Source organism: Muscardinus avellanarius (assembly GCF_963383645.1).
Source record: "Muscardinus avellanarius genome assembly, chromosome: 9".
NCBI classification, from domain to species: Eukaryota; Metazoa; Chordata; class Mammalia; order Rodentia; family Gliridae; genus Muscardinus; species Muscardinus avellanarius.
Window position 1 is genome coordinate 88833896 of NC_137795.1, and position 57003 is coordinate 88890898.

At 46.2% G+C, this 57003-nt stretch overlaps 1 protein-coding gene and 1 pseudogene across 3 annotated transcripts; both read left to right on the forward strand.

Moving 5' to 3' along the window:
* Positions 1-18985: 18985 nt before the first annotated feature.
* On the forward strand, positions 18986-39556 carry TSPAN33 (tetraspanin 33; the record flags this gene model as incomplete). 2 transcript variants are annotated; one of them, XM_080701444.1, is made up of 8 exons in its annotated part: positions 18986-19087; positions 33131-33188; positions 33825-33952; positions 34181-34255; positions 36199-36294; positions 38348-38476; positions 39090-39251; positions 39455-39556. In XM_080701444.1, the coding sequence occupies 8 exons, from the start codon at positions 18986-18988 to the stop codon at positions 39554-39556; spliced, it is 852 nt and encodes a 283-aa protein (XP_080557570.1). The 2 variants fall into 2 exon arrangements, with proteins under 2 accessions (XP_080557570.1, XP_080557571.1); XM_080701445.1 differs by having other exon boundaries at positions 33828-33952.
* A 15301-nt stretch (positions 39557-54857) lies between these two features.
* LOC308267317 (large ribosomal subunit protein uL11-like) lies at positions 54858-55360 on the forward strand (annotated as a pseudogene). The gene has a single exon. The product of its transcript is annotated as a large ribosomal subunit protein uL11-like (transcript).
* Positions 55361-57003: the final 1643 nt, after the last annotated feature.

The following is a 57003-nucleotide window of genomic DNA, read 5'->3' on the forward strand; positions in this document are numbered from 1 at the left end:
AAGCCCGGCTTTCATTCTTTTTCTTTTCTTTCTTTCTTTCTTTCTTTCTTTCTTTTTTTTTTTTTTTTTTTTTTTTTTTTTTTTTGGTGGTACTGGGGTTCCTGGAAACCCTTCGACCTCCGGGCTACACTCCCAGACCTATTTTATATTTTTATTTGGAAACAGGGTCTCTTAAGCCAGTGAGGCTGGCTTCGAACCAGCGCGATCCTCCTGTCTCCGCCTCCCAAGCGCGGGGATTACAAGCGTGCGCCACCACTCCCGGCTTTATTTCTTGAGTAGATAATACATTCATGGTTCTCAGTCAAATGAGGTCAGAGTATATGCGGTGAAAACCCTTCCTCCTGGCTTCTAGCCACCTGCTTCCTTTCCAGAGGGAGTGTCCTGGGCTTTGTCTCCTTTCAGTTATAATCTATGCCCACCCAGGTTCCTTAGGCAGATGGGTTTCAGAATCCAGAAGGTTTTCGAGTTAGGCAGTAATAATGTGCATAGAGTTTGTGTTCCATGCACCCAGGCTCTGTCTAGGACAACCAGTCACCTCAGTTTGCCCCAGACTGTTGGGCCTTAAGCACTGTAAGTCCCGTGGGCCAGGGACCCTCAGTCACAGGCAAAGCAGGCCCCTTTGGTCACTTCTAACTGACCCAAGTGTTTATGAATGGTTTCTTTGCCTTTGCTGCTTCTTAACATAAAGACTTTTAAAATCACTTTAATCTTCCTCTTTGGTTTTCAGACTGGACCTCTCCTTCAAACCACTAGGCAAAACACTCTGACAACATCACATTCCACATCAAAGTAAATACTTAACAATGGTAACGTACATGAAGAATTAATCTCAAAAGACCTACCCGAACAAAATTAGCAGGATGATCAGAGGGTGGCGCAAACGGCAACTAAGGAATACTTTCCCTTGTTCTTTAAAAATTCAAACATTGCCTCATGATATGTGTAGTTCTCTAGAAACATTGAACATCGTACATGTTTTTGTGAAAAATGTATGTTTGTGTATGTGCCAGGAGAAAACTCTGGAAGGCAGTGGGCTTCTAGGTGGCTTTATGTTTTCTTTTTTTTTTTTTTTTTGGTGGTGGTGGTGGTACTGGGGTGGAATCCAGAGGCTTTCTACCTCTGGGCTACACTCCCAGACCTATTTTTACATTTTTATTTGGAAACAGGGTCTCCTAAGCCAGCGGCGCGCGGCTGGCTTCGAACCTGCGCGATCCTCCTGTCTCTGCCTCCCAAGCGCGGGGATTGCAAGCATGCGCCACCACGCCCGGCCAACCTATTTTATATTTTATTTGGAAACAGGGTCTCACTAAGTTGCTGAGAGCCTCGCTAAGTAGCTGAGGCTGGCTTCGAACCTGCGTGATCCTCCTGTCTCAGCCTCCCAAGCGCGGGGATCACAAGCGTGCGCCACCACGCCCGGCTATTGTTTGCATTTTTATAATGATTTGTCCTAATTGTATGATATCTTGGTATAGTGCTGTTTCTTTTTAAAAAGTTACTGGTGTCAAGCACAGTGACACACATCCGTAATCCTAGTACTTAAGAGGCCAAGACAGGAAGATGGCAGGTTCATGGCCAGCTTTGGCAACTTAGTGAGACCCTGTTTCCAAATAAAAAATAAACTAGGGCTGGGGATATTGCAGAATGCCCCTGGATTTAAGATTTAATCCCTAGTAACACACACACACACACACACACACACACACACACACACACACACGTGATTGTTTCCAGAATTATCTTGATTCTTTTCAAATTTATATTCTTTCATTGTTGGTAAAGCAGAGCCCGATTTCTGTTTCAAATTTAAACAACTCAGCTAATCTTGCAGCTAGATTATGTGTTCCTAAGTTTCCAGCTAAGGCTGTGTCTCATTTGTATTTATACCCCAGCACTTAGCTCAGTGCCTGACATAATAGGTGCCCTCAGCATGTTCTCTATTCTATGTTTGAACACTCCTATAAACAAAACCACATTCTGGATGCAAGGATCTGAATTCTTTTCGTGGATTAAATAGTTTTAACCTATTATCACAGGTTTTCATTCATGCTGAGTTCTCCCTAAAAAGTACCACAAAGAACAGTGTCCTATTACAAATACATCACCTTGAAAAGGTGAGTCACAGCTTTGTACAGGTGACAAATACTCCAGCAACTGCTATCACAAATGCATGCATTTCAAAATAGAGTTAATGAAGTCTATGAAACCCAATTTATATCTGGCCTCTCTTTCAAAAAGGAGACAAATTCCATCTCTTTTTGCATAATGAAACTATATCTGTAAACAACTGATCATACTTTGAATGTAAAATTCAATTATACTTCAGTATTTATATTTATTTTCCCCATATCATTCCATTAAGAATTTGTGACACTGTCCTTGCCTCAAAAAGGCACAATGGCCTTCCCCTAAGGTCGTGCTTTGCAAGAGGCTGCAGGTCTCCCCAGGACCCTTCCTTACCTCCTGTCATTGTGCCTAGATCTATAAGATCCATGGGCCAGGAACCCTCAGTCACAAGCAAAGCAGGCCCCTTTGGTCACTTCTAACTTACCTAAGTGTTTATGAGTGGTTTCTTTGCAAAGGTTAAAGCAGGCTTCAAAGAATGGGGCACAGAGTGTAACCTGTGAAGGGTTATACAATGAAGAATGGCATTTTTCCCAATTTATACTGACCAGTTCCCGGACTGGAACAAGCATACAAGCTCACAATTATTTTTATTTTTTTATTTTTATTTATTTATTTATTTATTGTGGCACTGGGGATGGAACCCAGGGCCATTCTATCTACAAGCTACACCCCCAGCCCTCATTTTTATTCTTTATTTTGAAACAGGGTCTCACTGAGTTGCAAAGGGCCTCATTAAGTAGCTGAGGCTGTCAGCAAACCACGATCCTCCTGTCTCAGCCTCCTAAATGCTGGGATTACAAGTGTACGTCACCAGGCCCGGCTTGCAATTTTTTTTTTTTATTTCTTCCTTCCTTTCCTTCTTTCTTTTCTTCTTCCTGTGTGTGTGTGTGTGTGTGTGTGTGTGTATGTGTGTGTGTGTGTTACTAAACCCGGGGCATTCTACCTCCCAGCTATACTCCCAGACCTATTTTGTAAAATTATTTTTTATTTTGAAATAGGGTCTCACTAAGTTGCCAAGGCTGGCCTTGAACCTCTGATCGTCCCTTCTCCTGAGTCCTGGGGTAACAGTTGTGTACCACCACACCCGGCTGCAAGATCACAATTTATAACAACCAGTTTGTATGAACTTAGGGACTGTGTGTGGAAATAGATCCTAAGAGTATGGGATCAGAGAGAATGAAATATCAAATTGAAGTTGAACCAGGGTTAACTTACTGATATGAACTCACCAAGCATAGTTTCTAGATTTACCATGTTAGCTCAAGTTGCTCTAAAAGTCTCCGGTCGTTTTAGTCAACTGAAACCTAGACCCAAAGGTGGCCCAGACCGAATGAAGTTTCCTTTGGGTCTCTGGGCCGGAATTCTCAGCCGGGGCACTACTGACATATCCTTGGGGGCAGGGCTGTCCCCTGCAGGTAGGATGTTCAGCAGCAAAGCCAAGACTAGGATTGATCAAGTGAAGCATCTGGTTTCCTGCCCTGGTCCCTCCCTCACTCATCCTAGTCCTGCCCCATTTAGCAGTGGCCCCAGCTCCCACCCGCTAAATACAAATAGCACCCTCCGGGCTACAATAACCAAAAATATCTCCAGACATTGCCGACTGTCTCTGGAGGGCAAAATTGCCTCCAGCAGAGAACCGCTGCTCTAGTGAATGTTTCCAAAGGCTTGGGGATATTGGAATGAAATAGCGTATTTATCATGTAAGACATTCTTGCCCGCCTTTGTGTCCCGGGAGGGTCCCTAAGGCAGAGAGAAATATATTTGTAGGAAGGGCTCCCGCTTCCTTAAGAACTCTGTGGGCCAGGAATGAGGTGGAAACTGCTATCATTAAAGTGGGCTTCCTGAATTCAAGAGAGATGATGGGCTACTGGGGCGTCAAACACCAAGCAATGGCACCTAGTGGGCAGAGAAAGTATGGGTGTGGAGACTGGAATAGACAATGGAACTGAAGCAATCATCAGAATAGTCTGACCTACAGAGATCTTTGGAACTGGCCAATTGATCGTAGCATTCATAAAACCGAAATAGATAGGCAGCCCTAAAAAAAGATGGGGGGAGGGACAGGTTGTGTGGTTTGGTTTGGTACTGGGATTGACTACAGGCCATTCTACCTGTAACTACATCCCCAACTCTATTTTTATTTATTATTTCTGGAAAAGGGTCTTGCTAAGTTACTGAGGGTCTCACAAAGCTGTCCACACTGGCCTTGTACCAGCAATCCTGTCTCTGCCTCCCAAGTACTGGGATGACAGGCATGCCTGGCCTTATATTGCTTTTGCAATGTTGAGGACTGAACCCATGGCTTTGCACATGCTAGATATGTTCTCTATTATTGAGCTATAGTCCCAGCTTCTAAAATCTTAATTTGTATAAGTAGAAAAGCTTTGAGTCTGCTGAGGATTAGAGGTTAGAGTTGCTGAGGATTGAACCCAGGGACATTCTACCACAGAGCTACACCCACAGCTCTGTTTTATTTTTATTTTTGAAATGGGGTTTCGCTAAATTGCTGAGAGTCGTGCTAGTTGCCAAGGATGGCTTTGAATCTGTGATCCTCCTGTCTCCGCCTCCTACATACTGGAATCACAAGGGTGCACCACCATACCTGGCTATGGTGAACAGAATTCTAACGCACCACAGCAGAGAATCTTAACCTTTCAACCAGTTTCTAGACTGCAAAGAGGTCAGAGCCTCTTTCCACTGCATGATGGGGAATCCAGGTTCTCTTGAAGAAGAAACCTGCCACACAGTCAACTATAATCCAAATCTTCCTACCCTTTTCTAATAGGAATCATTTTTACTGGATCGCTGTGCATTAGAAAGTGGGGATAAGCCAGGTGTGGTGGCGCATGCTTGTAATCCCCACGCTTGGGAGGCAGAGACGGGAGGATCACAGGTTCATGGCCAGCCACAGCTACTTAGTGAGCCCCTGTTTCAAAATAAAGAATAAAAAATAGGGCTGGAGGTGTGGCTCAGAGGTAGAATGCCCCTGGGTTCAATCCCCGTATGGCAAAAAGCAGGAGGAGGAGGAGAGAAGGAAGGGGGAGAGGAGGAGAAGGAGGAGGAAGAGGAGGAAGGGGGAGAGGAGGAGGAAGAGAAGGAGGAGCGGGAGGAGGAGGAAGAGGAAGAGGAGGCGGAGGAGGAGAGAAGAGGAGGGGAGGAAGAAGAAGAGGAGGAGGAGAAAAGGAAAGGGGAGAGGAGGAGAAGCAGAAGGGAGGAGGAGGAAGAGGAGGAGGAGGAGAGAGGAGGAGGGGAGGAAGAAGAAGAGGAGGAGGAGAACAGGAAGAGGGAGAGGAGGAGAAGCAGAAGGGAGGAGGAGGGAAATAATGTTTCAGGGAAAACTGGAACTGACTCTGAGCTGACAGTAATCCTGAACACTCAGAATGCCACTAGGCAGTTGCCTACTAGTCAGCTGGCACACGGAGTTCTGCCTCAGGTCTGACTCCCAGTGGCCCAGTGGCTCCCCACGGCCACGCTGGAGTTACTTCCTGGTCTGTATTGTATCCTTAGCACAAGCACGCTCAGCAACTGGCAGAATCCCACATTCATTCATTTCCTTTAAAAACAAACAAACAATCAAAGCCAGGAGTGTTTTACCTCCAGGTCACATTCCCAGTGCTTTTTATTTTAATTTGAAACAGGGTGTCACTACATTGCTGAGGCTAGCCTCAAACCTGCAATCCTCCCATCTCAGCCTCCCAAATCCTAGGATTACAGGTGTGTGCTGCCATGCCTGGCCCCACAGTGGGTTCCTGATTCCTAAAGCCAGGGCTACTCTGGTAGAAAAGGCCAAGCCTTAATAACTGTCTCTGCCTACTACCAGTGAACTGAGGGCAAAGCACACTCCTGAGACCAGGGCGGCCCGCAGAGACCTGAGTAGCACAGCAGGGACGATTCCCAACGCCACACCTCTCCTTGAACCTGCTCTCTTGGCCTACGAAGACAAATGGGTGTTGGAGAAGGAAAAAGCTTAGTGGAAACTTACTCACGAAGTGTGCTGCCAGCCAGCAGTACAGCCCTAGCCATACGAGTAGAACTGACTTCAAGGGGGCAGACTCTTCAGGAACGAAGGTTGGGGGTCCCCAGCAGGGCACAGCCAGCAGAGGGCGTGTTCAGGACAAAGGCATGCAGCAGTGGAAGGCAGCTCCAAGCACATTCAGCTACAGCCCTGTGACCATTACTGGAAGAAGAGCAAGAGTTATGAGTATTTCACCCTTATTTTGAAATGAATATAGTTGTGTGCCTATGAACAAACTTGCGTTTTCTTCTCATTCTACTCTCTAACATAAAATGTGCTAATAGCATTGGACCGTATATCTGAGCATTTAGTTATAGAATACAAAAAAATGGAATCTGAGCCAGGTAGAACAGGGATGAACCCTACTCAAAGATGGGTAAGGGGACTTCAAGCCTTTTTTTGGAGGGACTTCATATTCTTTGTATCTTTTTGTTTCTGTCAAACAAGAGATACTGTTGTTAGGTAGAAGTATGATTTTGCTTTTGGAAGCTAGCTATGGTTAAAAGTGATGTATATGGATGCTGAGTAGACAGTTGTTAATTATTGCACAATAAGCTGGGCGTGGTGATGCATGCCTGTAATTCCAGTACTTGGGAGGCTGAAACAGGAGGATCTCAGGTTCAAAGCCAGCCTCAGTAATTTAGTAGTGCTGTCAGCAACTTAGTAAGACCCTGTTTCAAAAATAAAAACCAGCTGGGCGTGGTGGTACACACTTGTAATCCCAGCATTCGTGAGGCTGAGACTGGAGGATAACGGTTTGTGGACAGCCTCAGCTACTTAGTGAGGCCCTTTGCAACTCAGTGAGACCCTATTTCAAAATAAAGAAGAAAAAATAGGGCAGGGGGTGTAGCTCGGAGGTGGAATGTCCCTGGGTTCCATCCCCAGACCCGCAAAAACAACAACCGAGACAGTAGGATTGCAAGTTCGCAGCCAGCCTCAGCAACTTAGTGAGGCCCTCTGCAATTTAATGAGATCCTGTTTCCAAATAAAATAATAAAATAGGTCTGAGGGTGTAGCCTGGAGGTGGAATGCCCCTAGGTTCAATCCCCAGTACTGCAAAAAAAGAAAAAGTACAAATGGATCTCAGTATCCACAGAGGCTTGGTTCAAGGCCTCCCCCCACACACATACACCAAAATCCATAGATTCTCAAGTCCCTTGAATAAAATTGTATAGAATTTGCATATAACCTACATACACTCTCCTATAGACTTTAAATCATCTCTAGATTACTTGTAGTACCTATAAGTAATTGGGTTCATGGGGAATCATTGTATTGTTATTATCTTTACATATATCTGATTCCACAATATAAGGTTTTTTAAAAAAATAATAGAATGTAAATATAAATAGCTGTGACAGTATATGTTTAGGAAATAATGACAAGAAAAAAGGCTGTACATGTTCAATGTAGATGCAATTTTTCCCCAAATACTTTTGATGCGTGCATGAGGCCCTGGGTTTAATCATTAGCACCGAAAACACACAAATTCAGTCCGCCATTGTTTCAACTGAGGACGTGGCACCCCATGGGCCTGATTATCTAGAGGGCTGACTATATATTTTAGCTGCCCCGTGGCACATGGCTCTCTTTTGTATAAATAAATTCTATATCCAAATAACATAACATATCAATTCATATTCCCTTATCATGATTAACAGTTAGAGACCAATGTTATCACAATTACAATCTATTCAGCTGAAAGTGAATGGGTCTCTCTCTCTCCCATTCAACAACGTTTGAAAATACCTGCTACATGTCAGTGTGGCAGACACCGGGGAGCCAGTCCTCAGAATGCACACTGCCCTCCTTCTCGACTGCCGACCAACACCGTGAAAAGCTTTCTTCAAGAACATATCAGTGAGAAAAAAGGAATTGGGAACTGAACAATTTCGGACTCATAATGACAGCCTTCCTGCAGAAATTTCATAATAAATGCTGTTCTGACAACTGTAAGCACGAAGTTGTAACGTCTGATATCGCTGAGCAAACCCACTGTTCCAACACTCCCAGGGTCGCTTCTCTTTCCCGACTGTCATCGGCAGAATCATTAGCACCAGCTTCCAATGTATTCTCATCGCCTCTTCGTCCATCATTACGATGAAGAGATCATAGCTGCTAAAGCAAAGTGGCCGTGGGTTGGAAATCGGGCTTTTTTTTTTTTTTTTATTCCTGCCCACACAGAGCCTAAAAGAGATCAGGCGATAAACAAGAGCAGGGAATGTACCGGGACCAGTTTCCACAGGTAATTGTCCCTATCAGAGATGATATGTGTAGGAAAACCCGCACTGTATAAAATCCTGCCTAGATGTAAAGCTAGTGTGTTAATGGCGACCAGTAAATACACACTTTAAAAATAGTCTTCCTTTTGAAATGACCCAATGCTCTGGATTGACTTTACAAGACTCCAGGGGTGAGCCCATAGGTGGGGTGGTAATATTAGAAGGACCACACATTGAAGATTGTCATGGCTGGGTGTTGGGTTCATGGGGGATCATTGCATTATTATTATCTTTACATATATCTGATTCCACAATATAAGGCTTTTTAAAAAATATCTCTCATCCAGGCATGGTGGCGCACGCTTGTAATCCCAGCATTTGGGAGGCTGAGACAGGAGGATCACAGTTCCCAGACAGACTCAGCTGCTTAGCGAGGCCCTTTTCAACTCAGTGAGACCCTGTTTCAAAATAAAGAATAAAAAATAGGGCTAGGGATGTATCTCAAATGTAGAATGCCTCTGGGTTCCACCCCCAGTACCATAAAAAAAAAAAACTGTTCATTACTTACACCTGTCTAAATTTTTATTTTATTTTATTTTTTGTACTGGGAATTGAACCCAGGGGCATTCCACCTGAGCTACACTCCCAGCCCTTTTTATTATTTATTTTGAAACCGTGTCTCACTAAGTTCCCCACGGCCTCACTAAGTAGCTAAGGCTGGCCTCAAACGTGCCATTTCCAGCCTCAGCTTCCTGAGCTCTGGGGTCACAGGCAGGCACCACCACGCCCGGCTCACATCTGTCTTTTTGCTTAAATTATTTGCCTCAGTCGAGGTGCCTGTGCCTATTATTTCAAGCTGCTCTGATCTTGTATTTAGCTGTCTTGTCTAGCATGAGTTTTGCTAGATGGCATACTTAGGCACGCAGAGCCAGGGAAACAAGAGCAGGCACGCTTATCTCTTAGCCCTGAGGCCGGCTCCCTTCACCAGCCTCCCGTCACCCCCAGCTGCGCCCAGGATCCCACCCCTGCGTCTCCTGCACCGCCATGCACGCCCCTCACTGGCAAAATCCCCATGTCTCCTGGCCCAGCTCACACGCTGCCCTCTCTTCCCTCAAGCTCTTCCCTTCTTTTCTGTTCTCAGCTTCCTTCTAGCAAACTCGCCTTCTCTTCCTTCTGCTCCGAGAGAGCCCGAGTTGCATTTCCGTGACATTATTGTTGTATCGTGTCATCTACAGTTGGGTTGATAAGGATTCTTTGGTTGAAAGAAAGAGAAACTAACTGAAGCTTAACAGGAACTCTACTCAAAGAATAACAAGGAGACTGGGAACTCGAATGCAAGTAGCCGGCTGAGCCCACGAGACGAGTCTAGACCGTGGACAGCCCCTTCTCTCCAGCGGCTTCTCTTCCCTGCTCTCCTCTGTGTGACTGCTCCATTCTCCCGCTGAAAATAAAAAATAAATAAATAAATAAATAAATAAAAATTTTTGCTCTCTAGTTCACATTGAAAAAGCAAAAAACAAAAACAAAACCATGGGTGTCCCTCAGCTACCAAGTTTATCTGTTAGAGGTTTAGCCACACAAAGAGAAAGGCTCTCTCCGTTTGAGAGGGAAGGAATTGATTGACCCAGTTTAGATGAGGACTTAGCGGGCCGGAGGGGATGGTGGAGGGATCTCATCGTACCAAGTGTCTGCCACCTCTGTGGATGAGGAGGGATCCATAAGGGTAACTGTGGACAAGACAGATGGTCCAAAAGTCTCCATTAGAGTTATATTTCTGTCTGATGCCTAGTAAGACTGTGAGCTTTTCAAGGGCAACAATAATGACTCTCATCTTTTCATGCCTTTGCCAAGAAACAAATATTTATTGGGTGAATTTCTAATCACTTCTCTGATCTTAACTTAAACATTAGACTCATGAATTAATTTGAATTAATACATGCTTGTTCTTTCTTTCTCTTTCTTTCTTTCTTCCTTTCTTTCTATTTTTGCAGTAATGGAGATTGAACCCAGGGGCATTCTACCTTTGAGCTGCCATCCCAGCCCTATTTTATTTTTTTATTTGGAAACAAGGTCTCAGTAAATTGCTGAGGGTCTTGTTACATTGCTGTGGCTGGCTTTGAACCTATGATCCTCCTGTCTCAGCTTTCCAAATCCTGGGACTACAGATGTGTACTACCTTTTTTTTATTTTTTCTAAACCTGGGATTGAACTGAGATGTTCCACCTCTGAGCTACACCACCTACCTGCCCTTTTTATTTTTTGCTTGAAACAGGGTCTTACTACTACGTTGCTGAGAGTTCACTACTTTGCTTTGGCTGTCCTCAAACCTGTGGTTTCTTTTCTTGTTTTAGCCTCGCACGTACTGAACATTTTCTTTTAGATACTTTAACATACAATAAATACTTTGTAGCTGAAACTATTCTGATTTCCCTTTCCTATCCTTTTTCCCTCTTCTTTTAATGATAGAACCCTTTTTCTCCCCTTGGGAAAATAGTATATTTATTTACTTACTTACACACATACTTATTCATGGGTATTGGGGATTGGACTCGGGGACATTTTACCTCTGAGCTACACCCCCCAGCCCTTTTTATTTTTTATTTTGGAAAAGGGTCTCATTGAGTTGCTGGGGGTCTCACTAATTTACTAAGGCTGGCTTCAAACCTGCAATCCTCCTGTCTCAGCCTCCCAAGTACTGGTATTACAGGAGTTTGCCACCACACCCAGAAATTAGACACAATTTTAAAAACCCCAACTCGTGAATTCTAGTACAATGAGAGACTATTAAATAATGCCAGGGACTGTTGAGCAATATTAGCGCTCCTATGCCGTATTATCCACATCATTTAGAATCTCCTTTCTCAAAATATCTCGAAGTACATCCTCCTTACCAGTCGTGCTGTCCTCCGCTCCTTCCTGACTCCTGTCTGTCTTTATGCTATTTTCCCACAGTTACTAAGCCCCAGCTCCTCTACAAGGCCTTCTTCAATGACTCCATCCCATTCCACTAGCTCAATAGTTCTTTCTTTTTTCCTTTCTCTCTTTCTTTCTTTCCTATGGTACTGGGGATTGAACCACAGGACATTCTACCTCTGAGCTACACCCCCTGACCTACTTTTTATTTTTATTTTGAAACAGGGTCTTGCTAGGTTGATAAGTTTCACTACTTGCTGAGGCTGTCCTCAAACCTGAGCTCCTCCGGTCTCAGCCTCCCAAGTACTGGGATTACAGATGTGTCTCACTACATCCAGTGTCTAAATTCTTATTCTACTCACTATCATTAACACAGTAATGCATGTATGCAAGTATGTATGTATGTATGTATGTATGTATGTATGTATTGGTACTGGGGATCCAGAGGTATTCTAATCTCTGAGCTACTTTCCCAGCCCTTTTTATTTTGTATTTTTATTTTGAAATAAGCTTTCACTGAATTGCTGAGGGCCTCACTAAGTCCCTGAGGCTGTCTTTGAACTTGTGATCCTTCTCAGTTTTCCAAATACTGGGATTACAGGCTTGTGCCACTGCACCTGGCTGACACCTACATTTTAAATCTTCCCAAAGGATATTTTGGCATGTCAGCCTCTAGGTACACATCCTTCAGTAGTACCATGTTGTCAACCTTGAATACAATCTGGCATCCCACAAGTTAGGCTTTGCTAGGTGCCAGGGGGACACAAGTAAATAAAATACAGCCACTGTCCTGTAGGCATTATGGGCTGCAGGGTTATTTCTAATTAGGACTCACTGGGATTCCTAAATTGTTTACAGGGTGAGCTGGAAACAACTTCAAGATTCACACACACACACACACACACACACACACACACACACACCACCACCACCACCACCACCACCACCACCACCACCACCACCACCACCACCATAGCCTCTTATTTTTTCCCCTTTCTCTTTTCTTTGATCCAAGTAACTGGGACTTCTTGCCACTCACTACACAAACCTGCCACCTTTTCGTCTCTTCCGCCTGCTCACGTCGATCTCTGCTCCTAAAATGGCCCCTTTGCTGCTCTCCCGCCCCAACTCTAACATCTCCTCAAGGACCTAGAGTTCAAATACCACCTTCTCCACGGAACGCTGCGATGGCGCGTAAAGTTTCAATTGAATCCAGTTTCTCAAAAAGGAACCCGCTTAAAACCAGATTCAGTGACTCCTTCTTGACTAATTCTGGTTCAAACAAACCAGCTATAGGATACATGTGGGGGTCAGTTGGGGAAATTCAAGTATGAACTGGGTGCAAAATGATATTATGGAATTATTAAAGTTAGGAATTATACTTCTATTGTAGTTATATTAAAATGATGTTTAGATATGAAAACTGAACTGGGGTTAAATGTTCTGATAGAATAAAAATGAATAAAGGAAACATGGTAAAATGTGAAAATTTGGTATATAGAAGTTTTGAGATTATTCTTTCTGCCTATCTGTGTATTTAAAAATACTTCTAGCCAGGCATGGTGGCACATGTTTGTAATCTCAGCACTTGGGAGGCTGAGACAGGAGGATGGCACAGATTCAAAGCCAGCCTCAGCTACTTAGTGAGGCTCTCAGCAAATTAGTGAGACCCTGTTTCCAGATAAAGTATAAAATAGGTCTGGGAGTACAGCCCGGAGGTAGAAAAGCCCCTGGGTTCCACCCCAGTACCACACACACACACACAAAAATACTTCTAGTCAAATGAGAAAACAAGAACTCCAAACATGTTTGTTTGTTTGTTTGTTTGTTTGTTTGGGGACTGAACCTAGGGGTATGTAATCCCAGCATTTGGGAGGCTGAGACAGGAAGATAACGGTTCACACACAGCCTCAGCTACTTAGTGAGGCCCTTTGTAACTCAAGGAGACCCTGTTTCAAAATAAATAATAAAAAATAGGGATGGAGGTGTAGCTCAGAGGTAGAATGCCTCTGGGTTCTATCCTTAGTACTGCAAAAGAAGAAGAAAGAAAGAAAGAAAGAAAAAAAGAAAGAAAGAAAGAAAGAAAGAAAGAAAGAAAGAAAGGGAGAAGGAAATAGGGCTGGGGTGTAACCTAGAGGTGGAATGCCTCTGGACCAAAAAAAAAAAAAAAAAAAAAACAAAGTATAAACCAGGCATGGTTGTGCACACCTATAATTCTAGTACTTGAGAGGCTGAGACAGGAGGATCACAGTTTTGAGGACTGCCTCAGCAACTTGGTGAGGTCCTCTACAACGTAGTGAGACCCTGTTTCAAAAATAAAGAATAAAATAGGACTAGGGTTGTAGTTCAGAGGTAGAATGTCCCTAGATTCAATCTCCAGTACTACAAAAAAAAAAAAAAAAGTAAAACATACCATGGTATGGTAGTATATGCCTATAATCCCAGTACTTGGGAAGCTGAGACAGGAGGATTTGGGGTTCAAGACCAACCTCAGCTACTTAGCAAGGCCCTTAGCAACTTAGGAAGACCCTGTTTCAAAATGAAAATAAGTAGAGCCAGGCGTGGTGGCGCATGCTTGTAATTCCAGCACTTGGGAGGCTGAGACAGGAGGATTGCACAGGTTCGAAGCCAGCCTCAGCTACTTAGTGAAGCTCTCAGCAACTTAGTGAGACCCTGTTTCCAAATAAAGTATGAAAATAGGTCTGGAAGTATACTCAAGAGGTAGAAAAGTCCCTGGGTTCCACCCTTAGTACCACAAAAGAGAGAGAGAGAGAGAGAGAGAGAGAGAGAGAGAGAGAGAGAGAGAGAGAGAGCGCTAAATAAGAAAATAGGGCTTAGGGTGTAAGTTAGAGGTAGTATTCCTCTGGGTTCAATCTCCAGTACCACACACAAAAAAAGTAATAAAAATTTAAAAATAAAACATGCTCACTAACAAAAATCTGGAGAAGAAAAGTAACCTAAATAAAAAGCAGCCGTTATTCTACCAAGCAGGGATAATCATAATTCATATAATGATGCATTTCCTTCTACGCGCATAAAACACAGTTCTTCTATTTGCTTATGTTTTTATTGTTGACAAATGAAAATTGTGTATTTAGGGTGTGCCATATGATGTTTCAAAATACATAATTATTTTTCACTTAGAAATTCTGCATGCTCTGGACAGAGTTTTGCAATGATTTCAGGTCATAAAAGAACATATACAAAAGGTAGAAACGAGAGCACATAAAGAAAAAAGACTGCTGCATCTTATAGGCATGATATATGTAAAAAAAAAAAAAAGTTAAAATACAAGAAAGAAGGAAGGGAGGGAGGGAGGGAGGGAGGGAGGGAGGGAGGGAGGGAAAAGCTGCATCTGGAGTATGGATCTGGCTTGTCCCTCCAAGGACATACTTGGTTCCCAGTGTGCTGGAGCTGAGCCTGCAAGAGGCAGGGGCACCACTCTCTTTTTTTGTGTGGTGCCGGGGATGGAACCCAGGGGCATTGTACCTCCAAGCTACACCCCCAGCCCCATTTTTTAGTCTTTTATTTTTTTAATTTTATGTGGATCATATCGAAAATGGCATACATTCACACAGTTCTTGGTGCCCTCCTCCCCACTTCCCCTCCCCCCCAACAATGACTGTCCAGGCTGACCATTCTACATTCACAGTTATATACATATTAGCTCCTCCATTAATCAACCTCAGCCTTCTTCGTCTCCTACCCTTCCATTTCAGCTTTGCTGAGATTTCCCCTCCGTTGTCTGGAGTCCCTCTGGTATTCCTAATAGTCCCTAGTTTGGGCATATTAGAGAAAACATGTGTCCCTTCTCTTTCTGTGCCTGGTTGATCTCACGTAACATAATGTTCTCCAGGGCTTTCCATCTTCTTGCAAATGACATGATTTTGTTCTTCTTTATTACTGAATAGAATTCCATTGTGTGCATTTCCCATAATTTTGCAATCCATCCGTCTGTTGATGAAGACCTAGGTTGGCTCCATATATCTTTGCTGCTATATAAATTGTGCTGCTATGAACATGGATATGCATATGTTACTATAGTTTTCTGAATTCAACCCCTTTGGAAAGGTACCCAGGAGTGGTATAGCTGGATCCTATGGTGGATCCATTCCCAGTTTTCTAAGGAATCTCCACACTGATCTCTCTTTTTGTTTATTTTTTAAACAGTGTCTCACTGAGCTGTGAAGGGCCTTGCTAAGTAGCTGAGTCTGTCCAGGAACCGCAATCCTCCCGTCTCAGCCTCCTGAATGCTGGGATTACAAGCGTGTGCTACCACCCCCGACGCAGAAGCACCACTCTTGGAAGGGACTACTGTAGGCCTCATGGAGCATTCTCATTCCTGGGAGAACAGGATGTTAGGGGGAGCCTGGCACCTCCCCCGAGTCCCTCTCTGCGTGTGCCATGGCTACTGCCACCCTTCCTGCTGCCACTGTGATGCCATTTTCTGTGAGGCCCTCACCAGAGCCAACCAAATGGGGCACCGTGGTCTAAGCCTCCAGAGCTGTGAGCTAAATAGACCTCTTCTCCTTAAAAGTTCCTGAAATGGACTAAGATACCTCTAAGCAGACACAAGGATGCAGAAAATCCTGCAAATCCTTCCATATTCACATGAGATACATAAGAGCTTTTTTTCTTTTGGTACAAGGAATTTTAATTAACCCAGCTAAGGGCAGTCTACCTCCGAGCTACACCCACCCCCAGCCCTATTTTATTCTTTACTTTGAAACAGAGTCTCACTAAGTTGCAGAGGGCCTCACTAAGTAGCTTAGGCTAGCCTTGAACCTGTGATCCTTCTGTCTCAGCCTCCCAAGTACTGGGATTACAAGCGTGCACCACCACTCCTGGCTCTTACACACTCTTTTTAGTGTGTGTGTGTGTGTGTGTGTGTGTGTGTGTGTGTGTGTTAGAGAGACAGAGAGAGAGAGGGGTGGGCAGGCTAGGGATTGAAGCCAGGGGCATTCTACCTCTGAGCTATACCCCCAGCCTTTTTTTTTTTTTTTTTTTTTTGGCATGTGTTTATGTGTTTGTGGTTTTTTTTGAAACAGGATCTTACTCAGTTGCCGAGGGTCTTGATCAGTTGTTGACGCTGATCCTGAACCTGAGATCCCCCTGTCTCAGCTTCCCAAGTACTGAACTAATAGGAATGTCACACTATGCCCAGCTTTAGTTTCACTTTATTTTATTTATTTATTTTATTTATTTATTTTATTTTATTTTTTTTGGTGGTACTGGGGTTCCTGGAAGCCCTTCTATCTCCGGGCTACACTCCCAGACCTACTTTTACATTTTTCTTTGGAAACAGGGTCTCCTAAACCAGCGCGCGCGGCTGGCTTCGAACCTGCATGATCCTCCTGTCTCGCCTCCCAAGTGCGGGGATTACAAGCGTGCGCCACCACGCCCCGCTTAGTTTCACTTTAAATGGCTACATCAGATATTTCAAAGAACTGAAATATCTTCCAAGTATCCAAAATAAACTAAAAACATTCTCTGGTTATTGGATACTTTATATACTGAATGTGACAACGTGTGTGTGTGTGTGTGTGTGTGTGTGTGTGTGTCTGAGGATTGAGCCCAGGGACATTCTACCTTTTTATTTTTTGTTTGGAAACAGGGTCTCACTAAGTTGCTGAAAGCCTTACTATGTTGCTGAGGCTGTACTTGAACTTTGATCCTCCTGATCAGCCTCCCAAGCTCTAGGGTTACAAGTGTACACCACCATACCACCATACCTGGCTACAGCCTGCTTTTTGTAACTCCTATAACACAGATTTTTTTTTCTCAATTCAATCCATATATGTTCTACATTATTTTAAGCCATTGCATAGCCATAAGGACATAATTTTTATCACTTAAAAACTTTTTTATATTTGTAGTTTTTCCTTTTGAATCATCAGCATACTCCATGCTGCAAAAATCAGGAAAAAATAAAGTGGTATTACACAATGAAAGTGTCCTTTCTTCTTCATCTCATCCTCACAACAGCATGTAAACCTCCTTTCCTAGTATCTTATACACTCTTCCAGAGTTATTTGGAAAGATGCGAGTAAATACAAATGTCATCTTTTATTTTTGTCTTTCTCTCTTTTTAACCAGAATGCAATATACTATATACACGGTTCCTCACTTTGATTTTTTTCACTTAATTTTGGAGATGGGTCCAACTAAGTCCACAGAGAGTCCTCATTCTTTTTTTTTGGGGGGGGGGAGTCCTGGGGATGGAACTCAGGGGCCAGGGGCATTCGACCTCCGAGCTACACCCTCTGCTCTATGTTTTAGTCTTTATTTTTTGAAACAGAGTCTCACTGAGTTGCGAAGGGCCTCACTAAGTAGCTGAGGCTGTCCTTGAACCGCGATCCCCCTGTCTCAGCCTCCCAAATGCTGGGATTACAAGGAAGGCCTCATTTTTTGCTGCACAGCGATGCGGTGTGCTACTGCATGGGTGCCATCCATGACTTCCACATGATGGGCACTGTGGTCTTCACTTGGAATCCAGATCCCATCTCTACCCATTGTCTCCAAAACCTGGTCTCATCCATGAACCACATCAATCTTTTTTTTTACTGACCCCTCCACCGCCCCAGTGCTGGGCGTCGAACCCAGGGCATGGGCCTCGAGCATGCTCGGCAAGAGAGACACCACTGAGCGACACCTGGCAGCTTTTGTTTTCCTAACCTATAACATGTCAGTTCTTTTGAAAGTTGAGAGGCCCTTTCCCTGCACTCCGAGGCCCTTAACCTCAAACCTCCACACAGAGGTGCCCACAGTCTCCATCCACAGTTTCTCATCACCACTCTTTCCTTGACCCTTTGTGATCTTCTCCCCCTTTTCCTGCCTAGTAAAACTGATTTCTGGAAGGTCGTCTAATAGAAGCATTCAGCAGCTGTTCGAGTCTCCAAATTTCCACTATTGGGCTCTAGGGCTTTTGAAATAAGCATGTAAAAGAGTAGCTTAACAGGGTTGCAGCTCCTCTTAATTAGTCTCCAATTGTTACCTGTCAGCTAGCTTTGTTCCTCTGACTTTATTGCCACCCCCCCCTCCGGATTATACTGTTTTGTTCCCACGGCTTTCGGGCGCATTGCTCAACACACGGAGTGCGTACTTGTTGATCTGAACGTGTGTGTGCGCGCGTGTGTGTGCATGTGTGTGTGTGTGTGTGTGTGTGTGTGTGTGTGTGTGTGTGTGTGTGTGTGTATGTGTGTGTGTGCATGTGCGCACCGCAACTGGGTGGCGGGCGTGGGTGTGGGGCGCGGGGCGCATTCCGTTTCCTCATTCCTTCCCCTTTGAGCAGCTGCAGCCTGGCTGCTCCTCTCTCCGGGGGAGGGGGCAGGTGGGAGGGGGCGGGCAGAACCGCTGACCCTTTAACAAGTTGTCCCCCACAGAACAGGTGTCTCCCCCGCCCCTCGGAGGAGAGGGATGGCTGGATGCTTAGTGACATCAGCCGCCGGCCAATCAGAAGTCCGCCCCGGGCCGCCGCGCCAATGGGCGTGCGGGGGCCGGCCGGTTTCCTGGGCGCCGGGCTGGCCGGCTGGTCCTGCGGCCGCGGCGGAGTCTCCGCGGCTCCGGCGGCGGCGGCGGCGGCGCGGGGCGCTCGGCGGCGCAGGCTGCGCGGCTCCGGGCGCTGGGTCCCGCGGCGGCGCCGCTCTCGCCGCGGGGCGCGCAGGTGGGCGGGCGGCCGCCCGGAGGTAGGCCCCCGGGGGCGGCGCGCACCATGGCGCGGAGACCCGGGGCGCCGGCCGCCTACGGGGAGGAGTTCTCCTTCGTCAGCCCGCTGGTGAAATACCTGCTCTTCTTCTTCAACATGCTCTTCTGGGTGAGTCGGGGGCACCGGGCTGCAGGGCGCCCCGGGAGGGCGAGGGGCTCCCGCCGCCGGGGAGGGGGCGACCCAGGATGCCCGAGGCCGGGCGAGCGCGGCGAGCGGTGCTGCCTAGTTTTCTGGGCTAACGACACTTTGGGGGGGGATTTCTCCTGGTGGGGGACACCCCAGTGACGTGGCGTCAGGAGGGGCACTCCAGGGGGGGAGCGGGCTCAGTGAGGATGAGGGGTCCGCGGCAGGCCAGAACGGCCGGTTGGGGAGAGAAGTGGGGCTTCCTGTTGGGCCAGAGCAGCCTCACTGGTATATATATAATTGGGGACTTTCAGGCCAGGGGGGGGCGGGAGGCCCCGCTGGCAAAGAAAAGGAAGGAAAACCCCAATCCTCTCCTCTTCCCTCGGGGAGGATGGGTCAAAGCTTCACCTCTTGCAGGCCTCAGACCCCGTCCCCACAGCAAAGGCTGCCAAGGCACAGGAATGGCCTGCGTACTGATGCCCTTCCCATCCCAGCACTGCCCCAAACTTTGCCCTCTCTGTCTCTGTCTCTGTGTCTGTCTGTCTGTCTGTCTGTCTGTCTGTCTCTCTCTCTCTCTCTCTCTCAACCAGACTCCAGTCCTAGAGCCTGGAGTCTTTTAAGTAGGGCTTTGTGTTTGGCTGTAAGGCCAGGGGGTCCCTTCAGAATCTTCTTTCGGGTGAAAAGTGGAAAAAAATACTGTACTGGGGCTCCTGACGTGTGGATTTCCATCCAGCTCTACCATCATGGTTGGTTGACCTGGGCAAATATGTTCAAGTCTGCAGGCCCTGCTTCCCTTTGCCTGAAATCAAACCCTGTGCAGTCCGGGATGGCAGAAATACTCTGCCTGAGCAGAGAATTCAGCTGGACCAGATCGTGAAATGCTAGCTCCATTCTGTTTCATGGCTGAGAATCCCCCCGCCCCCCGGGGGGGCCCCTCCAGATTTTAGCACAGAGAGAAGTTCTTGCCATTTCCCCATATCTCTGCCAGCTTCTACCACACCAGAGCTGCCACTCTGGGACCTGCCAGTCCTTGCCCACCTCAGCCTGAGACCTATAGTTCAGATTTGCAGGAGGGAGGAATTGTGAGTCTAAAATACATTTCCTAGGAGGAGGAGGAGACCAGACATCTAAGCCAGCTGCTGGAAATGTTTCACAGGGGCCGTGGTGTGAAGTGCAGACACAAAGTACTTAAGTGCTAGCCTGTTGGGACAAATGAGAGAAATCCCAGAGGGTGGTGATGACAGCTCACTCTCAGCCATCGTACTCTTGGGAAAATTGAAGTTTGGGCTTCTATCACATTCTCGGTTTTAGAGCTGGGTGAAAAAAATGTTAGCAGGAGTCTCGTTCAGCATCCACATTTTCTGTATGAGAAAGTGAAATCATTGTGATGTTAAAGATATTTGTCCGAGGTCCCACAGCTGGTTAGCAGGCCTTGGTCTGGTGATTTTTCTACTGAACCAGAGTGCCTCGAGGGGAAGTCCTTGACCCAGATGGCTGCTACTATAGTGGCAGTATTAGTAGTTAACTAATCCACCCAACTTCACATGGTCTCGGTTCTGCTTCTGCTGGAGGTTAGGGAAAAACACAAGAAAACCCCTTACCATCATTCTGCTAGGGGAGGGGAATGTGCTAAGGGCAGCTACCCTCAGGGGCAAGTGCCAGTGAAGCCTTGTGCTCACTGAGTCGCGCCAGCCGAGACATGCTATCTTGGTAGCCAGCCAAGCATCCCAGGGACCTCAGGTCCTTGTCTGGTTCCCTCGCTCAGCCAAGGATCTGCTCCTTTGGAACCTTAAGCACCTTGCTCTTATTTGCGATCCCCAGTGGCAGCAGCCAGGTCCGTCTCTTAACCTGGTGTCCACGGTTGTATTCTTGGACTTCCCTGTCCCACTCCACTCCCTTTAGCAGACAAATGACGACAAATGAGTTTGGGAGGTTGCAGCTAGAGAGAGAGTTTACCTTCCTGGACCCATTTACCTTGGTAAAAATGCTTCATTCAGTCAGAGCATCTGGCTAGCCAGGCTGGCACCACCCCAAGTTAAAGTAGAGCCCCTTCTTGGCCCTCCTAGAGATGCAAAAAGTCAGAGGCTCTAGAAATAGCGCACTAAAGGACAAGAAGCCCAGCTTCTTTCTGGCACCAACTTACTGTGTGTCTCTTAGCCAATGTATCTCTCTTTCTGTCCTTAATCTTTCTCCTCTTAAACGAGAGATGGGTCTGCCTTTGTGAACTGTTTAAAGATGAACAAACCACTGTGGGGACTGTTTTCTTTAAGACCTGAGGCTTGATCTAAGAATGAGTCTGTATCCTGATATCCCTGGGATGTTGCCTTTCCTACGGGACTGTACTTTTCAAGGGGGAGGTCACTGAGGGTCACTTCTCTCCCAGGCCTACAGCTGAAGAGTCACATCACACAGCCATGCCGCTGGAGAGGAGGGACTGCCTCTCCAGAGCAGGGATCAGCTTCCTTCCCGCCACACTTCAGGGACTGGTTACTATGCTTTTTTTGCGGGAATCCACCATCCTAATCATATTCCCTGCTTGTTCCTGGAAGCACCCGTGGCTGGACTCCGTCTCTTTGCAGGCAGAGTGCAATGCATGTCTGGACAGCTGCTTGGGGTGCTGTGTGGCGGTGTTGTTCGTATCTGTGTCTCAGCACATTAGGAAGGTGGCCAGCCAGCCTCGTCTGGGTTCATGCTCAGTAACGGTGGCAGTGGCCACCTCTGCTGCCATTCTGGGAGCCCTGAGTCCCGGGGCATTTGGAGTCTGACTCAGAAAGCTGCTGACTCCTTGGGAACCAGGACCAATTCCTCCTGTTTACATTTTAAACTTCCCCTTTGACCTAGGAGTTCTGATTTTCTCCCCAGAATCATGTTGCTGGGTGACTGACTATTGGGTTTCCATGACCTGGAGAAGTTGCTTCTAGATTCTAGAAGTTGTGTATAAACTTTTGAGAGGTAGCCAGCCGCCTTTCTCACATCCCCATGTTGGACTCTGTGCAGAGTTAAGACTTTGGTGGGGGGGTACTTGCTTTATCAGCTGTGGGCATACCTTGTCAGGAGTATTATCGGCGCTGCTCAGCTCCTCCTCTGCTGCTCCTCCCCGCCCTAGTAGCAGTTGGAGTGGCTCAGAAGTGAAGCAGAGACCAGAAGCTCAGACCTTCAGCCCCTGTGTCTCAGCCCAGCCATCTCTAGTGCCAATACCTCTGGGCTTCTGTGGCAACTCACACATACTCTTGCCCACTCTGGACCCGTGCTGTGATTATGTGTTTATTTATGTCTTCTCCGCTAGACTTGAGGTTCTTGAGGATAGGAACTGCCTTATTCACCTCTGGGTTCCCAGTGCCCAGCTGCGTTTGCCAGAAAGTGGGTGTTTATTGAATGTTTATCCATGGTAAGCAAGCGAGAGAGCAAACCTCGCTGGGTGGAGGCGTGGTGCCCTCCCTCTCTTACAGACACGGGTCTGTCAAGATGCAGCAAGGCCTTGAGTACTTAAGCATTCTTGGTGGTAAGGTATCCAACAGTGTTCTCCCTCAAGCCAAGTCGGGGGGGGGGGTGGCAGCCAGCCCCGTCAGCATCTCCTTCAGAGCCACTCATGCTACAACATCTGGACATTTTCATTTCTGCCACGTCACACATGGACGCCCATCCAGGTCTTCCCTAGGTCATCCCAGGCCAGTAGGGAAGCATCTTCTTCATGAAGCCCACTCTCCGTCCAGGACCATTGCATGGGAGTCCCCAGGGCACTCAGAATCACGGAGACCATCTCTTGTAACCTGGCCCAGAAGCCAGGAGGAGGGACCAAGCCTCAACCCTGGCAAAAGCCCCTTGAGTGGCAGAGGCCCTCCCCGCCACCCAGCTTTCCTGCTACACACACTTCCAAATACCTGAGGAGCCCACCATACCCTTTGCTGTGCGGACCACACACATGCCTTCTTAACTCCCCCCACAGCCCTGCTTGCCTGGTACCAAGTAGAAAATTGTAAACCTCAAGCAACCTTTAAAAACACAAGAGAAAATCTAGAGCACCTGCCTCTCAGAGTCTTGGTAGCGGCACATGTGGCGGGCCAGGCACTCCAGGACCATGAGCTTGACCCCTTCCTCATGGGATGCTAATGACTTGGACCCACACATGGACAAGAAAGAGCCCTGTGGATTCCTCCACTCCAGCAGGACAGTACCGTCCATCCCAGAGGGACGAAGCCGGCAGTCAGTGTCACATGGATAGAAACCCAGGAACAGCAGCGCCAGAGTGACCAGATCACCGGCATGTGTATGCGGGTCCTGACAGTGAGAGGGAGGGTGCTGCTTTAGGTCTGACAGGCTGTGACTTCTTCACCTTCACCCAGAAATAAGGCGAGTAAGTTCTGAGAAGCCAGAGGTGGAGACCCTTCCTTCTCACTCCTTCAGGACAGTGTTTGGGTTTGGTTTTGTTTTCTTGTCTGTCCCCTCCCCTGTGCTGAGGATGAAGCTGGGCAAGCCGTCTCCCACAGAGCTACATCCCCAACCCAGGAACAAGGCTTTGGTTCCCTCACAGGGAATTACTGTAGCCTCAGCTGTCCTCTACCATTGCCTTCAGTAGGAGGAAAGAGACTCCAAGGAGGAAGAGGGGCCTCTGACACAGTCTACCAGTTCCTGCAGGCTAGACTTTGGAGTGTGAGACAGAAAAGGCCAGTGCTCTCTTTTGAGGGCTGCTGGGACTGGTGGGCCTGCGTGGCCATGCTCTGTCTTCCTTTCAAGGTACCATTCTAGGGACTTCCCTCTGAGCCCCTCCTTGGCCCTGATGGCACCGTCACCTCCCTGTGCTATCTCCCTTCCCCTGCCTGAGCCCCACCCAGTTTGGAGATTGCCAGCTGCTCCCCAAGGAGAACCGGAGGAAGCTTGCCTCACATATCCGCCCCTGGTGAATGCATGGGCTCCTGGGGCTGCGGTGAAGACAGGTAGGAAGGCAGCCATGTGGCCAGAGTCTCAAGGCTTTGGGGACATCCAGATCTGGATTCCAGTCCCACTTTAGCCACTCACCTAGTGAGTGAACCGAAGACTTGACCTGTGAACCTCAGATCTGTAAGCTGGTGGTGCTATCGCCCTCTAGGGGTTGTGGTGGGAATGAAATGGGAGCGCTGAGTCTGATGTGGGGCTCTCTGCCTGGCTCTGCACTCAGCTGGAGGTAGCTACTACTACTGTACTTGGAAATAGCTCCCAGAAATTACCTGCTGGCACTGGGGGTGGAGAGTAGGATGAGGGGTCTTCTAGGGAGGCAGAAAGAGTGGCACGGGCCAACCTTGACCCTGAACCTCCTCTGCTCACAGTCCCACTGTTGGCCAGCGGGAGACGATAATTAATGATGGCCTTTTATTTTGTAGTTTTCAAAGATGTTTCATATATACCCTAGCAACAGAGGCAACTCTTGTCTCCCAGGGTCCTCCCTAGGTCTACTCCTGGGGTGTGGCATAACACCTTGACCTAAGATGCAAACCAGTGGAAAGGGGCTCCGGGAACCAATTTGCCTGAATGTTAGCACTGTGCCTGAGAACCCGTGTTCAGGACTTCAACTTGGGATCCTGCTGCCTTCTTCTCTGAGTGTTCCTACCCCTGAAGCAGTGTCCTAGGCACAAGAATAACAGTCTTTCCTCATAAATATCAAATCATGGTTGTCTTTTCCCAATTTACAAGAAAAAAAAAGTCAAGATGATGGAGAGGATTTTTTTTCATTTTCTATTTTCTCCCATGAACATGATTATTGCCTGCAGCTGCGTATCTGCCAGCAAGTGCTAGCAAAGGCACAGGGAAGAGGACCGGTAACAAGCAAATATTATAGAAAACTAGGAGACAATTATTCAGAGTATTGCCTGTATTATTTTATGAGATGCAGAGACAGACATTTACCAGCCACATTTAGTAAAATTGTTTCTTATTCCTATGATAGAAATTAACTTGTTGTGCCAGGTGCTGCGATGCCTGCCTATAATCCCGCTACTTGGGACGCTGAGACAGGAGGATTGCAGGTTCAAGGCCAGCTGCAGCAACTTAGCAAGACTCTCAACAACTTATCAGGACATTGTTTTCAGCGTGAAGAAACTGGAACCCTCACACATGGCTAGTGAGAAGGTAAAATGGTGCAGCCACTGTGGAAAACAGTTTGGCAGCCCCTCCAAAAATAAACATAGAATTACCATATGACCCAGCAATTTCAGTCCTAGGTATACACCTAAAAGAATTGAAAACAGATATACGAACAAAATCTTGTACATGGATGTTCATAGCAACACTACTATCCACACACAAAGATGGAAACAACGCAAATGTCCATCAGTAGATGAATACACAGATTGTGTTATGCCATATAAGGAAAAATTATTCAGCCATAAAAAGAAATGAAGTCGTGACACCTACTACAAAATGGATGCACCTTGAAAACATGCTGAGTGAAAGAAGCCAGTCACCAAGGGCCACATATTGTGTGATTCCATTTATAGGAAATGTCCAGAAGAATTAAGTACATAAAGAAAGCTGATGTGTGGCCACCAGGGGCCAGGGGAGAGGCGAGGGAGGACCCAATGAGGAGTGTCTTTAATGGGCATGGGGTTTCCATTTGGGGTTCTGAACAAGTTCTGCAACCTGATATTAGCTGCACAGCAGTGTAAATGTACTCAAGGCCACTAAAGTACATACTTTAAAATGGTAAAAAAAAAAAAAAATAGTAAACTTTTTTACTGTTACTGGGGATTGAACCCAGGGCTTCATGCATGCTAGGCAAGTGCTCTACTACTGAGCTACATCCCTGGCCCCAAGTAGTAAATTTTGTGTTGTATGTATTTTACCTAAATTTTTAAAAGCCAGTATTTTCTTTTTTTTTTTTTTTTTTTTTTTTTTGGTGGTACTGGGGTTTCTGGAAGCCCTTCTACCTCTGGGCTCCACTCCCAGGCCTATTTTATATATTTGAAACAGGGTCTCTTACGCCAGCGCGGCTGGCTTCGAACCTGCATGATCCTCCTGTCTCCGCCTCCCAAGCGCGGGGATTACAAGCGTGCGCCACCACGCCCGAAAAGCCAGTATTTTCAAAGACCAAAAACAAAGAAATAAAACTAAATAGAAAAGAACAAATGCAAGAGGAGTTTTCCCAGCTAAAGGAGACTTAATCACTAATGCAATGAATGATCATTGATTGGATCCTGGATCAAAAGAGAACAACAAAAATAAACCCCAATAGTTACAGAGGATATTGGAAGGATAATTGGAGAAAATTAGATATATACTATAAGCCAGGCATAATGGTGCATGCTTGTAATCCCAGTACTTGGGAGGCTGAGATAGGAGGATCACAGGTTTGAAACTAGCCTCAGCAACTTAGTGAAACCCTGTTTCCAAATAAGAAATAAAATAGGTGTAGGAGTGTAGCATGGAAGTAAAAGACCCCTGAGTTCCATCCCCAGTTACACACACACACACACACACACACACACACACACACACGGTACTATCTATATATGATATATAATATAGTATATTAAAAATTTTTAATTTATGATGTCAAAATTTGTAGTGTACACCAACAGATCTCTGTGGCTTCCTGATGCTCTGTCACCCTAACAATTTAAGACCCATACCTTAAGCTCTGGTGTCATTGGGGGGAAGTCACCCTGATTAAAGTTTGTAAAACCATGTGCAAGTTAAGTCCCAGTTTTGTTTTGTTTTGTTTTGTGGTACTGGGAGTGAAACCCAGAGGCTTTCTACCTCTGGCCTATACTCCCAGAACTATTTTTTTTTTTATATTTTATTTGAAATCAGGGTCTCGCTAAGTTGCTGAGAGCCTCACTAAGTAGCTGAGGCTGGTTTCGAACCTGTGCGATCCTCCTGTCTCAGCCTCCCAAGCGCTGGGATTACAAACATGCGCCATCATGCCCGGCTTTTAAGTCCCAGTTTAAGAAAATCCAATATTAATGCTGGGCACAGTGATACATACCTGTAAATCCCATGACTCAGGAGATTCACAAGAGACTGGGGAGGATCACAGGTTCAATGCTAAGCTTAGCAACTTAGTGAGAACTTATCTCAAAATAAAAACAAGAAAGATGTAGGTCCATGGGTAAAGCGCCCTTGGATTCAATCCCTGACACTGGGGGGAAAAAATCTGATACTAAAAAATGTAGGTTTGCAGAACTAAAAAACTGGAGGGTGGATTTTTTTTAAAAATAAACTATTTTTAGGACACTTTTAGTTTTACAGAAAAATTGAGAATGTAGTTCAGAGAGTTCCCGTATACTCCACAACCAGTTTCCTCTGTTGTATCCTTTATCAGTAGGATGCATTTATTACAATAATGGCACTTTCATTCTGTTGCCATCCTTTACCTCCATTTTTCTTTAATATCTTTATGTTCTAGGATCCCATCCAGGATGCTACATTACATTTAGTTGTCATGTCTCCTTAGGTTCCGCTTGGCTGTGACAGTATCTCAGATGTTCCTCGTTTTTGATGACCTTGAGATTTTTAAAGAGTGCTGCTCAGTATTTTCCCTTTATTGGCACTTGCCTGATGCTTCCCTCATGGTTATACTGGGGTTTTAGGTTTGGGGGAAGAAGAGCACAGAAGTGTACCATTTTCCTCACATCAATGACTTAGCAGTGATTTGATGTTGACTTTGGTCACTTGGCCAAGGTCACCCTTGTCAGGTCCTCCACTGCTTCATCACTCCCTCCCCCTTCCCTACTGCGCGCTTTGGGAGAACGTCATGATGCACCATCCACGCTTAAGGCAGAAGGAAGCAAACATAGTGGCACATGCCACAATCCCAGTACTTGGGAGGCTAAGACAAGAGGATTGCAGGTTCCAGGCCAGCCTCAGCAACTTAGCAAGGTCCTTCAGCAATTTAGCAAAATCAAAATTAAAATAGGGCTGGGGCTGGGGCTGGCGCTGGGGCTTGGTGGTAGAATGGCTCTGGAATTAACCTCTAGTACCCTCCCCCAGTAAAAAAAAAAAAAAAAGAGTAAGAAAAGCCAGGCATGGTGGCACATGCTTGTAATCCCAGCATTTGGGAGGCTAAGACCAGAGGATCGCCATTTGCGGACAGCCTCATCTACTTAGTGAGGCCCTCCACAACTTAGTGAGACCCTGTTTCAAAATAAAGAATAAAAAAAATAGAGCTTGGGGATGTAGCTTGGAGGTCAAATGCCCCTGGGTTCCATCCGCAGACCCTCAAAAAAAGAGTAAGGAGTTATACTCTCCCTCCTTGAGAGCATCTATATAAGCTATTTGGAATCTTCTGCATGGGAGATCTGTCTTTTCATCCCCTCTTATTTATTATTTAGTCATTGATTTGTATCAGCATGAACTCACAGATACCTATTCCATCCTACAGATATAATTCCATACATCTTTCTATATTTCGATGCTCAGTTTGCTCCAGCTTTGGCCATCGGGGGCTCTTTCTGTTGGCTCCTGCATCCCTTTGGCATTCTACACCAGTGTGGGGGTTTTGTTTTGTTTTTGAGTTCTTTACTTTCTGGCATAAGATGCTCCATGCTCATCTGATGTATTTGCTGCCCTCGTCCCTGAACCAGCCACTTCTCCAAGGAGCCCAGGGGATGGCTATTTTCATTACAAGGTGGTTACTCAGCTTATGTAAGGATAAAGGTACCGATGGGTGCAAACTGTTTTATGTAATTTGATTGACAACTTTTCAGGAATATACATTTTGCTACCAGCTAGACACTCAGCTACTGTGAAAATTGTACCAAGCTTTTAAAAGTTTCTGGCCAGGCTTCATTCTGGCCAGCATGTGAAAAGCCATCCTAAAAAGGAAAGTGTCTTTATCTCTGTTCTCTTCATGAAAGGAGGTCATCGGTGATATCGTGGGTGTTATAAGGATTTTGCAGCAAGGGTTGATACTGTGGAAAGATTATCAGAATGAGATGGGGAAATAGCATTTGGTCCAGATGTTGTACTGGCCCACATGCCCTTGGTAAAGTGTCCCTTCTGCTCTGACGGCCTCATCTATAAAAAGAGGCAAGCCCATTTCTAAAGTTCTGTTTAATAGCTCTAAAATTTGAGGCCATTGGCAGCAGCAGCACTGACTTTGCAATGACAGTAGCTTTGGGGACTCCAGGGTGGGAAATGAGGACAGAAATGGAAAAGCTGAGCTGTGAAATGCAGAATGTGAGAGCTCAGAGCAGAGGCATCCTTCATGATCATATTAAACATTTATAGTAATTACTAAGCTTTAATCTTGATTTTTTTTTTGGTGTGTAGTACTGGGGATTAAAGCCAGGGGGGCATTCTACCACTGAACCCGTTTTATTATTTATTTTGAGATAGGGTCTAATTAAGTTTATGGTGTGCTGGCCTCGAACTTGCAATCCACCTGTGTCATCCCCAGGAACAGGGATCGCAGGTGTGTATCATCACACCCAGCCACACCCAGCATTAATCTTGATTTTAACGTGCCTCTATCTGCTGCTTTAAATCTCTGATGTTGTTTTAGGCTTTTAGGTTCTGAAACTTAGCCGTGAGAAGCACCTAGAAGGCATCACAATTTCTGTTTCCTGAGTCCCATGCCACAAACTCTAACCTACTTGGTTTAGGTACAGCCTAGGCATTACGAGTTTCTTAAGTCTCTTCTCCACCCCACAGTCCCCAGGTAATTCTAATGGCAGCCACAGTTGAGAACCTCTGCTTTAGGCTGTAAGTGCTTTTGTCCCTCCCCAAAGTAACACATAGGTTATAAGTCCTCAGAGGACCTCGTACATAGCAGCTGATTCATTCAATTTGGATAGTGTATTAGTTTCCTTTTGCTGCTGTAACAGCAAAGATTTTAGGAAAACATGAAGTTTTTAGGAAAAACTTGATGACTTAAAACACAATACATATATCATATATATATATATATATTTTTTTTTTTTTTGCAGTACTTGGGATGGAACCCAAAGGCATTCTACCTTTGAGCCACACCCCCAGCCCTATTTTTAATTGTTTATTTTTTGAAACAGGGTCTCATTGAGTTGCAAAGGGCCTAAGTAGTAGCTGAGGCTATCGGTGAACTGTGATCCTCTTGTCTCAGCTTCCCAAATGCTGGGATTATAAGCCTGTGCCACCACACCCGACTTAATCGTTTATATTTCTGGAGGTCAGAAGTCCAAAACAGGTCTTGCTGGGCCAGAAAGACTAAAATCAAAATGTCAGCAATGCTGTATTCCTACTTCTCTAGGTGTGAATCATGTCCTTGGATGCTCCAGGTTGTGGGGTTTTTTTGTTTTGTTTTGTTTTGTTGTTTTTTTTTGCAGGTCTGGGGATGGAACCCAGGGGTATTCGACCTCTGAGCTACACCCCCTGCCCTATTCTTATTCTTTATTTTGAAACAGGGTCTCACTGAGTTGTGGAGGGCCTCACTAAGTAGCTGAGGCTGTCAGCAAACCGCAATCCTCCTGTCTCAGCCTCCCGTTTGCTCAAGCGTGCGCCATCATGCCCAGCTGGATGCTCCAGGTTTTGAGGCTGCTTGCATTCCTTGGTTCATGGCTTCATAGCACCCCAACCTCAATTCTGATAGTTTTATCTTCTCTCTCTCTTGCCTCCCTTTTATTAAGATCTGCTTGTGACTCGATTGGGCCCTCAGGGGAAATCTCCCCATCTCCAAATCCTTAATCACATTTATAAAGTCTCTTTGGCCCTGTAAGGCAGTATATTCACAGGTTCCAGGAATTAGGACATGGATATCTTTGTGGGAGCATTATTCTATCTGCCACCAATAGAGACAAAGCAATTGCTATAATTATGGGCCCATAAATAGAATTAAGTTGCCCTGCACTGTGTGGCAGCTCTTTACCAGACCTTTCTTGTTTTAGCTGTGTTGGGATTTAATCAGAGACTATCTCTGTGAAAAGTTATCCACCCTAATAAAAACGTGAGGTGAGAAAACAGCGAGGCGCCTGGAAGCAACAGAAATGAAGAGCAGATAGATGTATCCTGGGTTGAACCCAGGGGCATTTGACCTCCAAGCTACACCCCCAGCCCTTACGAAGTTACTGTGCACTGGCCTCTCACCTGTGATCTTCCTGTCTCCGTTTCCCAAGTACTAGAATTACAGGTGTATGCTACTCCTGGCCTAAATACATTTTGGGGTGTGTGTGTGTGTGTGTCACTGGAGATTGAACCCAGGGGCATTCTACCTCCGAGCTACATACCAGCTCTATTTTATTTTTATTTGGAAATAGGATCTCACTAGATTGATGATGAGAGTCTCACTAATTGCTGAGACTGTCCTTGAACCTGTGATCCTCCTGTCTCCGTCTCCCAAGTACTGGGATTACATGTGTGCACCACCACACCTGGCCTAAACACATAATTTTAAATGATTCAGTAAAATAATATTCAAAACTGCAGTTGGGTGTGGTGAGTTTTATCGGGCAGGAGGGGATACTCACTCAGGGGCAGAGGCAACCTCCAGGCCTGGGGCTAACTGCCATCTCTGCCCTGGAGTTTCCCTGCCTTCTCCGTGCTCCCTGAGCCTGATTGTGCTGGGGGACTAAAAGCCAACTGGCATTTCCAGCCCCACACGTAGCTGTATAAGCTGCTCCCTGTCTTACAGACAGAGTGTGAGTGCTGGCTGATAATACACGGGCCTGGAGTCAGAGACAGGGCCAGATGCGGGGGGCAAGGAGAGAGGGTGGTGAGTACCCAGAGAAGGATCCAGAAATATTCTTCTTTTCAGATAAGGGATTTGCCATTTACTACTGAACGCACCTGCCCTCCCCTGCAAGATAACAGAGGACCTCATAAACGAGTCCCTCAGGAAAAATGTCTGTCTCCTGGGGGACAGTCTGACTCTGTTATCTGTTCCAGGGTCCCTGCTCCCTTCTCTCACCAAAGCCCCTGGGTGGCTCTTTCCAGCTGGTTTCTGTCTTACAGGACATGGGGTCTAGCAGCCATCACCTTCCCCGCTGAGTCGGTCAAGTCCCTGCTGCTGAGAACTCTCTCCTGCCAGAACCATTGCCATGGTGACAGCCAGCGGCTGCTTAGCACCAGCCTGGAGACTGGGCACAAAGAAAGGGTAGCTGAGGGGGGGCTGAGTGGCAGAGAGGGTCCCTCTGGGCACTCCTGATAGTCTCTGATGGGTTTGTTCTCTCAGGGAACAGCCATGGGATTTGAAAGGTCTAGACTCTTCCTCCACAATAGAATCAGAATTTATAAAGATAAAGGTTCCTTTGCCAAGGCTGTTCCAGTCCTTCACACACACTTTCACTTGGGAGTGCACTTTTTCTTCTTGTACTTGACACTGTATTGGCCTCCAAGGGGCCTGGAGAACCAGATGTATGTATCTACCTGTGCTTTAGCTGCAGAATGTGCCCCTTGATATAGACGACTCAGTTTGAAACGTCACAGTTCCTGTGCGACCTTGGGAAAGTTAACTCCCAGTAATGAAAGATAATATTTATTGTCAGGCATTGTGTAAAATGCTTTCCATGCATTATTTATTTAATTCTCACAGTAATCTTATTAGATGCAGTTGTTTGTTTTTAATTTCCATCTTCAGGTACAGAAACCGAGGCCCAAAAATTTGCCCCATATGGGGTCAAGTCTGACTCAGTCTGAAAGCCCGTGTGTGTGTGTGTGTGTGTGTGTGTGTGTGTGTGTGTGTGAGAGAGAGAGAGAGAGAGAGAGTGTGATTGGTTTTGTTTTTTAGTTAGTTTTTGTTTCAAAGAATTGAACCCAGGGCTTTGTGTGTGCTAAACATGCATTCTACCAGTATGCTAACTCCCCACCCCCCAAGTTCTGAATCAAACGTGTACTGCCTTAATTTCCTCATCTGTAAAATAGGGCTGATACCTGCCTCACAAGATAACTGTGTTGCAAGCACTGAGTAAGACACTGTTGGGAAAAGTATATCATGAAGTCCTGGCAGATCCTATCAGCAGTGTCACTAGAGGGGAAATACACTTGCCCCTGTTCCCTGGAATTCACCCTTCTGCTCTCCTAGAACGGTACCCAGGGCTCTCTAGTTTCCAAAAACCTCAGCATCTGGCTCTTCCCCTGTCTCTACAGGTGATTTCCATGGTGATGGTAGCTGTGGGCGTGTATGCCCGGTTGATGAAGCATGCAGGTGAGCTCTAGGTCTGCCCACTTCCCCAGGACTCTTGCCCCGCCCTGCCCCCACTGCCTCGGAGCCCCTAACTGGGACAGGAAGGCAGAGGGCCAGGCCTGAAGGAGGCAGCTCCCTGCCACAAGAGTTTGGTGCCCATTCATTCACCTGGGTGTCCCTGAGCCCTCGTGAGTATCCCAACATGGGCCTACACTTGAGCCTTAGGAAATGTCTGGGAGAGAAACTAACTCTCTTGGAGGAGAGAGGAATCAAGGGCTTTCCTGCCTCCCTAGCTGGTGCTGGAGTAATTCAACCCCCATCCCCCTTCCTGTGCACCAAGTCTCCAAGAAATGGGATCTGCAAAGCTGGCAAGCCTAATGCCATTCTGATTCTTTTCTGGAGTGAGCGGCCTCTCCTCTCATATGCCCAGGAATAAGGGCTCTTATTTCCTTAGCTCCTCAAATTAAATACCACAACCCCTCCTGGGCCCTTTTTGTCCTTCCCTTGGGAGGGAGGAATGGGCTCCCCAGAACCTTCACCCAGCCATACTGGAGACCCCCACCAGGGTTAGGAGGACAGTGTGCAGCACCCTCCACCCATCCCTGGGGCCCTCCCAGAGGGCACCAGGATCAGACTGAGGGTCAGCCCCTCCCCCAGAAGCAGCCTTGGCTTGCCTGGCCGTGGACCCTGCCATCTTGCTCATTGTGGTGGGGGTCCTCATGTTCCTGCTCACCTTCTGTGGCTGTATCGGATCCCTCCGTGAGAACATCTGCCTCCTGCAGACGGTGAGTGGTCAGGTCCCCACCCCCAACCTCTCCTCCATGGCCTCCCGGCCCCCATGCCCCCGGGTCCTCCATCAACCCTCTACCCAAGGCCTGCACGGGATGGCCATCCCTGATGTCCCAGAAACAACAGCCTTTTCTGGGTTGGGGTATCTGGGAGAAGTGCCCTGGGGTGGGGAGCTGCTGCCCAGGGTGGTAATGACTCTCTCTCCTTTTCCTGCCTGCTCCCAGTTCTCCCTCTGCCTCACCATCGTGTTCCTGCTACAGCTGGCGGCTGGGGTCCTGGGCTTCGTCTTCTCAGATAAGGTAAGGCTGAGCGTCAGCAGGCCTCTCCAGGTGTGGACCAGAGGAGGAAGGGAAAGTTCCTGCTCCTGTTTAGCCTGATTCATTAACCACAAGGTTTCTTCCCCTGAGAAACATGGGCTTTTAAAAGGCCCGAGGGATGAATGAATGAGTCACCGTATTTAAAGAGAATTTCACAATTGTAAGGTGTGTTCCTCTGACTGTCTGAAAGACCAACAGGGAGGAAAATTTTGTAAACAAGAAGTTAAAATAACTTGGAAACTTTAAATGGTAAATGGCAAAGTAAATCAGTGATGGCGTGGGCCACAGACGACATGAAGAGCTTCTTATTTCTTTAAAATGTGAATCAGCAGAAGGAGCACAGGATAAAGGAAGCACAGTTCTGGACAGTGCTGACCACCTCTGGAGTGGCCGCATCTAGAAAAGGTTAGCACTGTGCAAAATGTAAACTATAATTCCTTTTCCAAATGGTCTCTTTCAATTTAGAACCGGAATTCTTTCCCCCAGAAAAGTATAGGACTATGGAAGGAACTTGTGAGAAAAGTAGGGAGCAGAAAGATACCATGGGAGAAAACGATGAAACCGGGAGCTGCTGAGTTGATCCAGGATCTCCTAATCCTAGAATGAAGCCAGACACGGTGGTGCATGCCTAGAGTCCCAGGACTTAGGAGTCTGAGGCAGGAAGATGGCAGGTTTGAGAACAGCCTCAGCAATTTAATGAGACCCAAATTCAAAATAAAAAAAAAAAATAAGCTTAGGGGTGTAGTTTGGAGGTAGAATACCACTGAATTCCAGTACCAAAAAAAAAAAAAAAAAATCCTAAAATGATAAACACGAGTCTAAAAAGATGCAATTCCCTCATGTCCTCTAGAGGTCAGTGCCTCCGCTCAGTAAGCAGCTTTCTGCTAAAGCAAAACAAAAACAACCAAAAAATAGTTTCTACATTTTGGGTTTTTGTTTCGTTTTGTTTTGCTTTTGTGGTGCTAGAGATTGAACCCAGGAGCATTCTACTACCATGCTACACCCGCCCGTTTTTTTTTTTTTGTTTTGTTTTGTTTTTTAAACAAGCTCTTGCTAAACTGCTGAGGCTGGCTTCAAACCTGCAATCCTCCTGTCTCAAGCCTCCCAAGTACTGGGATTAGAGGTGTGCACCAGCGCACCCAGCGGGACTCGATTCTGATTTCAAGGCTGACTCGGATAAAAAAGGACCATCCAACGGAGACAGACTTGATCTTCGATTGTTACCCTAACTGTGATTTCTCCCAGGCCTGGAAAAGATGTCCTAATATCTCCTAGAGACTCAGACCCCTAAATTATCCCCTTCCCCCAATTTGATGTTACAGAGGAAAGGACATGTATCTCCTCTCTCTGATCTAGGTGCCCACAGACGAGGGATAAGAGGCGGTCTAGCTGTCATGATGCCTCCATAAGACTCTTTCTATTTGTCCTATATTTGCAAGGACTTGAGGCTGGGCCTCCACTGGCCAAAGCTGATAGGGCTTCTCATTAATCCCTCAGGTTTAAATGAATGTGTGCTGGGGAAGGCTCGCAGGTAAAACATCCAGTGTGTAAACAAGAAGTTGGAATGGGAGATGGTGGGCAATACATTTGGCAGAGAATTGGAGCTGGGGCAACAGACAAGGACCTGGGGCCATTTGGCTGCACTGACTTTGGTAGATGTCAGGGTTTGTCTAGAACGGGGTGGGAGAAGCCAAGGTTGTGCAGGCTGACTGGGGCTGGGCATAGGGGTGGGAAGGGCTGGCCTGGGGCTCTGGCCACACTGCGACGTGTGGAGGGTTCCTTCCTGCCTCCCACAACTGCTACTGTGACCATAAACGTAGAGGAATGTGAAGGGGGGGAACGAGGTGCTCCCGGCCTGCTGCTATTTCTGCAGGAAGGGCCACGTTCAGGATGAGTCCTGTGTGCTGATTCTCTGTCTCTGGCAGGCTCGGGGGAAAGTGAGTGAGATCATCAACAATGCCATCGTGCACTACCGAGATGACTTGGATCTGCAGAACCTCATTGACTTCGGCCAGAAGAAGGTATGAGCTAAGCGTGGTGGGGTCAGCTGGTGACCTGAGGGCTGCGAGGAGAATCGTCACCCAGGGCATGCCTCACCCTCTGGGGCAGGGGCCGCTTCATTATCTGTTACGTAATGGATTCTGGGAAGGGGTTTGACACACACACACACACACACACACACACACACACACACACACACACAGAGTACTTTAAAAGTACTTTCAAGGACACAGAAACAGTATATATATAGTCATCTACCATTTATGTAAAAGAAGAAAGAAGAAAGAATATATATTCATACTTGCAAAAGGATTCTGGAAGGATTCATAAGAAACCATTATAAGGAGTTACCTATAGGGGAGTGAGGAACTGAGCAGATTTTTTATTACTTATTCAAACATTTTATTTTTGAAGTTGTAGTCAAATATATATATAACATCAAATTTGCTGTTTTGTTTTTGCAGTGCTGAGACTCAAACTCAGGGCCTTGCACACACATCATAGGCAAGCTCTATACCATTAAACTATACACCAGCACCAGCTGCCAGTATGCACGCGCACACATACACACACACACACACACACACACACACACACGGGATTGAACAACACAGGGGCATTCTACCTTTGAGCCATACCCCCATATACCCCAACCCTATTTTTTTTAATGTGTATGGTACTGGGGGTGGAACCAAGAGGCTTTCTACCTCTAGGCTATACTCCCAGCCCTATGTTATATTTTATTTGGAAACAGGGTTTCACTAAGCTGCTGAGAGCCACACTAAGTAGCTGAGGCTGGCTTCGAACCTGCGCAATCCTCCTGTCTCAGCGTCCCAAGCATGGGATTACAAGCGTGCGCCACCATGCCCGGCTCCCAACCCTATTTTTATTTTTGAAACAGGATCTCATAACCAGGCATGGTTGCACATGCTTGTAATCCCAGTACTTCAGAGTCTGAGACAGGAGGATGGCAGGTTCGAAGCCAGCCTCAGCTATTTAATGAGGCCCTCCACAACTTAGTGGGCTTGGAGTAGAATACCCCTAGGTTCAATTCCCAGATTCGCAAAAATAAATAAATAAATAAATAAATGAAACAGAATATCATTAAATTGTTGAGGGCCTCACTAAGTCACTGAGGCGGGTTTCAAACCTGTATCCTTCTATCTCAGCCTGCCAAGTACAGTGATTACAGGCATACACTTCCAGGCCTGACTCCTAGCGGGTTTTTTGTTTGTTTGTTTTTTGTTTTGTTTTGTTTGCAGAACTAGCAATTGAACCCAAGGGCATTCTATCAACAAGCTACATCCCCAGCATATATTTTATTTTTTATTTTGAAACAGGGTCTAAGTTGTGGAGGGCCTTACTGTGTTGCTGAGACTAGCCGTGGACCTACGATCCTCCTGTCTCAGCCTCCCAAGTACTGGGATTACAAGCATGCACCACCATGCCTGCCTAGCCAGTATTTTTTAATACCTTCTTTTGCCAGGCTCTATGCTGTGCAGAACTACAGAGCCAGAACCTTTTTTCAGGGAGCTTATAGTTGAACGTGTAAGACAAAAGATGTGTGTGTGTATACCTATGTATATATATATACATATGTATGTATATACAGCTCTAATATCCAGTACTTGGTAAGTTATAACAAGGTACATAAAGTTGTAGAATTGTGAAGAGAAATTTTCCTCAGGTGGGAGGCTTGAGCTCAGGGTTCACGCTGTGTTTAAATACAATCTGAAGCTGGGTGTGGTAGTACACACTTGTAATCCCAGTACTTGGGAGGCTGACACTGGAGAATCGCAGGTTCGCTGCCGGCCTCAACAACTTAGGCTTTTAGTAACTTAGCGAGATCCTGTTTCCAAATAGAAAATAAAATCGGGCTGGCAATGTAGCCTAGAGGTAGAAGGCCCCTGGATTCCATCCCCAGTACCACAAAAACAAAACAAAAACAAATGAACACAGTCTGAAGTCACACCTGGAGGCTTGCCATGGGCTGCTGGATGCGGTGAGCACCCTTAGCCGCCGCGGTGTGAGGGCGGGCGCTGGTTCTTAACCTCTGCGGTGGCTCTGCTGCAGTTCAGCTGCTGTGGAGGCATTTCCTACAGGGACTGGTCCCAGAATATGTACTTCAACTGCTCGGAAGACAACCCCAGCCGCGAGCGCTGCTCTGTGCCTTACTCCTGTTGCCTGCCAACCCCCAACCAGGTGAGCAAACGTCCCCCCTCACTTCTTCCTGGGCAGTGATCCAAGTTGCTGTCTGATTAGGGCAGCTGCTATTGGAACACCCTATTCCCAAGTTGAACCAATCCCATTTTGTTTTTAGTTTTGTTTTGCGGTGCTGGGGATGGAATCCAGGGGCATTCTACCTCCAAGCGACACCTCCCAGCCCTATTTTTTATTCTTCATTTTGAAACAGGGTCTCATAAGTTGCAGAGGGCCTAAGTAGCTGAGGCTATCGGAGAACCACGATCCTCCTGTCTCAGCCTCCCAAATGCTTGAATTACAAGCGTGCACTACCACAGCCGGCTCAACCAATCCCATTTTGTAGGACAGTTGTCAAGTGTTTTTCTTCTCCTCAACCTGATGCCTCTGTTAACCTTTCCCTTTGGTGGCCTACACAGGGCTCCAAAGAGGCAGATAGAAAGCAAAAAGAAATGGACCTAGACCTCTCAGAAAAGGGAGGTCTACACATGGCAGTTTCCAACCCTGCGTCCTCCTTAGGTGTTCTCAAACAAGAATGATGAAAGCCCATCAGCGAGGCCCCCAGTGAGATGTTTCTGGAGTGGGAATCCCATTTGTGTTTTCACCTCTCTCCCAGGCAGTGATCAACACTATGTGTGGCCAAGGTATGCAGGCTCTCGACTACTTGGAAGCTAGTAAAGTCATCTACACCAATGGCTGTATTGACAAGTTGGTCAACTGGATACACAGCAACCTATTCTTACTTGGCGGTGTGGCCCTGGGCCTGGCCATCCCCCAGGTAACTTACCCTGTGGGACCTGGAGGCCCCACAAACTCCACAAAGCCACCTTTGTTTTGCGGGGAGGGCACCTGGAGATCCTCTGGGGTGTCAGGAGCTCTGCTGTGGGGCAGGGGAAAGGGTGGTATTGACCGCACTGGGAAGACGGTCAGGGAAAATAGGGGCATCACTGCTCAGGGGCCCGATTCTCTTGCCTCTCCCAGCTGGTGGGAATCCTGCTGTCCCAGATCCTCGTGAATCAGATCAAAGATCAGATCAAGCTACAGCTGTACAACCAGCAGCACCGGGCTGACCCATGGTACTGAGACTCCATCCTGTACCTCATCGGCCAACACCGCAGGTGCTGCGAAGGGCATCCAGTGCTGAGTACAGCACCCAAGGGAGATTTGGCTTCCAGCCTGCCAGCCATGCCCGCTCAGTGAGAAGAAATGAACTCCAGAGGGACAGAAGGCAAGGGCGCACAGGCGGCTCTGGTCTCCCAAGGATGTGCCTCCTCCCCCCACCCCAGCCCTCAGCATTGTTAGAGCGTTATTTTGTACTGTTTCTAGTCTTAAGCAGTTGGATTTATATTTTTAAAGTTGTGTTTGGGCAGACATGTTTGGAAGACAGCAATTGCACGGAGAGTTGGGAGGAGGGTACCAGCTAGCTGCGGCTTCCTCACCAAGACCCTGCAACTGACAGCTCTATTAGGGCTTGGTGGACACAGATTCTGCTGCCATCGAGACCCGGCCATGGAGAGTAGACACCAGCGGCCCTGCCTGGAGTCCAGCTGGCATGATCCCAGCTCCAGAAGGGAAGGGGGTGGAGTGCAGGGGTCGGTTGGGGACAGCTGTGAGTGCTGGGTAGGAGTGGAAGGGGTATGTTTACCAAATGCCTGCCCTGCCATCCTCCCAGGTAGTCAGAGTGAGCTACATCCTGCCCCTCCCTCATTTCCATGGATACATGGCAGCGGGGCAGGGACACACAGCAGCCAAATTCATCCCCACCCCAACCCCTCCAAAGTAAATTTGGAGCCAGTGGTCCTGCTCTGCAGCAGCAGAAGTGGGACTGAGCCCTGCGGAGCCCTTGAATTCCTCTGTTTGGCCCGCCCTCTGAAGCAAAGAATAGCAAGGAGTGGTAATGCCCCCCAACACTCCCTGCACCAGAGCTCTGCGTCTCCCCAGAGTAAGAAGCAGGAATCTTGCTGGGGCTGGGGGAGCCAGAAGTGGCAATAAAAGTTTGTTGACCTGGGCTAAGCTCTGGCCTTCATGAATTTTCCATTCTGGCAACTAAAAGAGAAGTAGAAGGGTCCAGCTGACAGGCCCAGCCTCCAGGGGAGATGGCTGACTCCCCTAAACCCCGCAGTACCTTCCAAGCCCCGCTCGCCCCATCTACCTCAACCTCGCCCTCCTGGGTCTAAATTAGATCTAGAGACACTCAATTCTAATCTAAGAACTGTGTAATTGTATGCCAAAACCTGACGTTAATTTTTTTCGAATTAAAGTGGATTAAAATTAATTTGTCGCCCCAAACTCTCGATGGGGGGGGGGTGAGGAATCAGGCCATCACTTCTGCCTAGTCTGGGCCCGTTGCCCACGCCTTCGTCTTCACCTGAAGGAGCTGGGACCGCAGCCCGCCTGCCTTAGAGAACACTTGGAAAAACCCGAGGAGGAGCGAGGAGCGGCCGGTGGAGCAGCGTGCGGGGCGGGCCCTCGGCTCCGTGGGTGGTCTAGGGCTGGCAGCCGGAGGGGGCCCTGGGGCTCTGGGAACCCACAGCCCTGAGGGTGTTCCACCACCACCACCACCCCACCCCCACCACCACCACCCCACCCCCAGTCTTCTCGCCACCCGGTTGTCGGGGGCTCAGGGTAGAGGTCTGGCCTGGTGGGGAAAGCCTGGAGAGAGTCCCGGGGTGCTGGAAGACAAAGTGGTGAGTTCGCTCCCGCCCCCAGCGGTTCCCCAGCGAGCCTCCTGCTCCCGGGAGGGCGCCTTTCCAGCACCGCCTGGGGCCCGGGCCAATGTTTAGCTCCCAGCTAGTAACAAAACGGAAAGAGAAAAAATAAAATCATCACGACTATAAAATGAAAAGCAAGGGCCTTTTATTCTGGGAGAGCAGAGTAAGATGGCGCGCTTTCTTGTACTGCCAGAGACATGCATTTTATACTTTTCCTTCTTTCAGGGCCAGGACCCAGAAGTCTTGAGTTAGTGATGCCCCCTCGGGTCCAAGGGCTTTTGAGAAGCTCACCCGGAAGTGGATTCCATCCAGGGACTCTTGCAGAAAGAAAGAGACCCGGGGACAGTGGTTTCCCAGGACAAGATTCAGATCCCACTTTCTGCAACTCTACCCGTTTTGCAGAGCCCCCTCTCTCCTCTGTATCCAGCCCCCTGGGCCTGGATTTCAGAATTTCTGCTCCGGTGCAGTTCAGTGTTTGTAGCTAGATTCCAGTTTGCAGTACCTCTGGTTCCCAGTCTCTCTAGCTTTTTTTTTTTTTTTTTTTTCCTCTTTGGCCTGATGCTGGGGGAGAAAATGTCCCAGTTTTTAAAGGGTTCTCATTGTTATTTCATGTTTCAATTGAAGCTGTTCTCTGAATTTTTACCTGTTTTTAGCAACCCCAGGGGCAAGCAGGTGGACTTAATTCCAATTCCCTAGAACAGCTAATCAAATCTAGGTCCCGGAAGGTGGGTGAAGGGAAGGAGATTCTTGGGGACAACAGAAACCCAGCTGAGTAGGCAGAAGTGTAACATAAAACTTGCATATGGTGAAGGCCTAGCGGGGTGGTTTGGCAAGAAAGGTACCATTAGGTGCAGTGAGCCTCGAGCTATACCATTAAAACACCTGTATCCAGGACAGCAAATTTTGCAGAAATTCTGATTCCCTCTCTATTTGTTTGCGATTGCTGCTATCACAAATTACCACAAACTTTAAAATTTTTTAAACCAATAAAATTTTTTAAAAAACAAAATACCAGTAAAACTTCTATTTAAAAGTTTAAAATAGAAGTTTAAAAAAAAATCACCAGCTGGGTGTGGTGGCGCACACTTATAATCCCAGCATTCGGGAGGCTAAGACTGGAGGATTGTGGTTCGCAGACAGCCTCAGCTATTTAGTGAGGCCCTCTGCAACTTAGTGGGACCCTGTTTCAAAATAAAGAATAAAAAATTGGGCAGGGGGTGTAGCTCGGAAATCAAATGCCTCTGGGTTCCATCCTCAGACCCACAAAAATAAAAAATAAAAAAGAAAGAAAGAAAGAAAGTAAAAAATAGGGCAGGGGGTGTAGCTCAGAGATCGAATGCCCCTGGGTTCCATCTCCAGGCCCACAAACAAAAAACAAAACTATAACACAAATTTAGCGGCTTAAAGCAACATGAATTTGTTATCTTACTGTTCTAGAAGTCGAACATCTAATGTGGGTCTCACTAAGCTAACTTCAAGGGTATGAGTAGGGCTGGGTTCCTTCCAGAGACTCCAGGGGGAAATCTGTGTTCTTGGCTTCCAGGGGCAGCTTACATTCCTCAGCATGGTCCCTTTCTCCATCTTGAGAACACAGGCCTCCATCTCCCGTCCTCACCACTCCTTTTCCTCTGGCTCTCCCATCACCTTCTTATAAACCCTTGTGTTGTACTGGCCCACCTGGATTATCCAGGACGATCTTCCTGTTTTAAAATCCTCAATTCAGCGACCTCTACCTTTTTACCATGTCAGGTAAGATATACACAGTTCCTGGGGTTGAGGACATGGACATTTTTGGGGTGGCCATTATGTAACCTATTGCACCCCCCCCCCTTGTAATCTCGTGATTGACTTATGAGGGACCTTGGGTACTGGTAAGAGTGAGGTAGGTGTTCTCTGGACATCTCTCCAATAATGACCTGATAATACTCACTGCCTGCTGTGTGCGCGGTACATGTTTGCTGTGGAGTTTAATATGCAGCCGTCGTTGCTTTCTGACATCCTCAACCTTGAGACCTAATGTGTTAACAGGACTAAGGACCAATTTCAAAAAGGGGAGGAGCACAAGCTTTTTCCACCAGACAGTTCTTATGACCTCTTACTCTAAAAAAGATCAGGAGCATTGCGTAAACACCTCTGTTTCCTCAAAATAAGCTGATGGTAAGCCGGATGTGGGAGCACACGCTTGTAATTCCAGAATTTGGGAGGCTGAGACGGGAAGATCGTGGTTCGTGGACAGCCTCAGCTGCTTAGTGAGGCCCTTCCTTTGCAACTCAGTGAGACCCTGTTTCAAAATAAAGAATAAGCCGGGTGTGGTGGCACACGCTTGTAATCCCCGTGCTTGGGAGGCGGAGACAGGAGGATCACGCAGGTTAGAAGCCAGCCTCTCTGGCTTAAGAGACCCTGTTTCCAAATAAAAATATAAAAAATAGGTCTGGGAATGTACCCAGAGGTAGAAGGCCCCTGGGTTCCATTCCCCAGTACCACCAAAAAAATTAAAAAAAAAAAAAATAGGGCTGGAGGTGTCGCTCAAAGGTAGAATACCCCTGGATTCCATCCCCAGTACTGCAAAAATAATAATAATAAGCTATGGTAATTAACTATTACAGATTGCCATAGATAAAGCCCTTAGTAGGAGACGGGCGTGGTGGTGCAGGCTTGTAATCCCAGCATTTGGGAGGCTGAGACAGGAGGATCGTGGTTCGCAGACAGCCTCAGCTACTTAGTGAGGCCCTCTGCAACTCAGTGAGACCTGGTTTCAAAATAAAGAAAATACGGCAGGGGGGTATAGCTCTGAGGTCGAATGCCCCCGGGTTTCATCCCCAGACCCGCAAAAAAAAAAAAAAAAGCCCTTAGTAGGGGGAATAAAGTAAGAGACCACCATATTCTTTAGCTCTAATCAGAAACTAACTCTCTGGCATCTTCTCACTCTACGCCAGGACCCTGGTAAGCCGGCCAGATGAATAGAAGAGCTTAGATACCAGAAAGATATTTGAACATCAGTGCTCACTGTCTAACAAAAAGCAACAGTGATAAGAGGAAAGGGAGCCGGGCATGGTGGCACACTCCTGTAATCTCAGTACTTGGGAGGCTGAGACAGGAGGATCACAGGTTCAAAGCCAGCCTCAGCAACCTACTGAGACCTATTTCAAAATAAAAATAGGGCTGACCATGTAGCTCAGAAGTAGAAGGCCACTAAGTTCAATCCCCAGTACTATAAAAAAGAAAAAAAAAAGGAAAGGATAATAAGTTATTAGACAAATGGATTATAGCATGGAAAATTATAATGGTAATTAGAATATATTTGTCATAGCTACAAGTAGCTAGAGTAGATAGCTTTCCAGAATATACTCCCAACCCACAATGATTCTTTTATTATTTATTTACTTACTTACTTATTTGAACCCATGGGCATTCTTCCTCTGAACTATACCCCAGCCCTATTTTTTGTGTGTGTATGTGGCACTGGGGATAGAACCCAGGAGCATTCTACCTTCGAGCAACAACCCCAGCCCTATTTTTTTATTCTCTAATTTGAAACAGGGTCTCACTGAGTTGCAAAGGGCCTCACTAAGTAGCTGAGGCTGTCCACGAACCACTATCCTCCTGTCTCAGCCTCCCCAATGCTGGGATTACAAGCGTGCGCCACCACGCCCGGCCCCCAAGAACCTTCTAAAAATTATTTTTTTATTTTGAAACAAGGGCTCACTAAGTTGATGAGAGCCTCGCGAAGATGCTGAGGTTGGCCTCAAACCTTCCATCCTCCTGTTTCAGCCTCTCAAGTATTAGGATTACCGGCATGTGCTACCACATCCAACTCCAGTGTCTTCCTTGTGTTGACGCCAGTACTTGGATTAAGGGGCCACCCTACTTCAGTGTGGCCCCTCGGTTCTAGCTATACCTCCAATGATATGATCTCCAAATAAGCTCACATTCTGAGCTGGGGGTGGTGGGGGGTAACGGCTCACATGTGTTTTCTTTGGGGGGGTCACACTTCATAGCAGGCATGTAGCCCACGTTGTGCCACAGTTCACGCTCTGGGATTTTGGAATTGAGAATGGGATTTTAGTTACAAAGAGAAGCTGAAGCTCAGCGCTCTTCATTCTACAGACTAAATAGCAAAGCAGGTCAATTTGCAGTGGAGGGGAGGTGGGGAGGCGGATCAAAGAGGCAGAAAAAGAAGGTTGCTGGCCGGCGCTTTCCTCTGGTCTGAACCTTTCTGCAGCTCTGCTGCTGTCCTGCGTGGGTGCCCTGAGATGCCCACAGTGCTCACAGTGGAGCCTGCTTTGTTTGCTTAAGGAAGCTCAGCTTGGTTTCTCTTGGTTTTAAGCAAAGATAATAGAAAAGCTGAAATTGGAGTCAAACACCATATTAGTTTTCTATTGCTACTGTGTCAGCTTACTGCAAACTTCATGCATGCAAAGGACAAGCCGAATTTATTTTTCAGTTCTGTAGATCCAGAAGTCTGGTGTGGGTCTTAGTGGGCAAAAATGGAGCTGTCAGCAGAGCTGCTTTCCTTTCCGGAGGCTCCAGGGAGAATCGTTTCCTTACCATTTTGATTTCTTGAAGCCTCCTCCCTTCCTTGGTTGGTGGCCCCCTTCCTCTACCCTTAGTGCCAGCCATGGCAGAGCTGGTCCCTCTTACACTACTCTCTGCAGCCAGGAAAGGTTTTCCACTTTTGAGGACATGTATGATTCGATTGGGCCAATCTTAATAACCCAGGCTACTCCCCCAGCTCAGGGCTCTTTTGTGGTGAGGGTGGGGGTTAAACCCAAAGACGCTCTGCCATTGAGCTACATCCCCAGTCCTTTTTATTTTTATTTTTCCCCCTCTGGTACTGGGGATTGAACCCAGGGGCATTCTACCTCTGAGCTATATCCCAGCCCTATTTTATTCTTTGAAACATCCTGCTAGGCTGATGAGAATCTTACTACTTGCTGAGGTTATCCTTGAATCTGCAATCCTTCTTTCTCAGCCTCCCAAGTACTGGAATTATAAGCATGTGCCACCATGCCTGGCCCTTTTTCTCACTAACTTACTCGGGCTCCTCCTTCCAACCTTCCAAGTGTCTGAGCACTGTTTATTTTTTCTTTTTCTTTATTTTTTTTCTTTCTTTTCTTTTTTTCTTTTTTTCTTTCTTTCTTTCTTTCTTTTTTTTTTTTTTTTTTTTCCTTTTGGTGGTGGTGCTGGGGATTGAACCCAGGAGCCAGAAACATTCTACTTCTGAACTACACCCTTACACCCCCAGGCCTATTTTATTTTATTTTTTTATTTGGGAATAGGGGCCTGCCAAGTTGGTGAGGGCCTCACTAAGTTGCTGAGGCTGGCCTCGAACCTGCAACCCTCTGTCTCTTTTCCTTACACAATCGCTCCCCTTCATTTGAACCAGTCAGTCTGAAGCCCTCGCCTACTGAAGTTCTTTTTGAGGAACACAGGGTCAACTCTGTCAGATTCAAGGACCTTTATTTAGCTTCCTTCTTAGAACTAAAGTTTTAACTATTCCATTAAATGAGGACATACTCCCAAAAGGCCTGATTCTGGACAAAATGGGATGAAATGTGTATTCATTCCCTACTAAAGAATTGCATTTACTGAAATGTAATTACTGGTAAAAGGCAATTAAAAAAGAAATTGAAATCTCCTCTGACCTGAGTCTAGGGTGGATATCTTGCTAAAGGGTTGTTTCTGGCAGGGGCTGTAAGGTCTAGGCGAAATGGACACCTACAGGAAGCCAGGTAAACTCAGGCATTCTCTCAATAAGAACAGTGTCTCTGGTGCCATTCTCAAACCCCAGAGAGAACACACCAAGTTCCTGCCCTCTCACATTTACACTCTACTAGAAGAGGCAGATTTATATAAGGTAAGTATCTGTTATATCGTAGACATTATATATACTGTTAAGTCAGCTAGAGATACAGGCTATGAACAAAACTCTACATTACCTGCTTTAGTTTTGTTCATAGCCTGTAAAAAGGGCTAGTAAAAAGGGCTAGATCCAGGCGTGGTGGTGCACACTTGTAATCCCAGTACTTAGGAGGCTAAGACAGGGAGCTCATGTCCAGCCTCAGCCACTTAGTGAGACTCCCCCTACAATTTAGTGAGACTCTGTTTCAAAATAAAAAATAAACTGGATGTGGTGGTGCACACTTGTAATCCCAGTACTTGGGAGGCTGAGATAGGAGGGTCATGGGTTTGTGGCCAGCCTCAGTTATTTAGTGAGGCCCCCAGCAACTTAGTGAGACCCTGTTTCAAAATAAAAGAATAAAAATTAGAACTGGAGGTATAGTTTAGAAGTAGAATGTCCCTGGATTCAATCCCCATTACTGTAAAAAATAAAATAAATAAAATACAATAGGGCTGAGGGTATAGCAGAGAGGTAGAAAGCCTTTAGGTTCAGGCAGGCGTGGTGGCGCACGCTTGTAGTCCCCGCACTTGGGAGGCTGAGACAGGAGGATCGCACAGGTTCGAAGCCAGCCTCAGCTACTGAGTGAGGCTCTCAGCAACTTAGTGAGACCCTGTTTCCAAATAAAATATAAAATAGGTCTGAGAGTATAGCCTGGAGGTAGAAAGCCCCTGGGTTCCACCCCCAGTACCACCAAAAAAAGAAAAGAAAAGAAAGCCTTTAGGTTCAATCCTCAGTCCGACAATAAAATAAAATAAAATAAAATAAAATAAAATAAAATAAAAAAGAGCAGCAAGTAGGGTAGCTTGGCAGTAAAATGCCCCTGGATTCAATTCTCCGTACCCAAAACAAGACAAAAAATGAAGCAGGCCAAGATAGAGGGAGCGCTATTCTGGATGAGGTATTTTAAAAAGATGCTTTAATGTCTTTAAAGAAAATTCTTTTTGCTTTAAAAATCATTTTAGACTTAGAGGGAATTGCAGAGAACTCTCTAGGGAAGTCTCCAGAACTTTTGTCTCGACCTCCCCCAGTGTTGACATCTTATACAATTATAGCCTGGCACAATCCAGAGCTTATTCAGATTTTACCAATGATACCTGCATTTATTTGCATGTGCATGCATAGTTCCATGTAATTTTATCACGTGTGTATCACTGCATAATCACCACTACAATCAAAGTGCTCAACAGTATAAGTGAATCATATCTCCATAAAACTGTTATTTAAAAATGCTCATGCCTAACATGGTGGCGCACACCTGTGATCTCAGTACTTGGGGAGTGAGACAGGATCACAGTTTTGAAGACAGCCTCGGCAACGAGCGAGACTCCCAACAACCTAGCAAGACCCTGATTCAAAACAAAACAAAAAAAATTTAAAGGGGTTTGAGGTGTGTAGTTTGGAGGTAGAAAACCTCTGGGTTCAATCCTCAGTAAGTAACACACACACACACACACACACACACACACACACACACACACACACTTCACCAGTATTGGTAGCACATGCCTGTAATTCCAGTATTTGGGACGCTGAGACAGGAGGATTGCAGGTTCAAGGCCAGTCTTAGCGATTTAGTGAGACTATCAAAACAAAGAAGTCCCTGTTTCAAAATAAAAAAAGGCTAGGGTGTAGCCAATGGTAGATAGCACATTATGTTTAATCCCCAGTACCAAAACCAGCTCAGCCCAGTGTGGTGGTTCATGTCTGCCTGTAACCTCAGCGACTTGCCTGTAACCTCCCCTTGCTCAGAGGCAAGAGGATCGCACAGTATGAGGCCAGCTTGGTGACTTAGACTGTTGGAATCCCAGTACCTGGGAGGCTGAGATAGGAAGATAGCAAGTTTAAGGCCAGCTTTAGCAACTAGCAAGACCCTGTTTAAAAAAAGTAATAAAATTAGCTAGGAGGGACGGAGTTCTGAGTAGAACACCTCTGAGTTCAATCCCCAGTATTACAAGAAAACAAAAATAAAAATGAATAAATAAATAAATTGGACTTTTGGTAGTAGAGTGCCCCTAGGTTCAATCCCCAGTACTGACAAAAAAAAAAAAAAAAAAAAAAAAAAAAATTAGGCTAGGGGTATACTCAGTGGTAGAGTACTTGCCAAGCATGTAGGAAGTCCTGGGTTTCATTCCTGGAACTGCAAAAATAATAAATAAATAAATAAATAAATAAATAAGCAAAAAATCTCAACTTTACCATCATCACAAGATACTCTGGTATTATCCCTTTATAACCACACCCATCTTATTACCATCACTAACCCTGGCAACCACTAATCTGTTCTTCATCTTATAATTATGTTATTTCATGAATACTACAGAAATGAAATCTTACAGTCGGTATCCTTTTGAGACAGTCCTTTTTCACCTAGCATGATTCCTTTGAGATCCAGCCAAGTTTTTAGGTATATCAATAGCAAGTACCTTTTTATTTCTGAGTAGTGTTCTATGCTATGGATGAACCATAGTTTGTTTAACCACTCATCCATTAAAGGACATTTGGTTCATTTCCAGTTTGGAGCTATTACAAATAAAACTGCTGTGAACATTTGTATACAAGCTGCTGCGTGAAAATAAATCTTCATTTCTCTTGGGTAAATGCCCAAGAGTGTGATTGCTGGATCTTATGGTTTTTGGAAACTGACACCCCGTATTCTAGAGTGACTGTGTTATTTAGTGTCCCTAGCAATGTATGAGTGTTTGCAGCCTTGCCAACATTTGGCGTTAGTCACTATTTTGTGTGTGCATGGAGGCAGAGGGGGTGCTGAGGACCAAACCCAAGACCTCCTGCATGCTAAGCAGGCACTCTACTGCTGAGCTATACCTTCGGCCCAGATCTAGCCATTAAGACAAGTGGTAATATCTCTTTGTGGCTTAGTTTACATTTCTCTAACGCCTAACTATAGTGAGTACCTTCTCTGTATTTATATGCCATCCACATATTCTTTCTTTGTTCTCCTTCTTACTTTTTCTATTTTCTTTCAGATGGGCCCTCACTATATTGCTCCAGGCTGGTCTCAAGTCATGAGCTCAAGTGATCCTTCTGCCTTAGCCCCCCAAGTAGCTGGGACTATAGGCATGAACTGTCACACCTGGCTCTTATATATTCTCTTTGATGAGCTGTTTATGCATGTCTTTTGCCCATTTTCTAATTGGATTGTTTGTTTTATTAAATGCCAGTTTGCAAGATATATATATTCCATATACAAAGCCATTTTGAACATGTAATTTGCAAATATCTTCTCCTGGTATATAATTTGTCTGTCTGTGTGTGTGTCTTGTTAGGGACCAAACTCATGCTAGGTAAATGCCCTACCACTGGGCTACATTCCCAATTTTTTTTTTCCAGTACTAGGGATCACACCAAGGTTCTTGCACATGCTGGGCAAGTGCTCTACCCCTGAGCCTCAGGCTTCTCCCTGCTCCTTCTGTTTATTTTTGTGTCTTTTGTAGAGCAAAAGTTTTTTTTTTTTTTTCTGATGAGGTTTGTTCATCAACATTCTCTTTTCTGGGTGGTACTTTTGGTGTCAAGCCTAAGAACTCTGCGTTTGATAAGTCCTAAAGATTTACTCCTATTTTTTTTTTTTTGTGTGTGTGTGTGTGTTGTGGTACTGGAGAATTTGATCCCAAGGACATCCTACCACTAAGCTATATACCCCAGCGCTCACTTATGCTCGCCTTCTCTCTCTCTCTCTCTCTCTCTCTCTCTCTCTCTCTCTCTCTCTCTCTCTCTCTTTGTGGGTCTGGGGTAACCCAGGGGCATTCTACCTTTGAGCTACACCCCCTGCCCTATTTTTTATTCTTTTCTTTTATTTTATTTTATTTGTGGTACCGGGGTTCCTGGAAGCCCTTCTACCTCCGGGCTACACTCCCAGACCTATTTTTATATTTTATTTGGAAACAGGGTCTCTTAAGCCAGCACTGTTGGCTTTGAACCTGCGCGATCCTCCTGTCTCCGCCTCCCAAGCACGGGGATTACAAGCGTGCGCCACCACGCCCGGCCGAAAATTGAAAAATTTTTTAAAATCAAGAACATCCAGGCATGGTGGTGCACACTTGTAATCCCAGCATTTGGGAGACTGAGACAGGAGGATCGCGGCTCACAGACAGCTTCAGCTACTTAGTGAGACCCTTTGCAACTCAGTGAGACCCTGTTTTCCAAATAAAGAATAAAAAATAGGGCTGAGGGTGTAGCTCACAAGTAGAATGCCCCTGGGTTCTATCACCAGTACTGCAAAAAAAAAAAAAAAGAAAGAAAAAAAAAAGAAAATCAAGAACAATATTTAGAAAAACTTGTTTTCAAGAATAGTGACGTTTCATAGCAAATCCAAAGAGTTACTGATGTCTTCACCCTGAAGACACCAAGTTTTCTAAGTTCATCTCCATCATAAACACTCAACAGGGCCACAATTCACCCTCCTGAGCCTCTTGTCCTTCTGACAATGACATTTAATTGTTTGAGAAACTATTACTAATAACCAAAAGAAAAGTATTTTGCATTAGTCAGATTTTTGTGGCTCTGACAAAATACTTGAGAAAAACCGGGGTTTTGCTAGGTTGCTGAGTCTCACTATATAGCTGAGGCTGGTCGTGAACCTGCGATCCTCCTGTCTCAGCTTCCCAAATCCTGGGATTACAGGTGTGCACCACCACGCCCTCTTTTTTTTTTTTTTTTTAAATTGTGAAACAGCCGGGCGTGGTGGCACACGCTTGTAATCCCCGCGCTTGAGAGGCGGAGACAGGAGGATCGCGCAGGTTCGAAGCCAGCCGCGCACGCTGGCTTAGGAGACCCTGTTTCCAAATAAAAATATAAAATAGGTCTGGGAGTGTAGCCCAGAGGTAGAAGGGCTTCCAGGAACCCCAGTACCACACACAAAAAAAATAATAAATAAATAAATAAATAAATAAATTGTGAAACAGAGTCTTGCTAAGTTACCATGCACTGGCCTTGAATCTTGGGTCCTCCTGTCTCAGCCTCTCAACCCAGCTTAGGAAGGATTCCTTTAGGCTCATGGCTTCCATGGTCACAGTGGGGATCATGTGGTGGATCAAACCTTCCCAGAGAACAAGAGGAGCTGCAGACAAGTGATAGTGTCCAAAGGAACACCTGCAAGGACTCTCCTCAACTCGTTCCCCCTCCCACGCTTTCCACAGCCTCCAACAGTCCACTCAGCTAAGAATCTGTCTGTGGATGGAGCCTCTGATGAGCTCCGAGCCCTCGTGATCCCACCACTTTCCAGAGCCCCACCTCTGAGCACTGCTGTACTGGGAACCAAGCTTCCAACACAGCCTCTGGGGGGCCTTCCAAACCCCAGCCATCACAGACAGTAACACTGCAGGCTGACCTCAGTTCAGTCTAGAATTTGTGCAAATTCTCTTTATTATCCAGACAGTGGCGCAGAAGCCAGACAAGGGGCTGAGATGTGGAATCTAAACGTTCTGTGGAAATCCTGCCACCAGTGCTTGCTGGCCAGGCCCAGGGACAGGGCTCAGGAATCCTTGGAACTGTCAGCTCCAAGGTTCTCATAGAAACTGTGTGAAAGGCAGCGGCATAGGGAACCAGTTTAGGGAAAATTGATATCTTTGTGTGTGTGTGTGTGGTACTGGGGGTAGAATCCAGGGGCTTTTCTACCTCTGGGCTACACTCCCAGACCTATTTTATACTTTATTTTGAAAACAGGGTCTCACTAAGTAGCTGAGGGTGGCTTCGAACCTGTGATCCTCCTGTCTCAGCCTCCCCAGTGGTGAGATTACAAGTGTGCGCCACCACGCCCAGCTAGAAATTGATATCTTTGCTACATTAAATCTAATCCATGAACACAAGATGTCTCTCAGTTTAGAATACCTTTGATTTCTTTCATTAGCATTTAACATTTTTCATCATATATATGTTGTATATGTTTTGTTAGATTTTTTTTCTGGGAGTACTAGGAATAGAACTGAAGGACACACTGGCTCTGAGCTATATCCTCAGCCCTTTTTATATTATTTTGGGACAGGGCCTCACTAAGCTGCCCAGGCTGACCTTGAACTTTCTGTCCTCCTGCCTCAGTCTCCCAAGTAGCTGGGATTACAGGAATTACCCAGCTTGTTCCGTTAGACTTCTATTTGTAAGGAATGGCTTCTCTAGGAAGGCTGTTTGGCCCTGCGTGAAGTGGGGCCATAAAAGTGTGAGTGTGAAGGTCCCAAGGCAGGTGCTGGCTTGAAGTTTGTAAGGACCAGTGAAGAGAACAGAATTGTGAGGTGGTGTGAGCCAAAAAAGAACGGCAGCGGCCAGTGTTAGTGGTGCACGCTTATAATCCCAGTACTTGGAAGGGTGAGATGAGAGGATCATAGATCTGAGGCCAGCCTTAGCAATTTAGCGAGACCATCAGCAACTTAGTGAGAACCTGTTTCAAGAAAAAAGGGCTGGGGATGTATCTTGGGCTCAATCCCCAGATGATGATGATCAAGAAGGAGGAGGAGGAGGAGGAGGAGGAGGAGGAGGAGGAACTGGAGGAGGAGGAGGAGGAGGAACTGGAGGAGGAGGAGGAGGAGAAGGAGAGGTACCAAGTGAGATCCAGGTGGGTGCCAGGGGTCAATAGGGTCTCAGTGAAGTTCTGATGAGAAATTAGAATTTTACTCTAAGTGTGACGGGATGCCATCAGAGAGTTTTGAACAGAAGAATGATGGGATCTGACACATGTTAGAAGGATGGCCCTGGCACCTGGGTGGAGAACACATTATAAGAGAATAGGGCGAAACAGGAAGCTGTGTTAGGAAGCTCTTGGCGTGGCCCAGGGGACAGATTATAGTAGCTCGGATGAAGGTGACATCCGTGGAGGGGATGAGGGGTGGAGTCCAAGCATATTCTCAGGTGTGCCTGTTAGGATTTGTGGACGACTGGGTGCAGGATGCTAGAGAAGAGAACCAAGGTTTGGCCTGGGTGAATGGTGGTGCTATTTACTGAGAAGAAGAGAACTACTCTGTGTGTGTGTGTGTGTGTGTGTGTGTGTGTGTGTGTGTGTGTGTGTTGGTTTTGGGCAGTGCTAGAGGTCAAGTGTTCTACCACTGGCTACATCCCCAGCCCCAGAACTACATTATAAAAACAACTGTCACGCCGGGCGTGGTGGCGCACGCTTGTAATCCCCGCGCTTGGGAGGCTGAGACAGGAGGATCGCACAGGTTTGAAGCCAGCCTCAGCTACTGAGTGAGGCTCTCAGCAACTTAGTGAGACCCTGTTTCCAAATAAAATATTAAAAAGGTCTGGGATTATAGCCTGGAGGTAGAAAGCCTCTGGGTTCCACCCCCAGTACCACCAACAAAACAAAACCAAAAAACAACTGTCACTACCCAGAAAGGGCCTGAAACCTGATATCCCTGTGTGCATCACCGACTGGCCTTTCCCAAACATTCTAGAATGTGGCGATGGCCTGGACTTCCAAGGAACCACTGAGATGGCCCCAGATGAAGGGTGTCGGAAGGGAAAGAAGAGGTAAATGAAACCAATGGCACAAAGCACTTGAGACAAAGCCCCTCCATGTTACTTCACAGTTATCCTCATTAGGCTCCTTGTAGCTAAATAATATTTTTCTTCTAATTGTGGTAAAGTACACATAGCATAGTATTTATTGTTTTAACCAGTTGTAAGTTTACAATCCAGTAGCATTAAATAGACAGTGTTGTGTAATCATCCCCACTCTCAGAACCCCAGGCTCTGTCATTTTTTTTTTCCCAGCAAAAATTCTTTTTTTTACCGAATCCGGGTTCATCCGACACCAGCCGCCTCCGCCATGCCTCCCAAGTTCAACCCCAACGAAATCAAAGTCGTGTACCTGAGGTGCACCGGTGGCGAGGTCGGCGCCACGTCTGCCCTGGCCCCCAAGATCGGCCCCCTGGGTCTGTCTCCAAAAAAGGTTAGTGATGACATTGCCAAAGCGACCGGTGATTGGAAGGGGCTGAGGATCACAGTGAAGCTGACCATTCAGAACAGACAAGCCCAGATTGAAGTGGTGCCTTCTGCCTCTGCCCTGATCATCAAATGATGCCCTCAAGGAGCCTCCCAGAGACAGGAAGAAGCAGAAAAACATTAAACACAGTGGAAATATCACTTTTGATGAGATCGTCAACATTGCCTGACAGATGAGACAACCGCTCTTTAGCCAGAGAGCTTTCTGGCACCATCAAAGAGATCCTGGGGACTGCCCAGTCGGTGGGCTGCAATGTTGACGGTCGCCACCCTCATGACATCATAGATGATATCAACAGCGGCACAGTGGAGTGCCCAGCAAGTTAAGATAAAAAGGAAAATCTATCAATAAAGGATCATCTGGAAACCAAAAAAAAAAAAAATTTTTTTTTTTTTTTTTTTGCGATATTGGGTATTGAGCCCAGGAGCATTCTACCTCCAAGCTACACTCCCAGCCCTACTTTTTTTTTTTTTTTTTTTATTTTGAAACAGGGTCTCACTAATTTACCAAGGGCCTCACTAAGTAGCAGAGGCTGGCTGCGAACCCGCAATCTTCTGTCTTAGCCTCCCAAGTAATGGGATTACAAGCATGGCTCCCAGCAAAAATTCTGTACCTACTTTATAGTAATTCCTTTTTCTACCTCCCTACTCCCATCCCGGAAACCTCTATTTTACTTTCTGTCTCTATGGATTAACCGATTTCAGGTACCTCATATAAGTGGATTCATTCAATATGTGCCCTTCAGTGTACATCTTATTTCACTAATATAAGTTTTCTTCTGTCCATCTTATATCATATATCAAATTTTCGTTTCTTTTTGTGCCTTAGTAATAGTCCACACTACATTTTGTTTATCCACGTATCCATCGATGGACCCTTGGATTGTCGCTACCTTTTGGCTACTGTGAACATTGGTGTACAAATATCTGCTCAAGACCCTGCTTTCAATTATTTCAGATTATATACACCTAGGAGTAGAAATGTTGGGTCATATTTTCAGCCTTTGAAAAACCACCAAACTACTTTCCATAGCACCTGCACTATTTTACATTCCCACTAGCAAGCCAGAAGGATTCCAATTTTCCACGTACTTGCCAATACTTGTTATTTAGTTTGGTTTATTTATAGACATTTTAGTAGGTATAAAGTGGTATCTCATTGTGGTTTTGATTTGCATTTCTCTGATGGCTAAGGATGTTGGGCATCTTTCAATGTGTTTATTAGTTGTTTATATACCTTCTTTGCAAAAGTGTCTATTCAAACATTTGCCCTCTTTTTTATTTATTTATTTATTTATTTTTTTGTGGTACTGGGGTTCCTGGAAGCCCTTCTACCTCCGGGTTACACTCCCAGACCTATTTTTTATAGTTTTTTATTTGGAAATAGGGTCCCTTAAGCCAGCGAGGCTGGCTCTGAACCAGCACGACCCTCCTGTCTCCGCCTCCCAAGTGCGGGGATTCCAAGCGTGCGCCACCATGCCCGGCTTGTCCTCTTTTTAATTAGATTGTTTGTTGTTGTTGTTGTTGTTGAATTTTTGGAGTTCTTTATATGTCCTGGATATTAGTACCTTGTTACATATGTGTTTTACGAATATTCTCTCCCATCTTACAGATTGTCTTTTCATTTTGTTGATAGCATCCTTTGATAGACAAAAGGGGTGTGAGGGTACTGGGGGTTGGACCCAGGGATATTCTACTTCTGAGCTACACCCTAGCCCTATTTTATTTTTTATTTTGAAACAAGGTCTCACTAGGTGCAGAGGGCTTGCTAAGTTGCCGAGACTGGCCATGAACCTGCAATCCTCTTATTTCAGCTTCCCAATTATTGGGATTATAATTGTGCACCACTATGCCTGGCTTATGTTGTCGTGGTTGGTTTTTTGTTTGTGTGTGGCACTGGGATTGAACCCAGGGGCATTCTACCTCTGAGCCACAGGACAGGAGAATTGCGGGTTCGAGGCCAGCCTCAA